This window comes from Chroicocephalus ridibundus, chromosome 6, assembly GCF_963924245.1.
Source record: "Chroicocephalus ridibundus chromosome 6, bChrRid1.1, whole genome shotgun sequence".
In the NCBI taxonomy this organism is placed as follows: Eukaryota; Metazoa; Chordata; class Aves; order Charadriiformes; family Laridae; genus Chroicocephalus; species Chroicocephalus ridibundus.
The window spans coordinates 27873464-27936231 of NC_086289.1; the positions used below are offsets into that span (position 1 = coordinate 27873464).

General features: G+C 40.5%; 2 protein-coding genes and 2 long non-coding RNA genes across 5 annotated transcripts; 2 read left to right on the forward strand and 2 right to left on the reverse strand.

Moving 5' to 3' along the window:
* Nucleotides 1-2733: 2733 nt before the first annotated feature.
* LOC134517504 (uncharacterized) lies at nucleotides 2734-3579 on the reverse strand. Its single transcript, XR_010071645.1, has 3 exons — nucleotides 3480-3579; nucleotides 3097-3246; nucleotides 2734-2816 (listed from the first exon to the last, which is right to left on the reverse strand). It is a non-coding gene; the product is annotated as an uncharacterized LOC134517504 (long non-coding RNA).
* A 157-nt stretch (nucleotides 3580-3736) lies between these two features.
* Nucleotides 3737-6695, forward strand: LOC134518028 (uncharacterized). The gene is made up of 4 exons (XR_010071835.1): nucleotides 3737-3855; nucleotides 4890-5017; nucleotides 5284-5327; nucleotides 6535-6695. It is a non-coding gene; the product is annotated as an uncharacterized LOC134518028 (long non-coding RNA).
* A 5179-nt stretch (nucleotides 6696-11874) lies between these two features.
* On the forward strand, nucleotides 11875-36977 carry ANXA11 (annexin A11). The gene is made up of 15 exons (XM_063338323.1): nucleotides 11875-12313; nucleotides 22364-22424; nucleotides 23608-23720; nucleotides 25104-25481; nucleotides 26014-26101; nucleotides 26496-26590; nucleotides 27011-27124; nucleotides 28269-28359; nucleotides 28476-28555; nucleotides 28752-28808; nucleotides 29715-29808; nucleotides 30580-30675; nucleotides 33438-33496; nucleotides 34076-34198; nucleotides 36200-36977. Exons 2-15 carry the CDS (start codon nucleotides 22373-22375, stop codon nucleotides 36257-36259), a joined length of 1500 nt encoding a protein of 499 aa, XP_063194393.1. The 5' UTR covers nucleotides 11875-12313; nucleotides 22364-22372; the 3' UTR covers nucleotides 36260-36977.
* A 970-nt stretch (nucleotides 36978-37947) lies between these two features.
* PLAC9 (placenta associated 9) lies at nucleotides 37948-51443 on the reverse strand. 2 transcript variants are annotated; one of them, XM_063338324.1, is made up of 4 exons: nucleotides 51021-51436; nucleotides 40711-40811; nucleotides 39649-39769; nucleotides 37948-38131 (listed from the first exon to the last, which is right to left on the reverse strand). In XM_063338324.1, exons 1-4 carry the CDS (start codon nucleotides 51076-51078, stop codon nucleotides 38121-38123), a joined length of 291 nt encoding a protein of 96 aa, XP_063194394.1. In that variant the 5' UTR covers nucleotides 51079-51436; the 3' UTR covers nucleotides 37948-38120. The 2 variants fall into 2 exon arrangements, with proteins under 2 accessions (XP_063194394.1, XP_063194395.1); XM_063338325.1 differs by lacking the exon at nucleotides 37948-38131 and adding an exon at nucleotides 38144-39564 and having other exon boundaries at nucleotides 51021-51443.
* Nucleotides 51444-62768: the final 11325 nt, after the last annotated feature.

Here is a 62768-nt window from a genome sequence, read left to right on the forward strand (position 1 = left end):
CTCTTTGTGTTGTTTTTCCTCTTCTTAGAAGCAATATCGTACTCCAGTTTGTTTTCATTTTGCAAGCAAAGTGGTATTTTGGAGTGAATGACACACTTTCAGAATTACACACTATTAGATATTGTTGCTGTCCCCAAAGAGTAAGAAAAATGTAAATAGCAAGGAGGGAGAGGCATGATTCAAATTAACCTGAGCAGGCAAAAGCTAGATCATTAGTTAAAACTGAGAAGATATTTGATTGAGAACAGATATTTTGCTCCAGAAATGATCTCTTCTGGACCAGACCACTTCTCCACTACTCTGTGTAATTTTGCACCTGTCAGAATGTACACAAAGCATTCTTAAAACCAAGTGACATTTCACTCTTGACCTGCACACATGTAACAGTAGGATCCAAATCCTGTTCCTAGCAATATCTTAGGCCATGTTCCTTAAAATACAAGGCCAAGGTTTTATTTCATATCAAACTAGAATTAGGGGAGGAACACGCTATTTGAAACCCAGAAAGCTACATTCTAGCTTTCATGTAAGCTAATAGTTATAACTAATTCTCTTCAAAAGGCCTGGGAATTGATTTAAAGTTAGAAACCGCGTAAACTTTGGAAGCTTTATATATTCCAACTATAAAGCCTACTACATAGAGATGTGCTAAATATTTACAGACAGACTAGTATTAATATCTTCCTTTATAATTTTTTGGTTGTTTCAGTAGTGTGTGTCTTCACCTACTGATTGAAACAATATTACTTTAGCAGCCTTTCTGTTAAATACAATGATGACGCTATTCAGTGCAACATAAACATTTAGCTCTGCAGTTTAGTCTGTAAACATTTAAAAGGTTGGAATGTTTATCTAAAATGGCCAGACATCCAAAACTTGCAAAGCTGATCTATTTGCAGTGTTAACAAGGAGTATAAAATGAAGAGTTTTACTCATCTGAAACCAGAGAATAAAAAAAACTACCTTCATACTTGGCTCCTATCAACAATTAGGTTCAGTTTTGTTTCAGTTCTGAGTTTCCTTGGCACTGGTTAGCCCATCATGAACTGATTTCAGAAGAGAATTGGTTGGGATTAGAACTGCTGCTGGAATCTCAGTGTAAACCCCGGTCCCAGTGAAAGGAGGGGAGGGCACTGATGCAGGTGATAACTGCTTTTCTTTTTTCTTTCTTTTTTTTTTTTTTAAAGGCTGTGATATGTCAAGCTGGAGGGAAAAAAAAAAAGCAGTGGATTAGCAGCTGCTTTATGAGCGCGTAAGTCTTAACTGATGCAAAAATGGCAATTTCTGTGAGAGTGGAGGAGCTACTGTCACACAGATCTGACCATAACCTTGTATTTTTGTTCATATGATACTGCTAGTAAGTGACCACACCTTTAGGCAAGTAAACATGATTACATGATTGCTCCTCAGTTCTTGGTTTTGTTACTTAATATTTCCACAGAACTCTGTTAGCCTGGCAATATATTGTAGTGGAAAAAATTTACTTTGGTGTGGTAAGTATAAATGATATTTCTGTTTATTTTTTGTCTTCCTTTAATGCAGTAAGATGCTGAGTCCAAGCTAATCTGGAACATCATTTATATCATCATCAGATCAGCTGTTGAAATCCTCCCACCAAGTCAGAAGGGAACCGGCCACTTAACATAGTGTGTAAGCAGCAAAATCAGTAATATTCCAAACAATGGTTCCAATATACTAAATTAACATTTTCGTAGTTCAAAAGAAAATTTGGTTCATGTTGTGATGAAAGAGCAAGTGAAGTTGGGAAGGTCTTACTGTGTACAAGTTAATTTGATTGTGATTAAAATTGCACAAAATTTTAAAGAAATTACAATGTAGAAGAAACATGACTATTATATTTTTTTTTCTAAACCGCAGCAGGGGTTAACTGAATAGCTGCTGTTTGACAAGCTCCGACTACAACATCAGGAAAGTACTCAAACGAGTTTTACAGTTAAACATTGATTTGTCAACAGAGAGCAACTATATAGTTATCTGACATAATTCTTCTCAATGTGTTTTAAAAGTAATTACTCTCATAGATGTTTCATAGCTGTACCCATAGATGTAATTGCTGTAATGACACAAACGGCCACTTGAATTCTCCAGTGCACTTCTAGTGATTGGATGGCTGATACTACCCCATGTTTTGATCTGCTAAATACCCTGAGGTGACTTTATTTTGCAAACCGTTTTCATTCTTGCTATTAGTGCAACGATAGTTGCACAGCAGGGACACAGTCATTATTTGAAACCTCCGTGAATAGTCACGTCGTCGATAAAGTTTTGGTAGACAGTAAAAGGACTCCCTCTATTGGCAAATCTATGTGTAACTGTAAGATAAAATAAGAATTATTGTGTGCATGTATCTTCCTGGGATACTTGAATTTTGTGAAATCTCAGCAATTTGATTAACGTAGTTGAGATTAAACGAACAAACAAAAACAACTAGCCACAATCTGCAACTGAACTGTAAACTTTGACACCTCCTTAATTCTGGTCTATTTACATATGAGCATCACATACAGTATTTTCTCTTAAGATATTTTTCATTCCCTGCTGTAGGATTAAATTAAAATTGAAGGAAGCAGGAATGTCAGTGGCTCATATTTGTGGGTGTTAAGTATTTGTGGAGGTGATATAGCACAAGTATTTAAAGAAAAGACAAAAGGTCTTTCTCTGTTTCCAGGAGAGGGCTCTGACTCACCATGTAATGTATTTTAATAGACGGAAGGTCTGAATCTTACCTGTTAGCATTGAGCTCTCATTCCTCTGTGCTTTGAGCCACCTCAGGTAATAGATTTTGCTGATGGCAGCTGCTTTGAAAAAAATACGAAGATCGTTTGTTTCGGTTTCTTTTCATATTGCTACTAAATATGAAAATGCAAATCTAGTTCAGGATATCATGAGGCTCCCTCCCTTAAAACTTCAATCAAATAAGTTCTGCAGGGCTTAAAGTAAGGATGAGGGGGTGCAAAACAAACCAACCAAACAGAAAAAGCCTTTGAGGCCAACTGTAACCATGTAGGACTGGCTGAATTGGAGAGAGAAGGAGAGAGAGGAGAATTCCTTGGCAAGGGCGAATTACCGTCACACCTGAGCCTGTGTTTCGCAGATGTTCCCCTGGCTCCATGCGCAGAGCTGCAGCGAAAGGACACTGTTGGGATCCCGGGTGAAGCTGCAGAACAGATCTGTGGGATGCTGTACGGATGTGCTGCTCACTCGCCACCAGGAGACTCCCGCTCCCTGCAATTTAAAGGCAAGGAAAGAAGTATGTACGGATTCAAAGTATCAGCCAAGCACGCAATGTTTGTTGGAATAACTCTCTCACTTCAGATCTGAATTTACCTTCTTCCCTTTATACAATTACTACCTCATTGCTGTCAATACTGAGAACATAAATCTGGTTTTATTCAATTTCAGTTAAATATTGTGTCATCCCGCTCTCTCAGGATCTAGTCCGTGGTTAGGGTGCTTACCTGGGAGGCTGGGACACCTATGAAAGGCAGTCTTTCAGTGCTTGCTTTTCTTTATGGTTGCAGAATATTTTGAGGAATATTGGGTAAAAGACCATCTGTGCTAAAGACGGCTTGAATGACGCGGTTTTCCCTGAATGTGGGAAGGGCTCCTGAGTGAGTCAGGGCTGAGTCATGGGAAGATCATGCTACTTGTAGGTATGAGACGTAGTTTATTATGTTCCCAGAGTTATGCCCAAAAGAAGTGTTTTGCCGCATTGGGATGCTGCTGCAGGGGTTTGAGGAGGTGCCGACCCGAATCATTACTGAGGTGAAGGAGCCCCTCAGAGCTTGCTGTGCACAGGTGACCCCAGCAGCCTTTGCATTCAATGGTTGGAAGGTATGACAAGTTACGAATTTAACTACAGTTTGAACTTCGTGTTTTGGTAGTCTTGGGATTTTTATTTTTATTAAGCCTTTCAATTTTGACTAATAATTACAAAGAATAATTGTATACGTAGGATATTTATCCTTATGTAGTCCTCTTGGTTTTTATCCTCACCCTGAGGATAGAGAAGTGATATTTATTTCCAATTTTAGGGAAATCTGAAGCATGGGCAGGCTAAAGTCATCAACTAGGCCTATAGTGAGCCAAAATTACGCAGATCTTGATGTTCACTGAGTTGAAGTATTTTCAGCTCTAGGATTACTTTGACATACTTAATATATGAATAAGCTACAGGCACTCCTTTCCCCACAAAGTTACCACACAAATAAGAAAGAGGGGCGTATAGTAGATGAGGGAATAGAAGGATAGTTCAATATGGCGTATCCTAACACAGGATTTAAAAGTGAGGGGAGAGCAGAAGATACAGGAGAGGGTTCAGGTCTAGTGAATAGCACAGTAAAGGTGAAACGCTGTGGATGCATGGCCTGACAGGAGGAGCTGGAAGGTGGTCAGAACCAGGATCAAGGCTAAGCAGAGCTTTGTGAGTGAGTGACTCCAAATCCCATATTCTTTTTCTATTGGCAGTGCAAAGCAATGGGCAATAAGGAGGAAGTAATCATAGAAACATTGCTGTAAGACAAGAGTATGGAATAGGAGGCAAGGGGATATAAGAATTGAGATATTTGTTTTCCAAAATTGTTTCCCAAATGGGTGCACCCACTCTGAGTTAACGGTACTTTGGCATCACCAACAAATAGGCCTGGCAGAAGCCAGCCCTCCTCTGCAAACCTTGAGAAATTGTGCTAAGTCGTATCGTCTCAGGAACCTAAGGAATTTAAGTCATGTCTTATCGGGAGCTAACAGTACCAGTCCAAGCCGGGACCAGAGGAAACTAAAACTGCTTCAGCTGCGCACCTGCACCTACACCAAAGGGGAGTTTGACTATGAGTTGATCACTTTACCCTACAAATATCTGTATCCCCTAGAGGCTGTTGAGCTCTCCTGCGCTGCAGTGGGCCGCATGGCGGTGATCTCCCCTTGAGCAGGGACGCCTCTCCAGGTCACTCCTCCAGGTCCAGAGATCTCTCATCTGGCATCTGATACCTACACTGAGGTAAGAGACGTTTTATGTTAGATCTAAAGCATATTGTATACAAGCTAACTTAATTATTTGAAGTGTAGTAAGTAGTAGAGTGTTTGACTGATGTTTAATTATCATTTAATAATTGTTTATTAGACGATGATTGAATGATGATTAAAACCTTTTGGAGTTACCTGCTGCCAGCTTAGTACAAACTCCCTGCCTTGTGCAGACTACAATGGAACACAGGAAGTGCTAGAAAAACTGTCTTCACTCGTATTTGTTTTATATTTTCTCAGAAATTCTGCTGCAAGCCAAATATCCTTCAGTTGAAAATGCAAAGGTAACGTTTTGAAATGTGCTGTTGAAATACTGTATATGGTTGGGTAAGTCTTTTCAGCTTCCTGTAAATGTATCACAGAACCTTGCTTTTCTTCTGCCCAAGAGGAGGAAATCCTCTGCTCAACTTTTGACCGATTGGAAAACTCTCTGTGATACTGCTGAGTGTCAGATTGCCCGAGTTGCTTCACTCTCCATTTCCTGGAAGGGGGTGGAAGGTAGGTAGGTATCTATATGTCATATTAGGTTCCACCCAGAAACTTTGTGGGGCTGGAAAGTCATTTACAATGATGAAGCAAAGAGTTCAAAATTATACAACCCAAAGAAGATGATCTAAACAAACTGTGGAAAATCTGACCCGCAAAGGGCTGAACTGGTGACTTCTATGAGTGTGTGTTACAAGGTGTCAGCCCACCTAAGTAAGCTGAGTTATGTCCACCAAGCAGTAAAACAAAGAGCCCATCCAATTGTAATGCTTTAAGAGTTTGATGAGTTTGTGTTAATACAAAATGGAAACTAAAGCACATCTGTTACTCCTTGATGAAACTGTTTATTTCAAGGCTCTATTCTGCTGCATGTGAAGGATTTACATACAAGTGCATGCTCAACACTGCGTAACTTGTATAGCCTGGAGCATATAATTAGCTCTTATCTTAATTTGCATAAATTTAGTAACAGTGGAAGGTGTTCAGATAGACAGCCCCACAGATCAAAGCTCACAGTGTGATTGTTTTTGGAAAAATTCAAAATATGTGCACGAAAATTGTTTCAGCAAAAATCCTGTGTACTAAAGACCTACACAGGTCTAAGGTAGATGCCCTTTTATAACACAGTCTGTACAGTCCATTGCAAATTCTGGTTCAGTTTAGGAAATGGCTGTATTGCTCCATTCCTCAGCGTACATCAAGTCAAGCCATAGGCTGTATCACCTATATTCCAGACTAGGGGCAATGCAGCATCATTACACATTGCCATCTCCGATGGCAACACGAATGCGCTGGAAAAATGAAGCTGGACTGCAGAAATCAGTTCAGCTAAGCTTGCCTTCGAGCAATGGATTTTAAGCAGTAAAATTTTCTCAGGAGTGTAACACAGATTGAGAGTAATGCTGCCTCTTAAATGTCATCAAGCTGGATACGCTAGGGGGTACAAAGCACCTGCAGAGAAACAAGCAGGGGAGAGGAATGCAAGTACATGATATTGTCTTGCAGGGACAACTGAAGGCCTAGTTATGAAGAAGGAAATCAGGTGCATAGAAGAGTTGCAAACTGCATCGTTTGGAAAGCACATGCAAAAAAAGGTAAGGATAAAACCTAAGCAGTGCTCAGGAGTTGTGACAAAACTGAGCTAGGAAAATTAATGCCTTTTGTTGTCTAAAAGAGAGTGAAAGCGTTTGGGAGAGTGTCTTTCCAAAATCTCCGTCAACTAACAGGGCTGTAAAGAAGTGAATTATAACCCAGAATGACTGTGAGAGAACTCCCTTTCTCATAAGGGAGAGTTGGCAAAGGACGCATATCAGTTCCTCAAGGCTCAAAATCATCATATGCTGTATGTACGTGTATCTTCAGAGGATCTGAACCTGATGAAGTTCATGCGGGAAGCCTGTGGGGTAACCTGGGCTGCTCAGGTTCCAGGCTTAGCCCTCCCAAAAGCATACTGCAGGCTGGCTGGTAGTCTAGGTTCCTAGGCTGCCTGAAAGACAGTGTTATAATACTTGCAGAAGTCTTTTTTTTTTTTTTTTTTTTGGTAGTTTCTGCTTGCTTTTAGTTTGTAAACTCTCAGGTATTTTATCTTTGAATTTTCACCAATGGAATATTTTAGTGATGGAAATGAAATGCTGAAAAATGGATATGGAAAAAGGAAGAAGACAGCACCTGTGAAGTCAGGGGTGTGGATGTTGTATTGAATTAACACACCAGTTTCCATCACTCGGTTCTGGTTTGTGTATTGCTATGGCACAAATCCAATTGGAAAAGTATGATGTTGGAACTGAAGATTGGAAGAGCCACTAGGAAAATGCAGTGCTTGCAGGAAACGCTGCTGTGATTTTGTGGGTTCTCCCACAAAGGCTTCCCTGTTTGAATTGGTACTGAGTCAATACTGGCACAATGTCAGAAATGTTACGGGTATGACCATGCTTGAGATGATATGAAAGCCCTCACCTATCCCATGAAGGATTCCAGGCCTCATTTGCTGCTGTCTTATCCTGGCTGTGGCATTGCTGTCCGTACGCATTTGGTTTGAAAACCTAATACAGAATGACAGTTGTTAATATGAGTAAAAATAAACCTCTGTTCAAAGTGGTCTGGGGGTACAAGAGGTTTGGGGGTTTTATCCTGGCTAAATACCAGTTTAAATATTAAAACCCTAAAGACTGAAAATAGCTATTAAAACTTGCTGTAGTTTAAACTGGAGAAAATATCATTGTTTTGCCCTCTGTATCAGTAGCACAGCATGGATTCTGCGTTTACCTTAGGAACTGCGTGCTAGAGTGGTTCCAGTCCCAGGCTGGGCTTATGTCTCCTAAACTGATATGATTGAAAACCAGTCTTAAAAGTTAGGTATATAATCTAACATACATATAATAAATATATGTAATATAGTATGCTATACTACATGTTTCTGCATGCTTTTCCTCTTGCAAACACTTAAGGAAAATGGCTGCAGTTCCGTGCTGCTCTAGAGAAGTAGTCAGTCAAATTGTGACATAATATTTACTTCACCATTTTAATGTACTTTTGAGATGAAATGTGTTACAAAGATACGGAGGAGAGTCCTAGTCAAAAATCTTAAGGCTCTTAGATCTACCCTCCTGGTAGGAATCCATGCTACAGCTAAGCCTATCTAACAAGGATGAAAGAAAGCCTGGCTGGAAGCGAAGGCTGGAAAGGAGAGAGTGACCGCGTCCCCTTTTGGCAGCAACTATAGCATGAATGTCTCTGTGGGAGTATCAGATGTAACGCTGCTGAAGGTGAGCAGAAGTAGGCTTTATGTGGAGTTCCTGTTAACATCTCTTTTTATTTTAATAAACTCCGAGGGAAGCAATAATTTAAAGTGCAAATTACATCTAGCTCTGTAACTTAGAAATTCACATATCCTCCTTTTGAAAGTGCTTTCCATATTTTATGTAACTGTATATTTTTATACGTTTGGGGTGACAGAAATCAGCACTTTTCAGATTGCACTTTGTCACTTGTTTGCATCACCCACCTATGAGGTATTAAATAGAAGAAGGGAAGAAAGAGTGGGTCAAGGAATTACATAAATATATTGCCGGAGCTAGATCTTAATCCTTGCATAAAATACAAGAGCATGACTTGTTAGTATTTAATGCCCTGAATGTTCACTTGTGTGACTTATGTCTACATACCTACACATATCAACAGAAAAAGGAACATAGTAATATAACAAAACAGTTGATCCGTGTTTTGTTTTTTTTTTTTTTTTAATCATGAGCCACTTTTTTATGAGGGACCTATCAAAAGCATGACTGATACTTCCTATTGCACGTGGGCGTCCTGTTCGATATTTCAGAAACTGTTATATCTGTGCCATGTAATTTCTTCATGGATGTGTCTAAAATATATGATCCACATTGAAACCATTATTATTTCTTCATGTAATTGTTCTCGTGATTTTCACTATTTCAGACTTTTACCAAGGAATGTTGTGAAATTCAGTAGGTTTAATGGTTTTTGTCAGGTTGAACAAAGCAGGGGACAATGTTGACTGCTCTACTCTTAACCAAGAAAATGTAAGGGCCTTGCTGGCATCTGCTTTCTTCTTCCAAGAATGAAGATGTGTCTCCCTGCAGGAGTGGAGACACAGCATCCCTCTCTCCAAGAGCATCAGGAATCCCTGTCTGCTGTGGAGGTGTGAGTGAAACAGAGCAGGTAAGAACCCCAACAGCCAGAGAACCTGGCGTTGAATGAACAGTGAAGTCATAGTCATAATATTCCGACTGCTGACAAAATTTCCCCCAGTGCTTATTTTTTGCCTCAGAGTCAGTCTGGGAACTCGGACTCCATCAAAGCGCCTATGGAAGTTCATTCCATTGCTTTGGGCTGCCTACATTTCCAAGCAGGCTATACTGTCTTGCTTATACTTAGATTGCTTTTCACAGGTTTTCATTTGTCTATTTTCATAACCAGAAAAACTATGTATAACTTGGGATTTTGATGTAACGGCTGAAATCCTTTAGTCAGAGGCACACACATGGGCAAATACTACAGGGGGTTGATTTCTTCTTTACTCACTTTCAGCAAAATCTCTTTTCCTGTTTTAAGGTCTGCAGTCTCCAAAATTCTACCCTTCTCTAACAAAATTATAAATATTCTCTCAGATACTTATGAAAATTTACAGCTTAAATCAAAACCAGTCTCTCTCATGAGAGACTTCATTTGTCTCAGGCTTTAATCCATCAGCTTCACCTGGCTGTCCTAACCGTTCACCTTATTCCACTGAAAATGAAAGAAACTCACCTTAACCATTTACAAAGTGTTTCCAGTTAAAAAGTTATAATCTGGTGTTTCCAGTTAAAAAGTTATAATCTGTCACTTAATTATAAACATGTTTTTACAGAAAATTTTCCCTTAATGGTGGTGTTATGCCACTTGATGTATTTTGCTGATAAAACATGCTGCCATATGATATCTTTTTCTTTTGCTGACAAGAACGTTTGCTGCCCATAACAGCTTTTGCAGGAAGAGGGATTTGGTCCAGCAAAGGCTCCCGAAGGGCGTGGGCTCGGAGGTTATCATTCCTGTGGAAAAATTTCCATAAGTGAAGTATGTTAAGCAAATGTCTCACTCCCTGACTGTCTGAAAATGGCAGCTGGTGAGGTTTCCATACAATGGTTTCCTTGTCAAAAAAATATTCCATATGCTGCTGTAGCTAGCCCAGTTTTCTCTTTATGAATGCAGTGTCAAAGGTGTGGGACTTCTATGAATCCCTCTATTTATCCAGCCTCAGTGGCTAGAAGTGAGCCAAACCTGGACTTCAGTTAAATCCACAGAACATTGCAATTGACTTCAAAGTAAGCACAACCATGTCTGGAATAAATACGGGTCTGGTTGCAGCAGTACAAGCTTCCTCATACATTTCCAGCCTAAGCACGATACTCAAAGGGCTTTTCTACGTGAGAAAATAACAGTACTTAGGTTGCAAAAATACGTTATTTTCCAAATCCTTCTGGAAGAAGTAACCCTTTGTAGAGGTCACTGTGTCCTCATCGGATGGGAGTAGCAGCTCCTCTGAATGGCTTCTAACCTGTTTCGGTCAAAATTACTCTGGTTAACAAAACTGTCCTGTTAAAGCTAATGTGGCCCCTTTTAGCAGGCACAAGCCGGATAAGTTAGCTCTCAAGAGGAGCTCTACCAGTGTGCTGAGAGTACAGTGATCCCTGGACTTCTTGGCATGTGGGCACATCTTAATTTTTCCATCTGCCTGCATAGTGAACATCAGACTACACTCTGCATCAAAACCTGTCTTGGTGTTCAGCTGTGCCTATTAACCAGAAATGTCTTTATGGGTGAGGCTTAAGATCAGCTGGGAATAAATGTATAATTTATATTAAACCACAGGAAGCTGTTCTTAAATTGAAATATACGTGTTCACCTGCTTTGGACTACTTTAAGTTTAGCTGTCTCCCACAGGTGCAGCCTTAGCCACTCTGGTGCCAGTTAAAAATTTGATGAGGGGGAAAAAAAAAAAGGATTTATTTTATTTAGTTCCATCATAGATGTTGTATTTAAGTGATTGTCCATGATAGTACGTGGAAGAAAAAAAACAGCCCCTGCACTGAAAGGAGTTGGTGGGTGAACAGGGCATATGCTTTAAGACACATCCATCAAAATTTTTAGTTCTAAATGAAATTGCCTGTTACAAAGCCATAGATGTGAGGGAAACAAGGGCTGAAAAGGAGGTTCTGAGACCCTGTTCACAAAAACAGGGTATTCCCCGCCCAAGTTGTATAATACTGTGATTCAGTCAGCAATGTTATTTTGATGAGTGTCTTGGCAAAAGAAATTTAACTGGAAAATGCTAGGCCTTTTTGGTTTTCATTTTTATTATTTTGTTTTCTCTCTCTAAATGCTTCCATGTGAGCAACTTCACTCATCTTTAAAGAATGCATGTGGTACAAAAAGATGTTCATTGAAGTGTTTAGCCCAGTACTGCTTGTACTAGAAAAGGTCAACAAGAAAAATCTTCCTCTAACATTTTTGCAGAATTTTAGTGAAGGAAATGTACATTATATGCAGCAAAATGCGAGGGTTCTGTCCCACCTTGCCTGGAAAACGTGTTTTCTGAATGTTTGATGAATTGCTGGTGAAAGCAATCAGTCTCTGGGTTTAAAAACCCTAAGTTACGCTTAACACTTATGACCTTGCCTGCGACGGTGACTCCCTTGGTGTGGTCCTGCTGCGCCCATGTCACCCGCTCCCTCGGGAGCTGATGTGTAGCGGGGCAAAGCCCAGCCCACTCATCTGACGGGTGGAGTCACCTTTTTTCCTGCTTGTTTTGGGTTTGTGTTTGGTTTTGGGGTTTGTTTGGGTTGTGTATTTTTTGTTGGGTTTTTGTTTTTTTTTTTATGAAACGGACGTCTCGCTGGAAATCGCCCTTTTGTCCAAACCTGTTCCGTGGGACCCACCAACCTGTTTCCAGCTCGCAGCCGCCGAAGCTGCCCGGCCGCGGGCCTCCCCCGCCCGGCGCAGGCCGCAGGCCCCGGCCCCTCCCGGGGCGGCTCGCCGGGGAACGCCGCCCCCCTCACGGTGCCGGGGCTGGGCGCTCCCCGGCCGGCCGGCCCGCCCCGGGCCCCGCCGCACCCCTCACGTTTTCCATCGGCCGGGCGCTCCCCGGCCCCCCCTTCGCACCGCGGCGGGGCGGGCGGAAGGAGCCGCGGCCTCAGCGGCTCCTCCTCCTGCCGCTCCCCGCCAGCGACACCGAGCCGTCAGGAGGGGCGGCGGCCACAGCGGCTACGGGGGACCCGTGGTAAGAGCGACCGCCGCGGCGGGACGGGCCGGGGGGCGAGGGGCGAGTGCCGCGGGGCCGGGCCGGTGTCCCTGGACTGACGGCGAGCTTGTGTCGCCTGGACGGGGCGGCAGGAGCCGTGGCGCCTCGGGGTGACAGCGGCCCGGGGCGACAGGCAGCGGCCCGGGGTCTGGGGGGTGTGTTTGGGGGGGAGGTCAGAAAATACCCATTTTGCTGTCGTAGCTGCAGTTCGGTGCTGAGCCTGTGTCCGCAGTTTGTCTTGAACTTTTAATTTTGACGTGCGTGGTTATGAAGAGGAAGAAGCCTAAGATGGTAGTCTTGTCAGAGCCGTTACACAACGCTTTTTTTTAACCAAACATTCCTTTCTGCAAACTACTTGTAACGTACTTTACTTTTTCTTAGGCGTGCTTAAAGCGTCTTTAAACTCTTGCGATACCTTAGCTGTGTCGTAAGACAGAAAACAGCATAAAATTCTCAATACTCAGAAATGCGGGGTTCCTCCCTGTCCCCATCCAGCTCCTGGATGCTGGGCCGTGGGCAGTATCTTCTTGGAGTAGTTTTCCCTTGTTTATCAGATCAGTGGTAGTTCCTGGAAGGCTCTTCCTGATAAGGAGGAGCCGGTGAGGGAAAAACCTTCTGAAGGGAGTGGCAGGAGCACGGAAAGCAGCTCGGCCAGAAATGGGGATGGATAGACCGAGGTGAAGGTGTGGAGGGAAAACAGGCTGATGAGAGGGAAAAGTGCTGGTGCAGTGTGTTTTGATGAAGGAGCCAATTAGTATGTTTTTACGCATCGAAAAGCCTGGCTGCTGTCGGAGGTGGGGGGCTCATTCCCTGACAACCCCAGCGTGCGGTGTTTTCTGTTGAGTGAGCGAGTTGGAGCACGTGCAATAATGTCAGAAATGATACAAAAACAGTGCTAAGTGTATGGCCACTATGAAGCTTGAGTGTGTGAATGCTTTCCCCGCAGCTTGGCTATTTCTATAATTTCCTGTTTTTGGTGCTGCTCTAAGAGTCATGCGGACCACTCTCCTCCCACTGATGCAGCAGATAACTAGTACTGGGCTTTGCTTCCAGTTTTGTCTGTGGCCTAGTCCCCGACGCGTTTCTGCTGAATTTTTTCTTCCTGAAAGTGCCTTTGTAGCTACTCCTGTGACTTCTTCCCCTCCCGCCCCCACAGCACTCTATATAATATGGTATACCACATACAATACAGATTCAGCAAGATTTTGAAGGGCTTAATGATTTTATGTCTATGTCAGCAGTTACATTTCTCTTGCTTGACCTCAGTATGAGGTTAGGAACGAAAATTTATCCATGAATCTGGACTTAAAACTCCTGGAGTAGTCATGACCTTCACGTGTATGTTATGTTACTTATTTAGCTTGTTCTTTATAGTACCCAGAAGTTTTGAATCGTCAGACAGGAAATTCTGCGAAATATCAAAAGTCACTAAAAGATATAATCAAACCACAGTAGGATGGAGATATTTTGTGGAGGTATTTATGCAGTCAATACAGTATATTAAAGAAAAAACATTGTAAAGACTGTAGTGTTAGATAACAACTTAAAATACGTAATCCTGATATACTACAAAAAGTCAAGCCCAAGGTGCTGTTTCCTAGACCTCTAGCGAGTTTCAGAAGATGGAGCATCTAGGGGCTCTGTTCAATAACATTGCATTAATCAGAGCTAAGACAGACTATCTTAGTTCTGTGATAGCAATCTAGGCATAAAAAAAGGAAGCTGTAATTAAAGCAGAGATGTAATCAAAAAGAGCATGTGGTTTAATGGTGGCTACAGAAATAGCAGGGCTTTTGAACAAATCGAAAGTTTAATTTATTTTTAGCTAAGGCTCTGTGTAATCATCCACAGAAACTTCTCTGGCAGCTTCAAATGGCAGTTAGAGGCTTACCTTGAATTAAGTATACAACTAACAGTACCAATGTAGTTTCTTTTATTCCATGCATTTGTGTCTGCTACCTTAAAACGTATGTTTCTTATTGGATATATTTTTAAATTGTGTTATATAAACTATTGGAAATAAGAACAGAGACTGGTCAGCTGTATGTTTTGTTTTGGGCTGCTTTTGAAGAAGGTAGGAAAAGCCTTTTTTAAAAAAGAAAAAGCAGAAGCTGTGGGTTTATGCTGCTGCGAGCAGCATTTTCACCCATTTGAAACTCGAGTTGTTGTCGTGCACCGAAGCTGAGGTGGTCTCTTTGCCTTTGCTGTTGCCAGTTTATTTGAAAGCAGGTGTGTTTAATATAAATGCCGAATTCCCTTCAGGCAGTTCCCCAAGCTGGGGAGAATGTAGTGCAGTACGGCAAGTGGTAGATAAGTAAGTCAAAGGGCAGCAGTAAGTATTTACAGTGTATTACTACTTTTGTTGCTCCATGTTTGTTCCAGATTTTATCAGAGCTCACTACAAAATCTTGATAGGAAGTTACATCCTGGCGGGGGCAAGCCTGGAGTCAGTTCTGGGTCACAGCGGGGACTTGCTGGTTGTCCTTCTAGGAGAATTTTGTTATGTGCTTGTGATGACCAGGCAGCCAGTCCTGCCTGTGCTTAAGCAGCTCATTTTTTTTGTGTGTGTGTGAAATTGTATCCGTACTGTTCAGCTCTCACAGATGCTGAGCGTGGACAAGTGCTCATCATTAAATTGTAAGAACTTAGACTGAACAGGGTTTGTGTTTTGTTGTTTTTGTTGTTTGGTTTTTTTTTTAAAACAAACACAACCCCTCACAGTGCCACTGTACAGGCTGTTCCCTGTACAGTGCAGAGCATCACTGTGCTGTCCAGTTGGTAGCGATGATCTTTTTCCATGACATAAAAAGAAATGAGAAGAAGCCCTACCTACGCATTGCTTCCTTTTTTTTCTTATGCTTTGTCTATTTGAGAGAGAAGATACCAGTAATAGGGAAAATAGGCAAGGTTAAAAGCTTCCGCCCTCCTACTACAAAGCAGTTTGGGGTTTTTTCTTGAGGGCATTGGGAGAGCCTCACCATTAGGTCACTCTGTTCTAGCTTTAGCTCAGCTGTTGTGTTGAGGAAGCACTGGACTTCATAGTTTCCTTCCTTCTTTGGAGCCATTAATTAGTACTCATTTCATCATTAGGAGAGTTGGGCCTCAGATTTAGCCTTTTGGATCCCAACTTCTGGCAGGTTTAAGAACTGTCAACCAAATGACTCCCGTATTAAAGATCCAAATGAGTTTTAAATCTTCACAAGGCCTCTGCGTGTGTTAAACCTTACTACAGCCGTTCAGTCAATATGCATGTGAAGTGATACTTGCTGTGATTAATATATGCATCTAATTCACATTCCCAAAAACCTCTTGCTTGGGGAAAAAAGCATGTTAGATTTCTAACTTTAGCCTAGAAAGTTGCTCTAAATTAGGTGTTTAAGTTGCCTAAAGCAGACAGTGTGAGCATCCCTTTTATTGTTGCTAGAGAGAACAACTTTGACTTTGGAAAATTGTTCTCATTCTATAAACATTACACCTATCTATAGCCTGGGTAACTGGTAATTGGCTGCACTTGGCAGTGTTCTGAAAATACTCGGTTTTACATTAGCTAGGAGAATAAATGTATTTTACAAATATTAGGATTTAGGGGGAAAATATTTCTGTATCATAATAAGCTTTAAGGACTAAAGACTAGATTTGAAGGCCGTAGGCTTGCTTTTTTTAAACTTTGCTTGTTTATGGTTGTTGTGAAACACCTGGCCCTGTGATTTACTACACTAAATTGGTTCTTTCTTGAGTAAGTCCATTCCTGTAAAGAATTTATTGATCAGCTGAAAATGAGCATTGCGTTATAATCAGGAATAAACAGAGGATGTTCATTTGCTCATTGGCGAGTAATAATCTTCCTAGTGTTCCTGGACAGCTGCGTGTGTAAGCCCAAGTCTAGGAAGCATGAAAGCCGTCACCTTTAAGAAAAAGTTGATGTATTTGCGCACTCATATTTACCCTCTTTTTCAGATGGGGGGGTGCCATGGCTGCCAGCCTGGTGCAGAGCACAGAGGGTTTGTGTGCAGCGTAGGGTACATCCATACAGCTTTTAACTAAGGTCCCGTAGGTGTGCCTTTCTCTGGGGAGTTGTCACTTGAACAGCTTGGCTTCTTCTGCAGCCTGAACAATCTAAATGTAGAGGACCCAGTGGAAAACTTCTGCCTGCGTTCAGTTCCTGCTGTTCCCTGGCAGGGCCAGGGAAGGCTGGAGCACTCCACATTTGCAGCGGGGCTGCTCCCTGGCTCTGTGCTTCAGGCTCAGGCACAGCAGCTAATGAAACATTGGTGGTAGGAAATGAGCAATTAGGTATTTTTCTACTAACTGTTTTAGAGTACTGAACGTTATACTGTTGCTTTAGGTTCTGTAGGACTTGCCACACAGAGTGTACTTTGTGAAATGGAGTAATTAGTATTTGCCTATTCTGACTTGCACTGATGATGTAGAAAGTTGTTCTTGCATGGTAGAACTTAAAAATAGATGAATATAAATCCCTGAGGCACCAGTCAGTTGAGAGCATAATTCAGACTATTTGTAGCATGATAGTTTTTTGCAACAAATTATTTTATATGACAAGTTGTGAGTTTGAAATAGAACAACCTCATTCTGTTATTTCTTCAAGCATCTCATAAACATATTTTGGTATTATTTCTTGCTTTTTGTGTTGTTAGGAAAGTATCCTTATCTGTGTTGTCATATATGTTTTGACTGTCTGTATTGTAAATATTCCAAAGAGAACATTGCAAGGGTGCGCTACAAAAGGAAACACTTGGATCAGAGCAGAGCAGGAAGCCAAGGTGAAGTTGGTCTCCTGGAATTAACTCATGTTTTTGCTACATGTGGATCTCAAGAGCCCGTGCAGCTATATGTAGGGACGTAGGGTTTAGTTTTTTATGATCTTTCTAATTGAATAACATCATGATTATTAATACAGAAATACTTTATTGGAAGATAATCTAGCATTTTTTGACCTGTGTAAAAGAGGTTTCCTGAGTTTTTGCTGGCATGAGCTCAGCTACATTAAGCCTTGTTGGAAGGGGAACCGATTCTACTAAATTAGTTTTTTCATAGTGGAAGGAAGGCCTGACAGGGAGTCACATACACAGAAGACTTAATGGAAAACCAAATTGCAGGGCTTTTTATCTGTCAGGATGAAGAATATTACACCTGGTGTAGGAGAGATCAACTTCTATGCTGCAGTATGTAAGTCAAAGATAAATCTTGCTCAGGCTGGTAAAATAGCACTTAGCCAGTATGATGCTGACTTTGGCTTGTCCTTGGTCTTGCAAAAGCACAGTGGTGGATGCCTCAGTTCACCTCTGATGAGAATCCACAGCATGTTGTAAGGCGCTAAATTCTGCTCTGATGGTTTCATAATCAGGGATCAGTCTCAGAGCAGGTTCTGCTTTTTGCGCAGAGGAGTCCTGTAATTTATAGCTTTAGGCAGCCTTTTGTACTACATCCTGGTAGTTAACCTGGAGGAGGAGTAAAGGCTAAGGGTTTACCTTTACTTGGTATACTGGGAAGCGAACATAATTAAATTATTTTGAACAAATATAGGTCATGATCTTTTCATCCTTTTTTGTTCTCAAATTATTGGACCTTGGCATAGCTGGATCCTGAACAGCAGCCACTAAATAAATTCCAGGAATGGGTGTGAATGCAGTTGGCTGAGCTTATTTCTATTGCACCTTGAAACACAAGGTTTCTAGCAGCCTTAAAATTGTATTCTTTTCTTCTGCCGCCATTGTGTAATTTGTATTATTGTTATAAATATTTCCAGTTGTAATCCTTTTCTGCTGTGCAGTGGCTTAGAGGGGAGTGTATTTTCAAGATGCCCATTGAAAAGTGTAACACAGATTTAATATCTTATGAAGAGGTCTGTTCACTCTTAGTTTTGCCAAAGCAGCAGTAAAATGCTCAAGAGCCTGAGCGGTTCATGGCCTGCAATGTGAAGCGAGATAGCAATGTCCACCATGGGAGCAAAACCTCAGATCTTTACTTAGAGTTTTGAGGTGAGCCTCCAGGGTGAGCACTGGGAACAGGGAGAGGACCAATAACAGTATTCGGTCTGTATTTTCTTCAGGGCACTCCCTCTTTCCGTGTGTGGTTGGTTTGTTTGGATTTTTTTCCTCCTCTTATGCAGTGCTGCTTTTATGGCTGAGCAAACACAGACCTTGCTGTTCCTGTATCCTCCCACACAGTATTTGTATAGCAGGGTGGACTTCAGCATCTCCCGTTCCCTGGCCTATGTCACCGCTTTCTTGTCAGCAGGCAAGTGCTGCTCATCACTGACAATTTCAGTAAGATGTTGTGGATGTAGCAGAAGAAATTTGGGAAGATGGGCTTAGAAGATGAAATGCAGACAACATTGTGGGGAAAGTCAACTTAGAGGGGTAAATATTTGCTAAGCTAGAGAAATGGCCAACAGAGACTCGATGAAGTACGGAAAAGGTGGTGATCAGGGAAGTTTTTGAACATGAGAAGTCGGTATGTTTGTGGGTCTAGTTTGCCTGGAATCAAACCAGTGTGGGAAAATTTCCCCTTGGAAAAGCCCTGGGTAAGTGCAGTGTTCGAAAGAAGCAAGTGGAACATTTTTATATATATAGTAACATTTTTTTTTCAGATTGCTAATGAAGTTAGCCATTATTTCTCAACCTTAGCTCTGATTGCCAAAGGCTCTTTTAACATTTTTTTTTCAATTTGAAAGGAAAGTTCTACATGGGATTAAAAGCAAGCAATCAAACCTGCTAAGAAAACCAATGCATATCCCATTGCTCCCCACCCTCTACCACAAAAAAAAACCCCAAACAAACCAAGCCTTTTTGCATTAAATTTGTACCTAAAGCTTTATTGAAAAGGCATCTTATCATTTTATGGGAGTGTCCTGTTGTTACTGTATTTACATGTGAAGCTAAAATTAAATAAATAAATAAATTATGGCTTCACACTAAGGGGAAAAGATACTCATTTTAGTGCTGTAATAATTTGTATATAAAAAATGCATGTATTGACTAACAGGCATTATGCATGCTAAGAATCTGAGTTGTGGGGGTTTTTTTGTTTGTTTTTTGAGTGACTTGACTAAAAATTGTTCCTTTTTATTTTAGTACCATGACTATGCTTTATTATGTAAAGCCTATTACTGATGTAGTGAGGCTCTGAAGTGCTAGGCTGCCTTCTTTTGATTTATTTTTTCTATTTTTTTGTTTCCTGGCCTCTCTCCTCTCCCATGTGCCCATACCTATGCCCAGAGGCAGCAGTGGCTCCCCTGCCACTGCATACTTGTGGTGTCCCAACCTGGGGCTGGGGCCTGCCAGCTCCCTCCAGCAATCGAGCAGGCCTGTGTGCAGGCTGTTAGGACCGTGGCAAAGCGCCAGGAGGGGGAAGCTGCCTGCTCTTTTTCCAGCGGAGGAGGAGAATACGTGTTTTGCTTTCAGCTCTAATCAGAAATGTTGAATTTTTGCTTTTTGGCCTTGTGAGCTTGGAGTCTTAACAGTCTTTGTAGGGGTAACAGCAGGCATTGCCTCCAGCAGTTATGATTCCCTTGGGATAGCCATATCTTGCAAGTGCTCTTTGAATGGGTTTTATAACCTGAATTTGCATCTACTTTGTTAAAGTGTTGTGCTTTATCAAGTTCTGCAAAGTTGCAGTGAAGTGTGGTGGCATTTTGAAGATGTTCAGGGTGGAACATTGTCTCTCTAGAGCGTTTAAAAAGCCCCCACGCAGCTGCTGCCATACCTTTATGCTCTTTATTTAGCGTCAGTGAATATTCCAAAGTAAAAATCCATTGTTTTGGTGAACTGCAGGGATAATAATCATGAGAGACCTTTTTCCAAGATTTAGCTTCTAGCATTACAAGGGACACAGATAGGAACCAAATCTTAACATAGGATGTGCGTTGGGCACGCCTGGAAAAATAAACTTAATCTCCCTGATGACTGCTATGTGCAGAGTTTGTACTCCTTTGTGTATATTGCACAGTAATTGTATGGTGGATTTGGTGCTGTAGGTCTTATGCACTGTGTTAGCATATGAAATGAAAAATTACTTAGAGCTTAGTCATGTAGGGAAGTGCTTGTATAATCAAAAGCTTGTTGTCATTTCAGCTGTAGCAGCCTTGATATTTAAGTGCTTCCAAAACTCCTAGGTGGCGTTGCAGTGAAAGATCTCTTTGGACACCAAGGCCAAAGGCACTGTGGAAAAAATGTTTATCAGGTTATGGAGAGCATCTTGTTAGCATCTCATATGATGTAAAAATTTCTGTGAGCCTTTACCCTTCAGATGTAATCTGGTTATGAACAGTGTCACGTTAGCTAATCTATAGTCTGGTTTTACAATTGAATATGCAGAATTGGGCCATGATGGTTGTGGGTAGCTTTGACTTTCCTGGGCCTTTCTTGAGGTTTAAATGCAGCCATTTGTGATTGACAGTTTACCCATTTAAAGCCTGATTCTGTAAAATGTCAGCTGTGCGTCCTGCTTTGTCGCCTCATGTGTGGAGCTGGGTGAATTGTTACCTCTGCTACTCTCATCGAAAGAGGCAAGGGGGGTAATGGTGGGGTAATGGTTATACCCCTGGCTGACCCCTCCTCGCTCTTTTGTTTGTAGAAGGGATGGAGAATGAACAAATGGCACAAATGGAAGGGCAGTACTTAAATTTGCCTGCACAGAAACAAATTTTTTTTCCAGTTAAAGGCATCCCTTGTAGATTTATTGGTAAACAGGCTTTTTTCTAATGCTAAGAAACTGTGTTTTCTTATTTGTTGAGTCTGTTAGACACATTACACACTGGAATAGAGGTAAGGTAGGGTTATAACTTCTAGTCTGCTCCATTCTTTGCAATTTCTGATCGTTCGTTTCTCTCTATTTAAATTTAGGTCAGTACATACAGCATGAATTCCAAACAGTTTTTAAATAAATTGAAGATTTCCTAATTGTATTTTCCTTTAAAAAAAAAAGAAAATGTTTTTCCATTCCACTGTTGCTATGCAAAAGAGCCGTGCAAATCAGAAAGGGAAGTTAACATGATTATGCAAAATGAAAACAAACCCACAAAACTAGCACATACACCCCCGCCCAAAACAAACCCAAACCAAAACTCCACAGCTGAAATCCAAAACACAGCAAAGCAAGCCAGGTGCAAAAGTTACACTTTAGGGGACACAGGGGAAAGAAAGGAAAGCAATACTGTTCACATGGCAGTTTAAAAATAGACTGGGAATTGTCACTAAAAATCACATTGAAAAAATTAAGACTGATGGTGGATGTTTTCTTCGTCTGGAACAAGCTCCTTGAGTTACTTTTACCATTCTTTTTGATAGTTGTTCCTTCTATAATAAGGCTTTCTGTATTCTGGAAAACAGTTTTCATTTTGTCCTTCATTTAGCTGTCCTTCCTGTTTGACCTCCACTTCTCTTTTGGACAGCTAATGACTTCGTGCACTTCTGTGCTGACAGAGGCACTATCAACTTTGAGAGATCCCATTTGTTCTAGTGATCTTATCCCTTCAGTAAACTCTTCATATTTTATGGCAATGCTGTAGGCATGAAGCGTATCCCTTCCGCTTCTTACTCTGACCTTGCACTTTTGCAGACGTTTGCATTTAAATGCCTTCTAACACTTCTCGTACAATTATTCACTTGAAGACGTGGCTTCTCTGTCAGATGATTTTCTACTTCTGATTAGTAAGACTGTTCTGTATAGGTTACAAGCTTCTGGTGACTTTAATAGCGCAATAAAATAAGCATTTTCAAGTGATACATCCTTAACAACATAATAAACGAAGTGAGCAGTAAGTAGTAACTGAAACAAATAAGAAAAATAGTCTGAGGAGTGACTCTACAACTGCTTAGATATCTGAACATGTCTATCGGTCCAGCAAAAGGAAATGGAAAGAGGTTTCCCAGGGAAAAGCCTGTGCGACTTGAGCAGTTTATGTTTAAATTTTGGTAACTGGCTACTGCAGACATGTTGCTTGTTAATTTTTTGTGGTGTAATTAGTGAAGCGTTACAGAAAATAACTGTATCACACATACTTTTCAGATCTTTGCGATGAATTACCCTGGCTACCCCCCACCAGGTGGATATCCACCAGCAGCCCCAGGTAAGTTGTTTAGATGAAGTCAAAGTTAAATGGCAGTGGTGGTCCTATCTGGAGGTGAAAGGTGGCCCGGACAAAGAACAAGATCACAGAGGGTTTTCTTGACTCACTGAAGCTTTCTGTGCTCTCTTCTTAAGTCCTGTTTTGTCTTGGTTGAAGATTCCAATTCATATAATATGGGTGCTCTACCATGTGCTCGTATAAGGTCTGTTTTCATTCATCTCAAACGAAGCACACAGCGCTAGGACATGGTCATAATTTGACCAAAATCAATACGTGTCAAACAGTGTCCTGTCAGTACCGAGTCTTGAAGGCAGCTGGTGAGAAACATGAGTGCGGGGAAAAATCAGTCACACAATTTAAAACCATATCCCACAAAAATTAGGACTTTAATTGTGACATTGTTCCTAATTCACTGTTCTTAGGCAGATGGTTGTATATGGAAGGGCTGTTAAAAAGGATATCAATTATAATAATATAAAGCTTATGAAATATGTAACTGCTGCTTGGTATCAGGATGAACTTTATAGTTGTTGGTAATGAACTTTACAGTTGTTAGTATTGTTGGTAGAAAGGACTGGAATCATGTGGGTATGGTGAACTGTGGAGTTAGTCAAGTTTAACTTGGGAAGGGGGAGCAGTGTACAGTGAGAAGCCAAACTAGCCTGGGAGGATAAATCCTACTTCTTAGCAGGATATTCTGGCTTAGTTATACTGCTGTGCGGGCAAGACTCTACTGCTGTGGGCAGCCAAGTTTTGTGACTTGGGTATCTGTGAATGTAGTGTGTCATTCTCTCTGTAAATTATCTCTCAAATTAGCAGCCTAAAAGGAATTAGTAAGGCCTTCTTACTGGAGTACCCAGACAACTTTCTAATTTAAGAGAAGCTACTCTCTAGTCAAAATAGGGTGTTTACAGTATTAACTCTTGAGTGTTAACCCTCAAATATGTTTAGAGTTGTTTTAAATGAGAACTTATAGATTCAACAATAACTAACGTCATTAGAAATAGCCAGTGAGGCTTCTCTTTATATCATAATTGCACTGCTACCCTGCACCTCTTCAATTGATTTTTCCTTCTCCCAAACCGCTAGCGTTGAACAGACATTACATTAGAAATGTAAGTAGTAAAGAATAAGTTTAAAAAGGTGTAGTTTCTCATTTGAACACAGCTGTGTTTGATTTCAGGTAGCAGTCCTTGGGGTGGTGCTGCTTATCCACCTTCAAATCCACCTCCAATTGGTCTAGAAAACGTGGCTGGCTATGCCAATCAGTTCAATCCCAACTACATGGCTGGAATGGTGAGTTTGCTTTCATTTAACGTGTTTTACTGTGACTTCCTTAAGTGCAAAAATGTCTTTCTGGCATTGCCACTGAGAAGTTTATCGCTTGAGTTCTGTGCCTTTATGTCTAGTCTGTTTTGGTGTTGACCGTTCAATATCATCTATTGAAGAAAATGGTTAGGGCAAGCTATTCCTTATTTTAGGAAAGCAGACCACTAGTTATATGTTGATTTAAGAGCCTAACTTCAGAACTCATGGGCATAAAAGTAATATAATTTGGCTTTTGCTGTGCGGAGGAATAGGGGAACAGACTATTGACAGTGCATATCTACTGTTAATATATTCCCATTGGCAAACACAGGCCAGATTTTGCCTATTACCTGGATTTTGGCCAGTCTGAATAAGGAATGAGGCTATGCAATTTGAAGTATCAATGACTCATCCCTGAAAAGAATATGGGATCAGCTGTCTCTTATAAGCACTGATGTTTAACAGATGGCAGTAAGAACCTTTTACATCGATTGAAGAAAATGCAGACCTTTCTAATGTGACTTTTTTTGTGCATAAAGTAGGAGTGAGTGACACTTCTGACAACTTAGTCTTCAGAAATCCATTATGCTGCATAACGAATGCACAGTTTGTAGGAAGACATTTGCATTATAGATGCCATTCTGAGGCATTGATTAAATGAAGTGATTTCACAGCCGGCAGTCAAAATGAGCAACAGACTATCTAGGGTGCACATAGCAATATCCACAGCAACTAGCTTCTAAGAACACTGCAATTATCAAATGTCAGTTCTTCTGGTTCCCCTGTAGAATAGGGTCCGAGCATGGGAAGGTGATACTGCATGTGGAGTTCGGTATCTTTGTGGCAGTTTCTGATGATGTCTTTCCAAATATAGTCCAGGAACTCTTTGCTACTTGTAGACTACTAATGCATCTAGTGCATCGTAAAGCAAACAGAGGTTGCTCATAGTAAATCCCTGCACTCAGATGATGCTGTGGTCATGTAAGGCAGCCATGGACAGAGAAGGGATAAACATAGTTTTGTGTAGCTGGGATTAATTGGCATAAGTTCTTAGAATAAGAGATGTGTGGCTATTGGTGCTCTTCCTTCTGAGTGGTGTGTAATGCTGGATGCGGTGGCAGGTGTGCGTCTGTTGGTTCTGCTGCTTGATGTATGGCAGCTGATGATTACGGTAAAGCAAGAGTCAACTGAATACAGGTTTTTTTTCCATCTTGCTTGCTAGTAAGACATGATTATTGCAAAGTTCTTTTGTGGATGCAGAACTACTGATCTGTTTCGGTGGGGAGGGAGGTTGTATTCTATTAAGCACATTACTGAAACTCAGCCATTTTTACACCTTCCCATCTCTTGCTTTATTGACTGTCATTGCAGGCATCCAACCTGGCAGGGACCTTTGGAGGGGCAAATGTACCACAAGGCCCATATCCTTCAACGCCTGGGGGTTATCCGCCAGTCCCTCCAGGTGGCTTTGGGCAACCTCCATCAGGACAACAGCCCTCTTACGGAGGGTATCCTCCACCTGGAGGAAATCCACCATCAGGAATGCCAGCTTACCCAGGATACCCAGGCGGCCCTGTGCCAGGCCAGCCCACGCCACTGCCTGGTCAGCAGCCTATGAACTACCCAGGACCACCACCAGCAACTTACCCAGGGCAGCAGCCCATGCCAAATTATCCACCAGGCCCAGCTGTGAATCCGTCTATGCCCTCTTTCCCAGGAACTACAGGGCCTACGGTCTCTCCAGTAACAGTAAGAGCATTCAGTGCTTTTGTTTTGAGATGTGATGGTATATGTGTTTCTCTACATTTTCTTTGTTTTTATAAGTGTAAACCTGGCCTAAAATTCAAAAGAAAGTCATGAGAAGAACTTTGACTAAAGAGAGAGATGGATCCTTTCCAAATGTGAGCAATATAGGCTCATATGACTTGAAACAAATGCTGTTTTACCACATTATCTGAGAAGAAATATTTGATGTGAATTCAAATTTAATGAAATTTGCCTTTCCCAACTCAACGAAGTATTGCCCGTTATATATACAGTTTCATCAAACCTTAATTAACTGGACAGAAGATTTAATAGCAGTGAACCTTCTTGGCTTTGCATTTTCTCGTGATTTGGGTGTAGAAACGAACAAATTGTTTAAGGTAGTGGTTTTTTGAGTTTTCTCTGTTACTTTTCTAACAAAAAGAAAAATGGTGACAGTGGTCATCTTTCCTAAGTAGTAGAACACAGTCTTTTACTGATTAACACTGATATGCAAACCAACTTGGTCTGATTTTAGCATGGATACCGAGGCACGATCACTGATGCACCAGGATTTGACCCTCTGAAGGATGCAGAAGTCTTAAGGAAGGCCATGAAGGGATTCGGTGAGCAGTCTATGGATTTACATTTCAGTTAAAAGTAGAATTGCAGCTTTGATTCAGCAATGCCGTTCTCCCTTGTTACCTGTGTACTGAGTGGGCTAGTTCACATGTGGTTGTCCTTTGTTATCAGAAGAATTATTTGGGAGTGCATGTACGCGTTAACAACATTATGAGTTTGGTATTTGATTTTGGGTTTTTTTTCATATTCTTACTGTATTTGTGATTGACAGTAGAGGTTGAAGTTCTGTGGTCATACACAAGAGGAGATAGCATAGATGAATTAAAGGCATACATGGCCTTCAGTTGGGTTTAGAACAGATAGGATCAAATGGAAACAGAAAGCTGAGTCCTCACATGACGTGCATGCTCATTCTGTGGTGTCTGTGTGCGTGTACAGGAACCGATGAGCAGGCGATTATCGATTGTCTCGGAAGTCGTTCAAACAAGCAACGGCAGCAGATCATCCTGTCCTTCAAAACAGCTTATGGAAAGGTAAATACCTCATGAGAACAGAAGGACTAAGAGCCTACATCCCTTCACTGGAAGTCAGAAGACTTAGTGTTTGGGGAAAAAAAGATTGGAAGTTGCTTAAGGGGAAGATGGTTCACAAATCATAGCCTGTTTAGGGTTCTGCTTTTACCCACTCTTGATTTCTTCATGCAGTGTTTCAGATGAAACATATAAAGCAGTTTCTCTGCTAAATGGTTACTTTGATGCTTTGGCCTGTGGACGTTAATTACCTAGATATGCATGTCACGCTGTACTGGTTCTAGCGTTGTTAAGCGGAATAGCTTTACTTCTGAAATACTTATGGATAAAGAATTCTAATTAAACTCCACACACAATTTTGTTGCTTACATTTGTCAATTTTGGTCTTTTATGCGTTTTTTCCTTGTTTTTATTTTTCATTAGGATTTGATCAAGGATCTCAAGTCTGAGCTATCAGGTAACTTTGAGAGGACAATCTTAGCAATGATGAAGACACCTGTCATGTTTGATGCTTATGAAATCAAGGAAGCTATAAAGGTTTGTGTAGGAGATACAAATTTATAAGATAGAGGAAATTTTGAGCTGATAAAATTTTTGGTAGTCATTTAAAAGCTTGAACTTGCATTCCTTCCTCTCCGTCCAGATAGTCAGCCTGCTGTTTGACTGATATGTACCCTGTTTCTTGGAGGTATAGGATAGTAAAACTGAGAAATGTTATTCCCATAGGTTAAAGGTAAAGACTGTTTAATAGGTTTGTGTTGTAACAAAAAATATATTTATAAATAAATACACAAAAAAGGCAGAAACTGAGCTCTAACGGTCTCTGCAGTTCATTTATTACGTAGTCTTGAGTAAGCCACTGAGGCGTCTCTCTTCTAAGCTAGCTACTGCGTGGGGCACCTTTCTTTCTGTATTTTTGCTTTGAGCTGTGATGAAGCTGATTATAAAACACTCAACTTAGAGTTTCTTTACACTCAGTGCTCAAGAATAGTCCAGAAAACTAGGTTCATAAAGATTTTGGGCAGGGTGTACCTCCTTTTTATCTTTCCCTCCACCTCAAAAGTGTATTTTCCTAGCCCATGCTGAACCTTTTCTAAAATATTATGGAAGTATTGTGTACTTTCTCTTTAAAGCAATCAGACTTTTTTTATAAATATTTAGGGTTCTAAAATAAAAACAGGTCAAACATTTGTATTTCAGGACAATGTTTAAGTGAAGGTGAAATAAATATTTCTGTTATTGAGTCAGTATGTATATTTACATGTTCTTTGGCCATAATTTTAAAGTAGCTAGGAGAATGAAATAGTATTAGCTGTATTGTAATTGCAATTGCTATCTATTAGTGGAAGTTACCTATTAGAATTAACAAATTCGTCTTTAATGGTAGAGAAAATTGATTCTTAAAATGCCCAAAATGTGGTGTGAAGGATTACATTTTAAAATAAAATTTTGTCTTGATAATTATTTTAATTATCTGTTCAATTTGTATCTTTAATACATGTCTGTGTCTTGGAAATATGTTGTAAATAGCATTTAAACTACTTGCTTTGACGTCTCCTATAACCAGTGTATATTCTGAATTGTGTTTTATTGTATAATTTTACTACATTTCTTTTATACTAAGTTGTAGAAGTAAGATGAGAATCTGAAGAGTGTGTTTTCTCTTTATGCTTTGTTTTAGGGCGTTGGCACAGATGAAAATTGTCTCATTGAAATCTTAGCTTCTCGGAGCAATGAGCATATTCAGGAACTCAACAGGGTTTATAAAGCAGGTTAGAATTGTTACATCAAAATTTACTTCCTTTCCTTCCTTACTCACTGACTGACAATATGAATTTATGAAATGAACAGGGGTGTATGATGATTCATGACTGTGTCCTTCTTCCAGAATTTAAGAAAACTCTGGAGGAAGCAATAAAAAGTGACACATCTGGACACTTTCAGAGGCTTTTAATTTCACTTGCTCAGGTACTTGCGTGACAGGATGTTGGAGTTTGGGTTTTGCGTGTTTGTAGGGTTTGGTTTTTGTTTGTTGTTTTGGGGTTGGTTTTCTTGGTTTTTGTTTTGTTTTTTGTTTTGTTTTGGTTTTTTTGGTTGTGTGTTTTGTTTTTTTTTTTTAAAAAAGGCCTACCAGTAACACTTTTGTATATTCAAATTCTTTCAGGGAAACAGAGACGAAAGTACAACTGTTGACATGTCTCTTGTCCAAAAAGATGTGCAGGTCAGTAGAAATTCTTCATCGTTTCTAAGTATAGTCATCTTAATACACTTACATTTGACTGTGTGGTTTCTGCTTACTCTTAGTTTTGTACACCTTGTGACTTCTTCTGATGTAGTGCCTGTGTTTTAGTGGATGGTAGTGATCTGAAAAGTGCTGATAGAGCATTACAGCATTACAGCTCCATTGCAAAGATCAAGCTCTTAGGGGTAGAGTCCATAGTTGTTTTTTTTAACCTCTCATTCTGTCAGCTTTTCCAAATGTTGGGTGACTCCATTGTGCTGTTTATTAAGGGAATGGCCCAAAGAGATTTTAGGTGATGTATGTGTGGATTAAATTTTAATCTGTTGAACATCTGCAACAGCCTTTGCCTGTTATTTAAAGAACTCTCTGGATTTTTGCAACAAATAAGGCACTTGGACCTAGTAACTCTTGCCCCATTACTTTTTTTGCGTTCTGTTTCACCACATAGCAAACAGAAAACTCTGGACCGTTTCAGGACACTACTGTCATATAAATAGTAATGAAATCAGCTTTTTACATGGAATACCTTAGTCAAAACACAGGAACATCCCAGAACATACCTAGAGGTGTAGAAAAGAAGCTAAATGTAAGCCCTGTTAGGAACAACAGTTTCTGGGTACTTTTTAAACGATTTTCCCTGCTTTAGTAATCTGGAACTCTTGTGTTTGAGCACTTATGCATCAATAAGCTAGGAAGACTGCAAGCATAGCCCATATAGGAATGTTAGAACTAGTTGCTATTTATTGCTTGCTCCCATTTTCCAGCAGTATATAGACTAAGAAATAAGTATAAAAGGAGAGGCTGTAAGGAAGCAGATCTGTAACTCAGCTTTTCAGCCTGACTGCTTTTCTGAGTAACAAAGTTTGAATTCCCTTTTGTGTTTAGGAGCTATATGCAGCTGGAGAGAACCGTCTAGGAACCGATGAATCCAAATTCAATGCCATTCTGTGCGCAAGAAGCAGGGCCCACCTCAGAGCAGGTAATGGTGTCCTCTACATAAACAATAACTTGATTCTGTTGTATGTAGTGATAAAAATGTTCAGCATCGCTTTGTGCCTGAATTTCCCTCATCTGTAAAATGAAAATGAATGAAAACCCTCAGTGAAAACCAGGGTGAATTCTGCTGAGGGAAAGGGTACACAGGAGCCGTGCATTATGATCCATCTCTCCTAAACATCAGAGCAGGTAGAGGTCATACTTGTTCAAAGGTTTCACTGATAAAAGAAAAAACTAGAATTGTTTCAATTTTGCATGCTCATGTGTGCACAAGACACTTGCAATCCTTACCTTCCTCTTTTACTTGTTAGCGATTAGGTGTTGCATCAGTCTATAGCGGTGTAAATGTTTTAGTAACTAAAAAGGACTTTTGCAATGTGCTACATATTGAGGCACTTACATGGAGAGGAAAGGGATGGGGGTGTGTGTATGTGAGATCCTCAATGTTTTGTTCTTAATTTTATTGACATCCAAAGCTTTCCTAGGTGAATTTTCACTGTTTCCCTTACAGTGGTTTCTTGGTCTAGTCCTTTGAAAATGAAGACAGAACTAGACAAGCTAGAAGGAACATGGTGATGTGTAAATGGAACAGTATGGTTGATAACATAGTATTAGTCTTTGAGATGTTAAAATTTGTGTGAGTAGATGGTAGTATCAAGTTGAGAAGTGCGATTGAAATGAAGCCATCCAGCATACACCAGTGTCACCTTTTTTTGTGAGGCTGACTCCTGAAGTCTTTCTCTTCCATTAACAGTCTTCAGCGAGTATCAGAGGATGTGTAACCGGGACATTGAAAAAAGCATTTGTCGTGAAATGTCTGGAGATCTGGAAAAGGGCATGCTGGCAGTAGGTATGTGTCATCTTAGCAAGTTCATTCCTGGTATTCCACTACAACTGGCTGGGATGGTGGCATCTGTGACTTCAGCTAAGGGTGTTCTTCTTCGTAATAATTCCAGTTTTCTGCTTTTTGTGTTGAGCTTTCTGTGAAGTCACTTGTGATTAGTAAAGCAGGGCACTCAGTTCACCTCAGAATGACAGATGAAGCTTTTGCTTCAGGCAGCTGCAGAATTTAAATTTCACATGTTAAAGTGAGGAGAGAATTATTAACTGTACCTGGCATTGTTTTAAGAATTGATGAGAACTTGTACCAACCGCTGAGTCAGTGAGAATGGAATATTTGGGACAGATTTGGAAGTTAAGCACAATATAAGCATTAACTCTCTAATTAGTTACCTCTACCTCTTCTTAGTAGAAAGAAAACTTAAATTTGATTGCAAAGGGGTTATTTTTTATCACATATCCTGTTGTGACAGCTTTGTTAAATCTTTGTTTTTAAGTGCCTCCAGTACTTCTGAAGAGTAAACCCTTAGCTTAAGTCTTACCTTGGTATACTTACCTCAAGTCTACTGTTGTCCCTTGGGATGTAGTCATTAGTTTCCATGGGGCTGGGACAAGGCCTCAAGTGCTTGTGCAGTAGTTTTATTTGGAATGTTTTATTCTACATAAAATTGTGGACCTCTTTCTCTGGCTCGTCTTTTGTGTCTCGTCTCTTAGACAAGACTGCTGCTTTACATCTTTGTTTCTTTTTCTGTGTATTACTGTGAATTTACTGTGGTATCTAGAGCTACTGCTTTAAAAATGGTGTTCTTTGGTTTTGCATATGGTAGTGACTGAAAAGTGATGTAACAAAAAAAAAAAAAACAAACCCTCCTACCGAAATAAATAGGAAAAACGTACTTTGCATCACTTGGAAACAAGATGGGAGAGGACGTTTGGCTCAGCTGAGACAGATTTTTTTCATGGAAGTTTCTAAGAAAATCTTGCAAAATGTAAATCAATTTTAAAAGCCTCATTTTTTCACTGCATATGTGAACTATGTAACTATTGTTCTTACTCTGCTTGGCCAAGCTGACACTATAGTGGACGTTTTATGACCCAAACTGGGTCCAGCTCTGTTGATGTGATACATTTGCAGACCTTTTCCAGGATTCAGAATTTGTCACCTCAAAACGTATTGTTAGAAAACCAAATCTAGGGAAAATAAATATTTCCCCGTGTTTGTAGGAAAAGATTGCCATGGTAAAAAACCTGTAATGTCTGAGTTTGGAAGTCCTTTGACTTCATGGAGCTTTGCAGTCACTTGACAGTCTCCGTGTATATACAGATTGAGAATTGGGACTGTAGCTTGCAAATGAGTCAACAGCCTTTTGAGCAAGAGTTGTCTTAGAATCATAGAATGTGTTGGGTTGGATGGGACCTTTAAAGGTCATATAGTCCAACCCCCCTGCAGTAAGCAGGGACATCTTTAACTAGATCAGATTGCTCAGAGCATCATCAAGCCTGGCTTTGCTCAATATTCACTGAATAACTTCTTTATTGAATAGATTTTGGTTTGGGTGTTTTTTATTTATATGTATATCTGTGTATATACACACACATATATATCAGTCAATGCTGTTAGCATCATTTGTTCTGTGAACCTTATTTTCAGGAAAAAGAGGTTTTCTAATTGAAAATATTTAATTTTGCTTTCTTTAAAGCTTTCTGGATTGTACAACTGGTAACTCATAATAACATCTTCAAACATCTCAAAGTGCTAGTGTGTTGTTTTAGCTAAATACAGTGATAAAGAAACATGCATTTCATTTGTCATCTGTTTTTGAATTGTATTATATTATCATTGACAATTGTGTGTGGTGAACTGCTAGCTCTCATCTACATTTTCCTATTCAGAAAAGTACTTTTTCCTATATAAAATGCGTGTTGCTGTGAAATACATATTTAGGTTTAGCCCTTTTGTTCTGTATTGATTTTATGTGATTGCTTTTGATACCTTCTTGTGCTGTAAAATATAACTCAGGTGTGGTTTGTTTTCTGTGTAGTTTGCCGCAGATTGCATGATTGTTTACTTGTAACCAACATAGGGTCAATATATAGATCTTAATTCTGATGAATGATGGAGGATTCTTCCATTATCCTGATAAACAGGACTGATTTGATTTAGATTTTGCTCTTTCAGATTTCTAACGAACTGTGCTAAATAAGTACATAATCCATGATTACTAAATAAGCATGTCAAGAATTTTTCAGGAGTCCTGGTGCACTTTGTGTCTTAAGAAAAAAAAAAGTGTAACTGACTTTAAAATAAGGGTGAGGTTTCTATCATAGGCAGCTTCCCAACTTGAATTTGTCATACCTTGCAGATGCATGGCCTAAAAATTCCTAAATTAGGAAAAAGCCAGGAGCACCACTATTTATGTCTTCCTTCAAGCCTTCTGCCCCCTCCCCTCTTTTCCCTTCATAAGCAAGAATCTGGTCGTTAAGACTCTACACATTCATTATGGCTGCTTCACACTAGATGTTTTGTAGCGACTGAAAAGTTTGTTTTGAGCCCTGAAGTGTAGTAGGTTCTTTAACTTTATTGCAGCTACTGTTTGGATTAAAAATCATTTCAGTGACTAACTGAAGGAGTGGGAGAATGAGCTGCATTGTATCAACTGTATGTTTATGTAAAATTAAAGCATGTGACTATCCAGGGTAAGCCTAAAAAATGACTGTGAGTTCTGATGGAGAACAAATACCTGATTTCTGTAATACTGTTTCTTTTTGCAGTTAAGTGCCTCAAGAACACACCGGCTTTTTTTGCAGAGAGATTGCAGAAAGCTATGAAGGTAGGTGCCTGTGACAAGATACATATAGCTTGTTTTTTAAAAAATGCTGGTACAGCTCATTGGAATGAATTGTTCAGCTGATGGTATTACATTTTTCAGTGGGCAGATGACTAACAAGATGCAATCATTATTATGACAGGCTGGAAAAATCAAGCTAATTTGATCCACTTAAAGGGATGCATGCAACCATACCTTAAACAAAGGAAGCTTTCACTTGATAGAACACAAATATGCTTAAGACTCATTGAAATTGATGTCTTTAAAGCTGAAATAAATAGGCCATTAATCTCACCAGACTTCCCTGACCCTTGTCCCCCTTCCAACCCCCTTTTTTTTTTTTCCCTAACTATTTTTATGTAGAGAAATGACTGTTAGTGTCCTGACAGTAAATTTAATTTGTTAAAGCGTGATAGGCCAAATTCTGTTCAGGCTTATTGAGGTCAACAGGGTTATGCTGGTAAACGGTTGGCTGTTTGTGGGGTGATGTTTTGTTTTATTTTATTTTTTTTTACTAGTGCTGTATCATCCAGCATTTTCGCATGTTATTAATATGTTATATTGTTGTTTTATTTGTTTCAGGGAGCGGGAACAAAAGACAGAACTCTGATTCGAATCATGGTATCACGCAGCGAGGTTGACCTGCTGGACATACGTGCAGAATATAAGCGGATGTATGGCAAATCCCTCTACGCAGATATCACTGTAAGACTTGGAGATTTTATCTTCCCTGCCGTGACATCCTTTCTGCTAGATCCTTACACTGAATAGCTATTAACTGCGCTGAGTCTGGCTGGTTGTGTTTGGTTTTGCTGCATTTGTCGGGAGAGTGGAGGCTGAAGTGCCAGAGAATAGACAGCGCTTGCTTTTGCACGGGGGCTAGATGGACTAGAGAGGGAAGGAAGCCAACAGGCAAGGAAGGAAAGGGAAATTGGTCCGGAGGGATTTCTGAGACCTGGTTTTAAGTCTGGTCTCTGCCCCAGTATCTGTATATGATCTTGTAGAAACCACTTAGTCTTCCAACTGAGTAGTGATAGTGCTCTACCTCATGTGTGTGTTGAAAGAGTTCAAAGCTCTTAATGTGCTTTTAAAAGATTGCCATCTCTTTCTCCTGAAAGTACAAGATTTTGGAAATAGACTAAGCTTCAGATTCTTTAGCAGTTGATCCACCCTGCTATTGCTATTGACAGCTGTAGCAACAGTCGAGAGGATGCCTGGCCAATGGGGAGGGTAGTAAGAGCTGGAGGAGAGTGAGTGGTGCCACTTTCATTCACCTTGTAATGAAGGTACCAGATCTGTTAAGCCCTTACTTATTCCTTCTGCTGTTGACACTGAGGGACTGCAACTTGGAGGTGTTTGTAAGGAATCCTGCAAAGATAGTGTGCGCCAAAAAGTCTTATGAGTCTTCTGCTAGCAACTGTATCATCTTTCTGCCCATGCACCACAGAGGCTCACCTCGCAGAAGCTTGTTCCAAACATGTAACTATGGAGTGAAGGTGTGCTTCTGCTACAGTAGTAACATGACCTGTAACCACCAATGTCTGAGTAAAAAAGCAGTGAGACACTGGTGGAAAAGCTCTGTGTATTTTTCTTTTTTTTCCCCCTTCTCTTTGATCTGGCATTAAAATAATTTTACTGTTCAGAAACAGGAGCAGGCCATAACCATTTAATGGGCTGAACTTATTCAAAACTTGGTTTCAGTAAATATGGAGCATGCATGTGCATCTACTTATTTCTGCAAAAGTGGAGCTGAAAACATCCTTGGAAAGAAAGTTCTTAATTCTTCTCTCTTCTTTTTTTTTTGTAAGTGGACAGCAGTTCTTTCCTTTCAGCACATATATAAACAGGGATGTTTTGTATTTTGTGGATTGTGCTTTACACCTGCACAGGATTTATCCTGATATTTGATATATGCAGTCATACCTGAAGATGAAGGATGAGATAAATGTGCTAGCTGAAACTTCTGTGAAAAGGATTGGCAAGTCTCATCAACCAGAAGTAGTTCATGAGCAGCTCCCAGGGGAACAATTTTTACTCATAAGGGCACCATAAGGGCACTAGGCAAAACACAGCTAGCAGGGCCTTTCGTGATTAACTGCTGCTGTTTATGAAATATTTCAGTCTTTTCAATGCAAGTTTGTGTGTGCATCCATACTAACTTTCACTGCCCACAACGTTAAAGAGATATTCTTTAATTGTGGGGGGAAAAAAAACTTAGATCTTTCGATACCAGGGCATTGTTTTTAATGTTTGAACATAACAATGAGTAAACATTCACTCGCTGCCTCTGGAAAAATACCCACATTGACTGCAAGAAAAAGGACTTCTGTATTAATTTTTTCCATATTTTCATACCTTTTGCTGGAAGATGGCTTTTCAGTGAGTTTTTTATTGAACTATTCCCAGGTAAGTTGTTGAACGGGTATACTAAATTCAGTTTGTTAAATAAATGTATTCTCTATGGACACTTTCAGTTCCAGTTATGGAAGGAGAAGATTTTACTGTGTACTTCTATTAAAGTGATTTATAATTAAAAGGCTTTTTAATTTATTTAATTTTTTTTTTAAAGAGGTTAACACCTGCTTTCTTTCGGGCCTGGCTTTATCTCTTTTGGTTGTTAATGTCGTGTTTAGGATGCTTGCACTTCTTTTTCCTCTATTTCAAGGCACAAATCTTCAACTTTTCTTTTTTGGGGTTTCTTTCCAGGGTGATACTTCAGGAGACTACCGGAAAATCCTACTCAAGTTGTGTGGTGGAAACGACTAAATGAAGCATTGAGCTTTTCTTAAAAAAGCTGCTATTTTCGTTTTTTTATTTTAAAGCATCTTTTTTTTTTTTCCTCCAACAGTAAATATGTAATGACAATGACCTGTTTCTCCTAAAGCAATTAAATTTTTAAAGAGAATATTGCATATATCTTCCCTTTAGTTCAAAAATAATAGTTAACAAATGCCAAAAAAAAAATATTTAGCTTATGTGCCATATGCTCAGGATTCTGTGTAGTACTCTCAGCAGTCCATGAATGACAGGTCATTACTTCTTTTCTGCTTATATTATGCTGAAATAATGTGTTTGCTTTATGGAACAAAAATCAAAGTTCTGTGATTTTAAGGTTTTATTTTGTATAAACGTTACGTTCCATTGTAGTGCAAGTTTTATATATGTTGTATGCAGAGTTGGTTTAGTGCTAGCCTACTCCCTGAGAGTGGGAGAGTGGAGACAACGGCCTTGAGATTTTGTGTCTAGTTAAGACTGTTTTAAAGAAGTTTTGTCAAGTTCTGTTTTATTTCCTTGATTGTTTCTGAGGAAGATGTGTTCCACATTTCATTCTCACTAGGGCGACTGTCACAAGGCAGTGGTAACGTTGACATTAGTAAAGATTGTGTGGTTAATGTTTTAAGGTTTTGGATTGTGCCTTAAATATTTGTATGTAAGAAGAGATTATGAAATTAAAGCTGTCTATCTTCAAACTCTTTGCAGACTATGCTTTTTTGGTGTTCATGTTGATTTATGCACGAGTGATGACTTGGTTTATGTAACTTAGTTTTTCCATAGAAGTTCCCTGCTTGAATCCAAGAATTATTCAGAAATGGTCGTGTTGACAAGAGTCTGGGACTCGTGTGCTGTTGATGAGCAGTTGTCCGTACATGATGTATGGAATCTGTAGTTATTCCTCAGTAATTTCATTTTGCATGTTGTAATTTCTCTGACTCTTGGAACTCTGAACTTTTATTCTTTGCTAGTATGGATGACATCTCTTCAGCTTGTCATTCTCAAAATAGAAACACGTAAAGGAAAAAACAGTAAAGGGGGGAAGAAGTTTGGAGCTAGGTCAGTGAAAATAGACTGCTTGTTAATCAAGAATGTGCAAACTCCTTATCTTATTTCACATACACACACATGCACACCCTCTCGCCATTCTGAGGTAGGTCAGTCAGGTCCTTTTTCCTAGAAGAAGTTGTGGTGGCGTTTATCATGGAAGAAAGTGGAGGTGTCATGGCGGTGGATGTTGGAATTAATTCTGGGTTGCACTGTCACTATGGCAAGGAAGAACAGTGTAAAGATACCAGAATAAGGTGGCTGTGTGTCCAAATGACTAATTCTGACTAGTCCCAATTCTCACTAGGACATGCAGATAGGACTCCTGTTTCAGTCAATGGCAGCAATGTGACTATGGCGGAATTCAGACTACTCCATACGCTCATTTTTGTCTGACAATCTAAGCATGTCTTGAGAGGAAATTGCAGCTGAAAGTGTATCTTCATTGATTTACACCGATAGCAAGGGTTCACTTCTTTGCCAGGGAAAGAGTAAGCTTTTGAATTAAGGGAAGTTGGTTAACTGTGCTTTAATCCCAGACCCCACCTGGTCTTTTCTTGCTGCGAATGCTGTGTTTGAAGTGTAATTTTGACTAAGTAGGGCTGCTGAAAGATTTAAAATAGAAAGCTTTGAAATAGTGTCTAAAAGCAAATACCTTTTTATTAGAAAGTACAGGAGCGCAGAAGGCAAACTACAGCTGAGGATTGTTCATTCCTGCTCAAATTCTGGAAACACAAGCTTATTAAAGGAAGAAAAGTGCAACTGCTTATGACAACCATGCTGTTACATTCAGCTGTCTTCGCAGTACTCAGCTGGTATCTGTATAGAGAAGAGTGATATAATTATTTTTGGATCAGGATCAATCTTTGTAGATAAACATCATTTAAAAAATGAATCTTGCTGCTTTAAAGCAGAGACTTGTCACTTTGATTCACCAAATCACAGAAGGAAGTTCCTTGAGCTCTGCAATTTTTGGACCATTTGTCAGCTGTTGCAAGCTCTGAGTAGTACTTACTATAGATGTGCTGCAAATATGCCGAGGTTGACTTAGGATTTCCATTTTGAAGTCACTGTAACACTTTAATAGAATACTTTTCTTTTTAAAATAGATTATCGTTGCAGGGGAGTAACTTAATTGTTACCTATAAACCGCCTCTTATAGAAAATCGGAACTTTTAATGAATAACAAACTTGGTGAGGACTTAATTAGTCATGGTGACCAGATCCATACAGCCAACTGCAAGAACTGAAAACCAGCATAAACTCCACTGCTGCCTACCTCGAGCCCACCTTCTATCATGTAAGTGCACTGTAGTATGCATGTGTGTATGTAAACGAACAAGCGAAAAACCGAATACTGACAAAACTCACTTCATAAACGTGTCTGTGAATGCTCATACCTTTCCACAAGAGGTTTATTTTCCACCAGGAGTGTCTCTCACCTTGTTAAATGCACTGTTAATACTTGGGCAGAGAATGAAGGGGGCAGAGCACTGTAAGAAGCTGTGTAGAACAGGTGGTTTCATCCAAGTAATTTCTGTTGTGGTTTAATTTATTCCAAAAACATTTACTCAACATAACTCAACAAACATACTCAAATCAACTTGAGTTACGTTTACAAACATAACTCAAAACTTACACTGTTTTCTGTGAGGGGCTTACATGTCAAAATCGGATTTAAGATACTAAAATGATAATACTTCCAATAACTTTTTTTTTGTGTTTTGTTGTCCTTTGTTTCATTTGTCACATGTGAAACTAAAGAATCACAGGATCTTAAAACTGAAAGAGACCTTGAGGTTGCTTAGTCCATCCTGCAGTTGTAAGGTGTGATGCTGGTCTAACGTTTTCAGTCCTGGGGAAACTGCAGTCATATAATTTCAGTGTTTCACTGTCCTTGTAAAAAAGCTTTGCATTGTGTTTTGCTTGAGTCTTTCTTGCTGCATTATTTCTTGTTTTATTCATTTTTGCAATGGGGAAGAAAACACAGCTTTCATCTTTGTGGCAGCCTTACTCATTCTGGTAGGCTACTTCAATATTCTTTAAGCTAAACATCCCCAATTTAACAACCTTTTTGTGTAGCTCATCTGTCAGGCTCCTTGGCTGGGGATTTGTTTGTTTGGTGGGGTTTTTTTCCCTTTTCTCCCTCCTCCTCTCTTTAGTGGTTGTTGAAACCTAGTGTTCAAAACTGGACTCAGTGTTTCAGCTGAGGCCTGAGCTGCATTGGGTTGAATGAAGGAATTACTTCACATCTTGGGGGGAGAAAAGATGGCATATTTGGTAATAGCATATGCAACACTGTTTTAAACTTAGGTTATATCCCACTTGATACTTACCATCAAAAATGTCTATAAGTGGGGTTCCTGGAGCGATGGGGATATTTGATGTTGTCTCACTGATGATGTTGAGGAGTGACTTGACTTCTGATTCTAGATGCTCCACTGTTTTTATTACCTTCTAATGAAAACAAGGGAGAAAAATTGAGAAAGGGAGTAGTCAAAGGGTCAATTGGAAGGAATTGTAATGAATGTTTAGCAGAAGTGCGAATCTGATGTCCCGAAATGCTAACAGCTGATTTATAGTGCGCAGTGCAGTTTAAGTATTTCTTGCGTTATGCTGGCCTCTAGTGGCAGGAAGTATTAAAACTTTGTTTCACAAGAGTTAAATTCCAGAATCTCTGTATAAAGAATAATAATTTGACTTCTTGGAGGGAGCTTTGCATTAATTTGTTTTTAATTCTGTCTCATTTCTGAGCTGCTAATATATCCAAGAAAAGAACCTTGACAGAAGATGAGAGGAGCTGATGGGGTGGAAAGAGGAGGTCTGGAACTAGAGCAGGAGAGAGGTGCCATTTGAGAACCAACAGCATGCAGTTTGGCAGCTGGAAATAGTTAGTGCTGGACACGTATCTTGTGAGTGGAGTGGTTAAGACACCATGAAAAAAATTAAAACTTTGCAGCTTTCCTAGAATCCCAGCCATAGACTTAATTCATTTAGCTCTTGAGTGTCTGCAGGAGTGAGCAGGAACTGCTTCTCAGTCTTGGATTCACCTGCAGAATTCACATCTAGCCATGAGCAGATGTGAAACTTTACAGATATCAGTTCTGAGATTGTTATATCAAAGGCACAGTTGTAATCATTTTAGAAGAGGCTGATATGTAATATTCAGTGATTGGTTAATCAGTTGTTTGGAAATTGTCAAGATTATATGTTTCTGGTAATAATGGCTTTATGGGATAGTTACAAACCATGACACCTGAAAAAAAATAGTCAGACCTTGAATAGAATAACATCAAGAAGGGACAGTGTCTAGAAACATCGTTCTTCTTTCTTTTCTTTGGCCAAAAGGATGGGGCAGAGGTCTGGAAAGGTCCAGGAACCAGTGCAATAGTTCTTACCTCTTCAATAATATCTAAGCGTTCATGGATCGTATCATGTTCGTTACACCAGCTTCCTATTCCCAAACTTCCAGGTAGCACACTGACGGGGTCTGCAGCAGCTGGAAAAACAGCCACAGTTAATGAGCAGGAGCTTTTTAATAGCAGTCCTTACCTTTCTGACTTCTGAGGTGGCATTTTGCATGCTAAACAGCATTGTTTATGAAACCAAATGTAGGAGTCACAGGTAGAAATTGAACCTCTCTCCCAATAACTACAGCTGTACCCCAGTGCTGGGAGTGTCTCTTTCCCTGTACACACTGTCAAGGTTGGTTGGAACAAGGTGTTTTCTCTTGCCAGGGGGATTTTTTTGTTTTGTTTTGTTTGTGTGTGTTTTACACAATCCATTTTTTCCTACCTGTGTAGGGTAAGTTTAATAGACTGTAACCCCATCTCTACAAATATAACATTTAAGCATTGGGAAGATCTGCCTTTATACATCAGTTCCTCTTAGACTTTCTTCAAAAGCAGCTGGTATGGTAAAGCTTTGAAGAGCAGCTACGTTTGTCCAGTTATGCCCATAATGGATACAAGCTGGAGACTCCACAGAAACTCGTCCGTAACAGTCTGATTTTGCAAGGGGAAGGCAAACAATAAAGTGTGTACAGCTGATGCCATTTGCTGACCAAGTCACTTGTATATGGTGCTATACACCAAGTTGCTTATCTCTGTCAGTTATCTGTATTTACCTCTTGGTACTCATGAACTCTTGCTCTTTGAACGTTTCATTCTGCTGGCTCTACTCCATAGAAGGTCAGTACCTGTGGGTGTCCATGCTTTAACAGAGTCAATTCCCTTTTCATAACTTCTGTGCAACGTTCAGTAACATTTAGATTTTAATATGTGTGCATAGAACGGTAGTGGAGTATTTTAAACACCACTAAAGTGACAACATATCTTGCTCCATGGTGGTAAAGTTAGGTCGTGTTCTTGTTTGAGGCCTGAAGAAGCTATGATAATGAGAAACCAGCAATAACTCATTCTGTTGTTGTTTGTAACAGAGACAAAGAGGAAACTTTGAGCTTGTGTTATATTGAACAGTAAGAAACACAATAAGAGCAACTGCTTCTGTCTTCGGTGCCATTGTGCGAGAGCGATCATTTGGAACTGCTGCAATGCTTCATCGCAAGTCTGTGCCCAGATCTCTGGAGGGTAGGTATCGGGAGATGGCAAACGTGTCAGTAAGGATTGCAGCCATTGCAGTTTGATGGGATGAGAGATGTACTCTGACTTTGAATGGTGTCCTTGAAGTTGGAGGGCGGGCAGAATGAGTAGATTAAAATGTGTTGTGATGTACTAGGCGTGGCATTATTTAGAAATCGGTTTGGCAGTGCTTAAGAGAGAATTTTTGGTTGTTTATTTATAGTAAGATTTTGATTTGAGGTTGGGTTTTTTTTTTGGTGTATTGGCCAGGAGGTGGTGCTGTTAGGACAGAATCCCAAAGAATTAATCTGCCTATCTGCAGAAGACTACTGAAATTTGACAGGTACTTAAATGCTAGCTGCTTTGCAGTTGCCCTTTTTTTCCCCCCTTTGCTGCTGCTGTTGGTGTTTTGGGAGTGTTTTTACCTTGTAACTTAGTGGTCAAGTGAACCACACTACTTCTTAAAATTTTTGCTTGTTTACCTGTTTTTTTCCATCATGGCTGGAACAATATGGAGATACTGAAATTCTATGTCAGAAAGGAGGTTACAATGCAGTGGCTAGTCTTTCTCTGCAACCCTTGTATTTCCTAATAATAGGATAAAAGCAAGGTAAGCTCCTTTTATTGTCAGAGATTAATAAAATTTCCACCTTTCCAACATTCCCAGCTCTAGCTCTCAGCATCAAGCCTGATGGCCTGATTCAGCTGTATGCTGAACTGCAGCCCACTGTGTTGGAGAGAGGACCAAGGGCAAGCAGAAGGCATGGTGATGAGGTAACTGCAGATCAGTTGTTGACTGCTGAGAACATTCCCAGATCTAACTACAAATGAACTGTGAAAAAGAGGCAGCAGAAATCATTAGGTGGACTAAGAGCAAATGGAATAATTTAAGAATCCCCCAGGAGGTTATTTTTCACTGTATTAACCTAGTTGTAGATGGCTGGATCTCAAGGTTGGATGGAAAGTTTGGGTGAAGGCCAGCACCAGTTGTATGCTGTCGTTAAAGGAGCTTTTGGTGGGCTGTAAGTTATATGCCAGGTTTGTTTAGTTTTGTCCATTCCCTAGAAATGAAAAATGCAAGAGAGTTAATGCTGGCTAACTCAAGTTAGTGTTGGCCACTCCTCTTTCTCTGATCATGCATCTTCTATCATGCTGGTCCATTAAAGAAAGACCAGAGGTCTGCTGTGGGAGAAGCAGAAGCAGCTGTCTGTCCTGCCCCAATCAGACTCTGACCCAGACACTCTCTGGCCTTTCCAAACTGCCTAACAGCGTGGTGGGCAGGGGCTCCTTTCACCTTTTTCTTGATACAGGACGTTAAATCTGCAAAGTGACTTCTTGAAGCAGAAATTATATAAGGTCTTACCCAAAATGCCACTGTAATGATTCCTTGAGCTTAGCCCTTCCGTGTGAAAGAGGATTCTGTTCAGCGCAAACCTCAGCATTGTGCTGGCTGCTACTCTAGGCAGGTGTAGGTAGATGGGGAGGTTAGATGTGATGGATGACCCTGCCATTTGTTCAAAGCAGGTTGTGCTGTGATAGGTATGTATAGCCAACGTAAGGTTGTTGCATCCCACTGTGAGGTTAGCAAAACACTGCACAGCTTTGTCTGTCTAGAAAAGTAGGTAAAGGGGTTGCTGTGAAATGCAGGACTTGGTAGTGCTTGCTTCCTTGGGGTGGTTGGTTCCTCTCTTCTGACACAGAGACAGACAGCATTCTGGCACGCAGGGCACATTGCTACATTATAAACTGTAATGGGCTGACCAAAGGAGGAGGAAGTGTCTCATCCTAGGACTGTAAGATGTTACCCAGAACCACAGGACTAGTGCAGTGCCTAAAAAAAATTTGACAAATAGTCCAAACCGAAGTGCCTCAGGAAGCACCTGATAGCTGTTGTTAGCGAGTGGTAAGAGTTGGTAGAAACCAAAGCGTGTCTAGTTCCTAGACCTCACAGTGTGGAGTTGGCCAAGGGCTGGCCCAGCAGAAACCCTCTCAGCCAGGGCCAGCGTGTCTGTGTCTGGTTATTGACTTCAACACCGAAGCAGAGGTGCTCTTCTACTTGTGATTGCCCCTTCACCACTACACCAGAACAGGGCACTTCAGGTGGGCAGTTGCTGCTGCTGGCTGGGCAGCCTGTGCTTTGGCCAAGTAGTTTTCTTCTGTTTTCTGAGCCTTGGCTTGAGGCTTTGGCTGCTAACACTCCTGATTGTTATTTTGTTGTCTGGCCTTAGCTTTTAACCCAACGGCCTTTATCTCTGGGATGGGCTGTTCAGAGGACACATCCGGTCCCTTGTAAATATGACAGGTATCTGGGTCACTATGGTCAGACAATTCAGCTGAAGCAATAATTTCCATCTGCTCGAAGAGAATCACATGTTGCTTATGAGCAACATGTATCTGCATTGCATTGTCTGTATTGCAGTTGGTGAAAGAAAATGACACAGTCTGCCTTTGGCACTGACCTTCTCCAGCAGCATCTCTACCTCACGTAATAATAGCAGTCACCATGTAAAGGGAGTGAAGAGTGGAAGGCTGTAAGCCATGTAAGCAAAAGACTAATGGCCTTCTAGGATACTTCCATGTACTTGCTCTTTTGTTGCTGAAGAAACATTTTAAAAATGTAAATTAGAATTTTTACTTGCCTATGTGTCAAAGCACATGCATAAATGCAGAAAACTTTGATAGTAAATTTTAAAGCTGACAGCTTTTAGAATTAAACTGTTCTTTGTATGCTGTATAAATTACGTATTTAAAATGTGTGGGTATTAGCAACTTCTGACAGCTTAATCAAGTGCATAGGAGGCATACTCAATGTCTTGAATACTGCATTTGAAACTTAGTAGATTACTTCAGGCAGATATTTGTTTTCATGTTTCAATATGGCAGAGAGAACATTACCTTTCAGTTAATTTCCCATTTGCGAATTGCCACCTGATGCTTCCTGCAACCGAGATGCTTAGTTCAATTCTTGCAGTCCATTCTATTTGATATACAGCTGGTTATTTTCCATCAAGAATCAGAACTCTCTGGTCCAAGACAGGAAAACGACCCGTGCCTTCCTCTGATGAAGTCCTCTGTGTTCCATTGATGGTGCCCATAAAGCTGGGTAGTTCTGACTGCCCTGTGCTGTGATACAGTCAGACACCAGCAGATGGTGCAGGAAAATGGAGAATCTCTGAGTTGGTCACTAATAAGGTATGCTTAATAGAAGAATATGATGCTTAATGTTTGAAAGAAGTAGCATGATGGAAAGTGAAGATCTATGTGTCACGGTCAGCCTGACTGTACAAAACTTGATCTTATAGTAGGGGATAGAAAGAGCAATGAAGTAAGAATTAAAACAACATTAGCAAACAAGTTAAGAGCAAAGGCCTTAGTTTTAGAGTAACTCTGCCTTCTGTACGTTTGAGAAATTCCCCCAAGCCCCCAAGACGTTACTTCTGCAGACCCCCTGAAGAAGTCCCCTTCTAGGACCATCAGGATTATGTCTATCCAGATGCTGTTAAATTGTTCATTTTGATCATCCAGGTAGTTCCTAGTGTTAAGCATTGGAATAAACCTGAGCAACTGTCTCTTCACTGTCATTTGCTGCTGTTACTAAGACTGACAGAACTGAAGTACATAATCACACAGATCTGGTAGGTCTTTAGACGTATCCTTTCTAAAGATGCATTGCTGTTCAAACTCAAGTTACAGGCTTGATACAGAAATTACTGGGTTGGGTTCTTTGGTCTGTGTTATGGAAACGGTCAAGCTGAGTGACCATAATGTTCCCTATTGGTCTTAAAGTCTATAAAATTCCTTTTGCGTCATTTTATGACCGATGTGGTTTTGAAAGTTAACTGAGAGGTCATGTTGTGCTCAGTAGAGAGGGAGGGGTGAAACAAAGCAGGCCACAAACAAAATGAAAGACGAGTGAGATTGAAACAGTAACCGGATGGCAAATAAGGAAGTCTGAAATCATGCGATAGATCAAGAGGAATAAAGGAGAACATGTATAACTCTTCAAGAAAACATACTATGCTGCGTGTTCTTGTTTGCACTGCCTTAGGTTTAGCAGTATCATTTTATTCCTGGAGCATATAGCATAAGGTGGCCCGACAGCTTTTAATGAGAAAATGAAGGGGGTAGTAATGGATTTATGTTCCAATAGGAAAAAGGTCATGAACTTGAGTACCAAGTTCAAATGCTGAACCCCCTAACCAGCTTGGGAAGAATGCAACAGACTTCTGAAGGGACTCGCTGATCCTTGCTTGAATTATTCCTTGTCTAAATATAAGGTTTGGAATCCACTTTAACTTTGAAGTGTTAGCTCAAGAAAATACAGGGTTTACAAAACTGGTTGGTGAAGTTAACTTGCAGCTGAATACAGGAAAGGTTCAATTGCTTTGAACCTGAACTGATACTATCAGTATTAGTGTTTTCAGACCTAAGACCATGTTAAGCCAAGACTGTTCGTCATATTTAATTTTGGGGGCTTGTCTTAAAGGCATCAAACTTGGTTTCCAGTTATGCCAACCCTTAATTACGTTGGCATCCTTAGATATGGAAGTACTGGATAAACTTTCTGTACTGCTACCGATTTCATTATCACCAGTGTGATATTATATATAACTTAATTCCTATTAAACTTTATTGTTAGGACGCCAAAGATAATTGATTTGGATAGAACGTGTTGTATTGGAAATGTTTTTTAATGCGCAGATTGTCTTCAAGTTCTTAAATGCTCAGGAGCATATCTTTAACCGAACACTGAGCATCTTCTAGGCTCTAATCCATAAAACACTGCCTAATGCTTAGCTGTGATTTAGGCACCTCTGAACCTCTTTCTAGAGTTTAGAGTTTCTAGTTGCTTAAAGATAAGGGGATTCTTGCCTTTAATGATTGCAACAAAGACTGCAGGAATAGTAATAAATATGTACAATTTCTTAGCTTTTTATATACTGTCACGGCTTACTGTGCTTTACACTGGAGGCAACTGCAGGGGTTTGCTTTTATGTGTGTATATATATATACACAAATGTAAATATATATATGTACACATACCTTTATTAGGCTCTAGCTTTTGTAGCAGAACACCATTGCAAATTCCATACAAGGCAAATCTGGAACAAGCAGCCAGGGAATATCCTCTAGTGCTCGCTGCTGCAATGGAAAATGACTGCAAGGAAATCAGACTGATAAGAGGTGGGAACTACGTAATTTGCAGGTAAGTTACTCTAATTCATGCTGTATGTTATGATAGGACACTGATGCTTTGGGCTGCAAACAGAAGTTTCGTTTTATATTCACACAGAAACAAATACCTACTATGTTTGTTTTGGAAAGTAAGGCAAAGTGTTAGGAGGGTTATAGCTAGTAGTTTTATAGGAGATATTTGTGGGTGGAGAGTAGAATGAACTGTTTTAGGAGGACGAGGAGCCATGTCATAGCATATGTAAAAAGTGTAAGTTTACACAGAACGAGTGAGTTTAAGGCTGGTTTAAGAACAGAGGTGAGATACATGAGTATTTGATGCCATCAATTTGAAGATGACCACTGGTATCTGGAGATAAATAGGTTTTCAGTTTTATGAGGACATGGCTTTTGGTCTGCAGTAAGCTTTGTTTCCGTTTTATCTGATGCTTTGGGCTTATGTGTCAGCGGGATGCTGTAGTATAGTGCGCAAGCTTTATAGGTTTACCCTAAGTAAGGCGCTAAAGCTTTATTTATGTTCCATTTACAGATAAAAAGGACCAAATGTTCAAGCAGAGCTTAATCATACAGATCCTCTGCCCTCATTCAGTGTTTTGTTACTGATGCGTGAAATTACTATTTGATTTTGCGGGCAGATGCGGTGCTGAGGGACATGGGGTGGTGCTGGTTTTGGCAGCGTTAGGTTGATGGTTGGACTCGATGATCTTGAAGGTCCCTTCCAACCATAATGATCCTATGATCCTATGATTTAGTAACAGGAGCTATGGTCATGGGGAGTGGGTGGAGGTGAGTGTGTGACTTATTAGTCATCTCTGTGGTTGTGTAGCTTGCAAATGAATAAGTTATGATAGTAGAAAGAAATATGACAGTACAATAAAAGAAGATCCTTGTAGTTTTGTTCTAGTACTTAAAAAAGTCTAAAAGCTGGCTTGAAGATATGAACTGTCTGCTACAGGAAAATATCTGTACTGCAACAGCTCAGGAAGTAGAGTGTGATACATATATATATAGAGAGAGAGAGAGATAGATAGATACACACATACGTCAGTATGTACGTGTGTGTGTGTGTATATATATATATATATATATACACACATACATACATACATACTAGATCCCAACATTCATGGCCAAGACTCACAACTGCTTCAACCAGAGCAGATCAGCTGGATTTATAAATACAGCTGCATCCTGCAGATGAACAGCAGGAGTCCTATATTTCTAGACCCCAGACTTCTTTGGAATTTGATATTAACCTTTGCTTTACACATGGAGGTTACAAAGTCCACAGAATTTATTAAATTCTCTTTAAGTAAATATAACAAAACATAGGGGTTTACAGAGGTATAAATCTGTAAAAAGGCTCATTTCTGTACAGAACCCCTATCTTCAGATGCCTCATGGTCTTAAGAAATATGCCTTAAGAAACATCTGGGTAAGCTTTGTGAGAAACTTTTTCTCGTTCCTGGTTGGAGCTCAGAGATGAGTGTTTGCAAAGACCATAATCCTCGCATTGAAGACAATAATGCCAGTAGGTTTCTATAAGGACAGAAAATACCTATGACATGGGGTATAGGTTAAACCACAACTGGTTTATTAGTAGAGAAATATGAGCCCAACTCTGGTTTAAGATGGGACCCCTCTCATCATTTTTATTGCGGATTTAATCCTACAATGCAGTAGTTCAATCTCCTGGAGGCAAATGCTGTTCTGTGAGAATGCAAGTGGTCAATTTTGGGCAAAAGTAGGCTGTTCTGAAGGGATTTTTCCTCTCCAGTTTCTAGGCAATGGTCTAGCTCTAACTGCTGCATATCTCCTTTTATAATAGCCCCTTTTGCTCCAAAACCTTCCCAGCTTTGATATTTCATGTGGGTATCAGAGGATCCAAAATATTCTGAGAAGTTGTAATAGGTTAGCTGAATGTTGGTTTACTTTTACTTATAGTTAAAACCAAATGAAGCTTCTGCTGCTCAAAAACAAGTCATGCCACAGTGTGGAGTATTGAGCAGCCGTGCCTGCGGTTGAGCTCTCCTGCTGCTCTCTCCCTCATAGCATCCCCAGCGTTTGGTTTGCAGAGCTAAGTGGAGCATGTCAGTGGGGCCAGCCTGCTTGCCCGATTGCCAGCTACTTGTTTACCTGAGGAGTCCAGGTCACCCTTCTGCCATGCATAAACGTGCAGCAAGGACTTTGCTGTTGGGGTGCTGCACTCCTTAGAACAATTTGCCCGCAGGTTTTTGAAAGAATGGAGACACGTTTCAATGGGGCAGGTGTTGAATGTTCCAGTGCCCCAGGCTACGTTGTGTGCTACATTTGAGCAGCACCCCACAAACTAACCCAGCAACAACAGCAAAGAACTAGAAACTGCAGCCATTAGGCAGGAGCACGGGGTTGCCTCCAGAAGGGCTCCCGCGCCAGCCTCTCCTCCTGAGCTCTTTGGAGGCTGAGCTCCGTGAGCATGGGATTGTTCGTGCTAATGACTGAATTAAAACCTAAGTTCAACTTTGGCCAACTCTGAACCATTTTTAAGAGGAACATATGGAGGGTGAGGGAGAGAATCTGTAATGAAATCAAATGATAGATTCCCCAACTAACAGGTAGCAGAGGGAAAGCAGGGATGACCTTTTCAAGCCTACTAGCCAGCCATGGTACTCCCCTGGCTGTGATGGACACAGCTTTCCCATCTCACATAAAATACTCCACTCCATAAAATACACAGTGAAAATGATTCCTTGATCGAGTATTAGCACCTGGCGTGAGACTGAGTAGTTATTATGCAAGTACTATTCTATTTGGCTGGATTTTATCTGAGTTTGCTAATGATTTCAGCTTAAACAAAACCATACTTTTGGGGGAATAAGCAAAAACATTCTTCCAGCCTTTTTTTTTTCCTTTGATTTCACAATTTTTTTTGTGAAGCTCATAAAACTCACAAGAGGATATTGAGTACTTATGGAGTGAAAACAAGTTAGAGTGCCCTTGCTAGCATATTGGTATTTCAGTTCATCACTGATAAACATTACAAAGCCAGTTGTGTGGGAAGGAGACAGGGCAAGGAAGGGTGACTAGGAGTTGGGGGCAGAAGGGACTAACAGTTTTTCAGGAAATGTTTTGATTGTAATGGAAACTTACTATTCTGCCATGACATACAAACATTGTGTGTTGTCAAGATGTAAGAGCAGAGGGAAAATAAAGCTGGGCCTCAGCTAGCGGAAAACACGTAATACAAACAGGCTGGGAAGCCAGGTTTGTGGTTACAGGGGGACTATAAACCCTTGAACTAGCCAAACTGAATAGCTTTCAGTCACGCTGTCAGATACAATGTGATTACAGTTTAGTCTAGCACTAATCTGCTGTTAATGAAAGTTAAATTTGGATGGCAGTTTATCAGATGCGGTGTGTTTATACTTCATACTCCCAAGGCACTTGGAGAAGGCATTACATGCCCCAAAATCTTAGGAATAAATAATCCAAAGCAGAAGAGAAAAAAAATACGGTGTTGTTACCAGCATATCTCAAAAGAAGGGTTTAAATAAAGGAAAATCTTTCTGTATTCAACTTGAACTTTGATCTCATTTCTGAGTGGATTAGTATGTATGTTATTAAAGCTGCCAGAATAGTAATTATGGAAATGCAGGGCACTTGCTACAGCACCTGAATGCTGTTCTAAATTTCTGCAAATACACTGGTAGTATGTCCTGTGAGAAGTGAAAAATATTTACTGAAGCAATATACCTCCAGGATGGACTCTAATAGCACAAAAATGGAGTTTTATTAAAAACAATATTCCCACAGAATTTTGACGCATACCTATGTCACCTTCATATAAAACCCATAGAGTAAGCAATTCTTTACCTCCTCCTTCTACCCCATGCAAAGGCTCTGACCATGCTCCAGTTAAGCTACAGTTTCTGCTTTGCAAGCTCAGAATCACTTACCTAGAAGATCTCGTTCCTGCAGGACTAAAATGAACACCAGTGCCCAGAGGAAAAGCATGGTTGCAGCCTCTCCAAGCTCTGCCGTAGTCCTGGTGCAGAGCCCCGCAGCCTCCCTCCCCAGCTTCGCATCGACTCCTCCGGCCGGCCGTTCGTGCTGAGGTTTAGCCAGAGTTGGGAGGAAATATGCCCAGGCTGAGCCAAGATTCTTGAGCTGTTCTCTTCTGTTTTCCCTCCTTTTAAAAAACACCCTTCCAGCTCCATGCAAAGTCCAGTTACCCAGCCAAGCTGGCTGTGGTCCAAGCTCCCCAAAGGTTTGGGGTTTTTTTTAAACCCTTGTATTTATTTACGCAGTCTGCAACTGGAATGTGCTGAAGAGCTCTGAATCCTGTAAAAACGGCAAGTGGGGCAAGAAAAGTAAGAGAGAGAGGAGAAGGAAGGGGTGCTGGATGTTTCTTTCCCTGTAGGGTTTTCATCTAGGGCGGGGAAAGCAGGAACACTGGAAAACACAGTATCTTTAGATGTAGTGATCTTACAGGGCTTTTTCTTTAAGATTGCAGAAAAATCTTTTTTTGGGCAGGTTGAAGTCCCACTGGACGCAGCATGGCAGCATTTGGGGAGGTGGCAATTATGCCTACTCTTTGGACCATATCGTAGGAGCTTCTGAGGAGCTGTCTGAGCTCTTTTTTGGTTTGGAAGGTGTTTGAAATAGGTTGTTAGATTTGGTAACATCACATGCAAAAATAGCACGGCTAATGGTATTCTGGCAATGTGTGTGATTTTTTTTTTTTTTTTAGCAGGATCTTAATTAAATGTTTACTATTTGTCTTGAGGGTTTATGGGTGCTGACCAGATAAGTGTCAGTCTTTGAGCCCACTAGGCTGGTGTTCAGAGATTTAAAGTATCTCCTTCCTGGTGTTGTTCCTCATATTCGTTTAAGTCGAGTTACCTTTTTTCAACTGTTGCTAGTAAAAGGTGAAAGGCCTTTAAGGTGTCCTACTTAATCCTAACAGACATTGTCAAGGATAAAAAACACCATTCTAATTATTGAAAATAAAAACCTGCAGTCTAGAACAGATTTTCTTAACCTTTACCACCTTTCTAGCAGTCAGAAAATCAAGTTATTTGAATAAGATACCTGAAAAGGAGCCTGTAGAGATGCTATCATAGAGTTCAAAGTCTAATCATCCTCAGTGCCTTCCGAGCCAAGTTAGATTGTAAGCTCAATTACAAGGCAAAATATCCTGAGTAATATAGATTCTGTGACTGGCATTTAGCTGGTAACTTGTTCAAGGCACCAAGCGGACCAGGGCACTGAACAACCTCAGTGTGCATTGACCCCTCAGGGCTGGTGCTAGTAAGCTCACATTTTTACGAAATGAAAATTAAATTGGCTATGAGAATTAGAGTGGCAGTGGTTTTCTGGGTGTTTTGGCTTAAATCACCAGGTAGCAACACTGAAATTTTTTTGAATTCTTGTTTTGAGAATAAATCTGGTCATTCCTGCTGAAAAATGACATAAGTTTTAATTTTGTTATAAACGAGTCTTTAGAGAGGAACTGCGACACGTGACAGTGAGTTCACTCGGTTGTATTCTGTGTTTGAATAGGAGTTGCTGATGTGGTAGGCTGTGAGTTTTGAAGTGAGAGAGGTGGAGAGAGGAGACTGAAGAATATTTTATGAATGGTTGGTTGCTCTTTCCTGAATGTGTTTGTCCTTTATCTTTGTCCTTTCTTAAGCAGAATCACCCGATGTATTCTCTGTATTTCAAAGGGAACCTGTTCATGGATGCCTGTCTGCATGCTCTCTGCTGTCCTCTACACCATACTATTAAAAAGCAACGAACATTAATTGTATCAGTTTTCCCTTCAACACGCTATAAAAAAATAACGCAATTTCCATTCCAGACCACCTCTGCTGTGGTCATTCACCCCCTTTACAGCATATTGCTGTATTGCTCCTGAATTGCTTTCAGTCCCTCCAAGGCTTCTTATTTTTACATATTATGTTCTGTTTGACTATAGTGAGGAGCTGCTCTGATGGCCATGGAGAACTAAACAAAACAGTGAGGGCTTTCTCTAGTATCATACTCCAGGTGTGGTTTCTGTAGTGAGCGAGAAGCTCTTTCTGCTGCAGGGAAATGCAGCCAGAAGAAATACTTCTGCCAAGTGGGATTCTGGTTTTCCGTAGGACTACCTGCCCTGAGAATTTTGGTGATCTTGGTTAATTACCTAAGCTGACTTTTGTTATTCATAAATACTTAGAGTGAAGCTACAGATGAAGACAAGTAGCAACAAGAAGTACAAAAAAATCCAGGGTGTGTGACAGAAATCATCAAATTGCCAAGTAGGTTTTTCAATGCAAGACTGGAGATTTGAAAGCAGCGGAAAGAATATGATACAAACCTATTTGTTTTCTGAAAAGTTAGTCAGTAACTGATTACCATCAGAGAAAGCATTCTTCAGCATATTCATCTTGGAAATGTCCATATATGAGAATATAATGAGATCATATGAATGTAGGTTTGCACAAAATCCAGCTGTTGAGATGTTCCCAAGATACCAGCAGCCAAAAAAAGCATACCAGTGAACAGGGATGTGAATTTTTGCCAGCATGCAATCTGGTGAAAGGGAGAGCAAACACAAGGATTAAGTCTATTTTGGGAGTGGGTTTATTTTGTACAGTCTTTCTGTATCTCATTCTTGGACTAGTCAAATGCTTAGCAAAAGCAATAAACAAGTACACAGCGATCCCACTGAGTGCACAGGGAGAAGGAACAGAATAAACAAAGGGCATGTGTCGGCAGAGGACATATGTGCCATGTGAAAAAGATCATATTGTTATTGGGCGTGAAATCCCACAGCACGGGCTGTCAGAAGATATAGCTGAGCATACACTTGCCAAAAAATGGCGTGCACTGTACTGCAGTCCCTGGGGACTTTAAGTGAGACAGAGAGGAAATTAAGCGTAGATTACTTCAGGGAACAAAATTATGGTAGAAAACCCATCCTTGTAGGGAGAGGAGAACGCCTTGGGCTGAAGAGAAGGAAATGAAAGAGAATAATCTCTATCCTGGATTTAACACTGGTGGATGATGAAATCAGTGCAATGTTTGTGTGTCCTGCCCACCTGCCCCTGGGAGAAGGTTTGTGTCTATTAGGGACTGTGGAGGTTCCAGGTTCCTTGGTCTCTTGTCACAAGCTTAATATCTGCTAGCTGCTCAGGATCAGAAGTTATTGCTACTTGGAGGCTGTTGACACCTTTTGTAAAATGAGGCTTGGTTCTTGATCCTTTTAGAAGAGGGCAATTATTTTCACTCTCTTAATTTACTCGGTTGCTGGGCTGGAACAGCAGTTGGATAGATATGGAAGCAGAATTTTGTTACGTGGAGAGGTTGATTTCCACAGAGCAGATATGTAGCTTGTGGACTGCTTCTAAGGGAAGCAGAAGCTTGATGAAGGGCCTCTTGCACTGGTGATTTCGCCAGAATGAAGTAGGCATTGCCATTTAAGGCTTTTGGTAGTAGTGACTCTTAGTGCTGCATCCCTAACAGTCTCCATTGAGCCTCCACGTCTCTGTGGTTCGTGGGGCAGCCTCAGTTGGTGTTAAGAGTCTTGTGGGCCGCAGCCTTCAATGTGTGAACACCTTCAGGTGCTGTGCCAGTGCAATCCCCTCTTGTTATATATCAACTTGCACTAGTGTTTATTATCTTGATTTGCAAAGGATATCAAAAAGTGTGAAGTTCTCCTGCTGCTTTCATAAAGGCGTAATTTAGCATTGTTAAAAAAATATATATCACATGGTTGATGATGTGAGGTACTGTCAAGATCATCTCTGTCTCCCATTGTACCCTCCCCAGAGAAGTTAAACGTATGTGTCATGGAGCAGACAACTCTCATCCAGTCTTCTTCAAAACAATACACTTTGTACTACGCCTAAAACCAACAGTGAGTCAGCTACAGGAATTGACTCCCTTGTGTCATCTTAGTGCCAACACACTATGCTGGATTCTGTTTGCCAGCATTAGGTAAGCATCCGATGGCTTCAGGCTGTTTTGCATCTGTGGCTTCAGCTTCCTGAGCAATCACCTGCGAGGAAACTGAATCAGAAAGTCGAAGAGAAAGGTTGGCCACATGGAATATTAGTGAATGATGTCGTTTGTTTTGTGTTTTCAGCCAGTTGTTAGATCCTTTCATTGACGGATTTCATGTGTTTTATGAAGCCTGGCCATGCCTCAGAAACTCCTATGAAATATGGTATGCAATGTGCCTGCCCATTTTAGAGAAAGGAAAACTTTGTCCCAAGAAAGCTGGATTAACTACGTTCCCAGCTAAATTAGTGACTCGTGAATAGACTCTTGATTCCCGGTCTCGTGTTGCACACATGGTGGTCTGATAATATGTGCTATATTTTCTATTACAGAAGGCTGCGTCCCTTTGCTGTCGTAACTTTACGTCCACCCATTTGAGTCACATAAAAATGTGAAGTAAATCTGTGAGTCCATGGCAGATAATATTCTAGAAAATAATACTCATGGGGGAAGTACTTGATTATTCCCAAATTAGAATTAATCAGCTAGTGACTTTAGCAGATCAATATTGCAAACCACACCAATATAATGAGATAATTACTTGAAACTGGACCAACATTTTCATTATGTGAAGGAGCAGCTAATATCTGAGAAGCTATTCATCTGTTGAGTAGCACCTTGCTGAACATGAGTCATGAAAACAGCAGTAAAGCAGAGGTCTGTGTTACTTAACGTCTGTGTTACTTAACATCTGTGTACCTTTCTCCATTAGACAATGCATCAGCCATGTATATAAAACCTTTGAATATAGGTAATATTTACCATATGAGGGACTTGTGAAGTAGGGATATCTAATGAAACAGAGAAACAGCTGGAAATAAATTCCCTTTTGGATTACTAGTCAGCCTATTCTCCTTTCCTCTTAATTACCACAAGGTCACAGGCAGATGCAAGGGAAAGAATGACTTGCCAGAGAGAGAAGCCAAGCTAATCACTCCACTGCCATTCCTCTGAAAATTTACAATACATGTATTATTTTACAGCCGATGTAGTAAAAATCCCAGGTTAAGACTCCTCCTAAAATATGTGTGTCAGAGGAAATATAATACTGCAGCAGGAAGGTAGCAGTTCCTTTGTTATTACAGCTCCCTCACATCTTTAGCTGCAATTTTTCTTCAAGCATGCTTCCGACACATGCTTCTAGGCAGAGGCTGAACAAGAATGTGTAGGAATTTTTTCATCCTGCTGTCTGTGTAGTTAATCACATGGTGGATCCTGTCCAACAAGATTCCCCAACAGTACAGCTAGCTATTACTGTATGGTACTGGCTTCTCACCTCTTTAATTCCAGCTGCAAAACTGCATTAAAAGACAACTTAAATACTTTCATAATGCCACTATTTAATAGGAGAATTTGTGGTAGTTGCCATCGGGAAATTGTGTAATCGTGAATGGGAAGAGAAGTTCCCATGAAACAATTCCTATTAAAAGTTGATCCAAGGCAAGAAAAACCTTGTAAGTCTATGAACAAATTAATAGATTAACAAGATTAGCATGCACCACAAGCTCTGGAGGCAGGGCATTAACGCAGATTGTTAGAAAACAGATGTGGCCTCTGGATTCTTGTCCTCCACCCCTTATTTTGAATTTTTTTCCAATGAGATCCGTGAAGTGTGATCAGTTCCATGTGTTTTTAGGGGGAGGCTGATGGTGGTTACACCTGCTATTAGCGTGCTGCATCTGCATGGATATTCTAGTTAGTGTTAAGGATGCTCAAGTAAGAGCAAGAATTATCACCTGAAACAAAGTCCTTGCAGGAAATAAGGATAGCATGGGTGCTGTTTCTAACGCCAGATTTTAGGCTTTCTAAAGCCTACCTTGCTTTAAGAGACCAGTTGGCTCCAAGTGTATGGAAACATCTGCTACAATACTCTGTCCAGATGTAGTAAAATGCTTTAAATTATCTGTCCCAATTGTTCTTTAATTCAGACCCACCGCTGGGTCTCATTGTAAGAATAATAGAAATATTATTTCTTAATTCAGATATTCATCTATGTAATTTTGTGTTTTTCTGTAAGTGCCTTCTGTTTTTTCCTTCTTGGATAATCTTTTCACCATCTACACAATAATGAAGGGATCATCTTCTGTTTCACATAGGTGACTAGTTAAGGTCTTTTCTAATTAACATTGAGAAAGAGGAAATAGAAGATTAGAGGATAAAAATGTGGAATGGGAATGGAGGGCTAATGGCATGTCTTCAAGGAATAAGAAGCATCAGAAGAGAGGATAGAGAAGTCATATGAATCAATGGTATGCTGTAAATAAATCTCAGGTAATTGCTTCTCTTTAAACTATCATTCAGAAAGGGAATTAGAAACTGATAAGACAAGAGCCTGTAGTTTGAATTTAGAAGAAGAAATTACACCAGAAAGTGTTCTGCTGGCGTGACCAGATGGATGTTAGATACTAAGACCAGGAAACAACCACTGTGAGGGACTTGATTGCACATCCTTGGTGGAGTTGGTGGAGACAGAGTGTAGGAACAGGCAGAGGAGGCGAGGTGGTGAGGAACAGCCGGGCGGGAGGGCAGGGAAGGAGCGCAGGGAGCAGGCTGGCTGACAGGGGAAAACATCCCCTGGCACGAGGGAGCTGCCTCAAGAGCGGCTGGTGAGGTGATCCATTTCCGTCTGTGTGGCCACCAGGTTACCCCAGGGGCCGCTCCGTCTCCCACCCCGCCTTCGCTCAGGGGGCTTCTTCCCACAATGGGACTGGGGAGAGCTGGGAGCCGGAGCTGGGTACAGCCCAGGTAGCTGATCTCCAGCACAGAGTGAACTGCAACTGAGAGGTCAGTGTTTTAATTAGACACAGCGGGTGGGAGGGAAGAGGATTTAGATCAATGAGAGTCTAGTCCAAAGGAACAGACCCCAAACTGTTACGTACTTGACCTTGAGCTTGCCGAGGCTGGCGGGGAAGCAGAGTTCACATAAGTGCTGATGCTGAGAGGGGTATGGCTGGTGTATGGCACCCTGGCAAAGTGTTTATTTATTTCAGCAGAAACTACACTGCTGTTGCATATCTAAGCAGTGACATCTCAAACATCTTTAAAGGCTTTTTGAGCCTCAGAAAGTATCCTGTAATAGTTAATCTATAGACTGCAGCCAATCAGAATCCCTTTGAGTAAGTCTGTAAAAAGCTATCTGTGTTTCAGCTCTCGTCCGCTTCTCATTTGAATGTTTGGTGATTTTTGTCAGTGAAAATAAAGGTAATGATTATAGTAGTACTTTGAAATTATATGGTGCCACTGTGATGTTCCAATGCCATCTGAAATAGCAGAGGGTGAAGCTGTCGTTCACAGCTGCTGTGCTCTGTGCAGACAAACTAGTTCATCTCTTCAGGGATTCACTGAATGGGCTTCAGCCGGTGCACCTTTCCTCTAATGTGAACACACCTGCATGACCAAAGCTTTAGACCCAGAAGCACAAAAAGTCTGCAGTCAGTGATAAGGTATCTCATGTTACCCAAAGATATCTAGATACAGTATTTTCTAATTAATATCATCTTCTGAGGTGTACTTGAATAGATTATTGGATGCTTTCATGCATCTGTAATGCTAATTTATTGCCTCTGCACATATTAAAAACGTTATCCCACAACTTGAAGTTGAGATAAGCAGTATATAGAGTCCTAGAATAATTTGGGTTGGAAGGAACCCACCAAGCTCGATTCAACAAGGCCAAGTGCAGACTCCTGTACCTGGGCCAGGGCAACGCCTGGTATCAGTAGGGGCTGGGAGATGAAGGGGTTGAGAGCAGCCCTGCTGAGAAGGACTTGTGGGCGTTGGTGGATGAAAAACTGGACATAAGCCAGCAATGTGCACTTGCAGCCCAGAAAACCAACCACATCCTGGCCTGCATCAAAACCAGCATGGCCAGCAGGGCAAGGGAGGTGATTCTGCCCCTCTGCTCCACCCTGGTGAGTTCCCACAAGGAGTACTGTGTCCAGCTCTGGAGTCCCCAACATAAGAAGGACATGGACCCGTTGGAGAGGGTCCAGAGGAGGGCCACAAAAATGATCAGAGGGCTGGAGCACCTCTCCTGTGAGGGCAGGCTGAAAGAGTTGGGGTTGTTCAGCCTGGAGAAAGAAGGCTCTGGGGAGACCTTATTGCGTCCTTTCAGCACTTAAAGGGGGCCTACAGGAAAGCTGGGGACAAACCGTATAGCAGGGCCTATTGCGGTAGGACAAGGCGTAAGGATTATAAACTAAAAGAGGGTACATTTAGACTAGATAAAAGCAAGAAATATTTTACAATGAGGGTGGTGAAACACTGGCACAGGTTGTCCAGAGAGGTGGTAGATGGCCCATCCCTGGAAACATTGAAGGTCAGGTTGGACGGGGCTCTGAGCAACCTGATCTAGTGGGAGGTGTGCTTGCCCATGGCAGGGGTGTTGGACTAGATGACCTTTAAAGATCCTTTCCAACCCAAACTATTCTATCATTCTAAACATCCCAAATAGTGATGCAAAACGTTTTGCTGGTTCTTATCAATTATTCAGCCTTAATAGTAAAGGGTGTATGCTTTTTCATAACAACAAAGCACAACTTTGTGCTGGAGTTCACAGTTTTTGCTCAACTGTTGAAATGTGTTTGTTTAGCATCTTAGAATTAGACCTCTGGTGGATAAATACTATTTTGGGGGGATAATTTTTGGATCTTTAATGTCAAGGTTTGCCCTTTGTCTTGAGAAATATCTCATCCCTTCTGCAAAACGTTTACCTGACAAGCTGATAGAGTCTGTCCCACATAGTAACTTTAGATGAAGCACACTCAGGGTTCCCTCTAGCCTCTTGTGCCAGCAGGTATGTTCTTTGAGTTGATGCCTGTCCTTTCTCTCAGCCAGTACAACATATGGTTTGAGGAAGCTAAATCTCTTTCTGCTGATTTTAATCTACCTTATCTGTCTCTCCACAGTTCCCTAATGATAACAAAGAGCAACAAGACATTTCACTACCACGAGTCACCTGCTATCTGACATAGAAATGCTGGGGGCTGAAACTCTGGGCTGCTTTATAAATATTGATTTATACAGGATCTGAGGTGGAACTGAACTTACTATGCTAAATTGGAAGGAAATATGAAGCTTTTGGGTGTCTATTCCTTCTTTTTTTTTTTCTTTCTTTTTTTTTAAATTGGCAATTATTTTTGAAGTGTCTGTATTTATTTATCCATACTGATTATTATAGTGGTTTACCACCACATTTGCATCGATACATTGCATAATCCTAAATTATCGTTTTGGTTTTTTGTGTTGCTGCTCTCTGAACAGCTTTTATTGCTTTTTCTTGGCTTCACTGCAGACTGTCTCCACCCTCTTGCCTTCTGCAACTGATCAAATTTTGCAACGAATTCTCTGCTTTGAAAAGACTCTTGCTTCCCACCCATGCTGTTCTCACTGAGGTTGGAAACATTATTAATTTTATTTAGTGTGGGGAAAAACTTGGCTATCCCTTCAAAACCATATTTTCAGTCTGTAATTCAGTGAAGTCCTTATTTATGATGGTAATAGCTGTTTCTCCTAGTCCTGTCCAAACGGAGTTCTCTCTGGTTACAAGAGAATGAAGCACTGTTTTCCGTTTTCAAGGCAAAATGGTCCTATTTTATTTTTCAGTTTGGAGAAATAGCAGCATAACCTTGTTTAGAAGGTTTTCTAGGAAAAGAAGCAGCTGTTATCTTCCACATTATGCTATCTTTTAATGGCTTCTCTGCCAGGAAGGAAGGCAGGCAGTTGTATACAACTTGATGAGTGTAAAGCTGCTATTCTGAGACTTGGATTTTCCACTTCTTTCCATCCTGAATCAGTGCTCATGTGTAATGTCAAGGAATTTCAATTCTGTCCCTTATTTAAAGTGTGGGTTTGATGTTTTTTTGGTGGTTTTTTTTTTTTTTTTTCCTTTGGACTCCAAATTACCTAAGTACAAGATAATAATATTGTATGATGATATGGATAAAAGCACTTCTCAAGAATTGCCATTTCAGATGTATACAGTGCCCCTGATAGAGGCTGGTTTTACTGAGGTCACAGTTAGGTGTGCCAAAAGCCATACAGACATGAATGATGATTTCCTTGCACAAACACAAAAAGCATGAGTGGTAGCAGTATGGAAGATGTAAATGAAACCTTCAGAAAGCTATACGGCATTAAAGCGCTGGCTTTCTTCCCTTGGGACACACTAAATAATATCTGGGAGGAGGTAAGAAACTCTGGATCTGAAAAGAAAGGTGAGCTGAGGAAGACCTGTAACTGAACATCATCACTGACAGTTTCATGGCAATCGTGTTGGGTTTCACTTGACCATAGCAGCGAAGTAATTACATCTTACATCTTACCTATCTCCTCCCTCCCTCACCCACCATGTAAAAGGAAAAAGTCAAAGATGAAAGGTAGTTTTTCCTTCCTTCAGTGGTTGTGGTATTTTTTCGAAGCACTGTGAACAGGTTTTGAAATGGCTGTATTAAATTATTCCAGGTCATAGTTTAAGAGAAGTAGGAAAATGGTTATTTGGAGAGTTTGGTTAGAAACTGTAATATTCTGAAATCTCTGTGCCAGGCTTATTTGGAAGTTAGATAACTGGTCTCCAAACAGGCTGTAGCTCAGATCAAATCAATGCAAAAGACACATAAAAGTCAACCTCAGTCTATCGCAGGACAGCTACATTGTTGTTGATGTGTTAATTCTGTGGTTAGTCTTATGGCCTATATTTTTAAATCTTCAAGCAGTTAGTGGACTGATCCCTAGATACTTAGGTAACTTGGTCATTTTCTATATGGTTTGGTCTGCTGGTAGTCACTTGCTTGATCCTGATCAAGATGAACAAATATAACGAAAATGACACATTTCAGTCTATTAGCTAAGAGGCTTTTAGCTTTTCAAAGCTTTTTTCAAAGCCAAGAGTGAGTTTATATGTGAAAGATTTGCAGGATGTTAAAAGGTGAAACGCTGGAGAAGGTGTTTGCCAATTAGGTGCAAAACCAGAGAAACGAGGGCACACAGGGAATTTCAAGTGCAGCAGACAACAATCCCTTGCAGGCAGTTGATTCAGAGGCACTCAGTCTGAAAAAGGAATTGACAGAAGACTGGATCAGAGAAATCACTAATGGGACGAAGCCCCTTTATAGCCCACAAGTTCGAATGCATAGCTGGTCTACCATGACGTGAAATCAGGAAGGAGCTGTAAGCTCCATCATACAGTTTTTTGTAATAGCTGTTAAACTATGGGTTAATCTAGTTCAAGCATATTAAATCTTGAATCAAAAAGCATAAAATATGTACTTAAGTTCATCCCCAGCATAAGTCTTTGGATGTGAGACTGCCCTTAAAAAAATGTAATTTGTGGGGGTATTGGCTTCTGCTGGTGAGTTCTGGTTCTTGGACAGCAGCAGCAGATATGCCAACTCCTGCTACTAATTGCATTAGTAAAGGCAAAGGAAATAAATAGGAATTTCCTGGAGAAGGACATTAGGAAGAAGTAGGAGATCAGATTAACTTCCTAGATGAAGGTGTCTGAGTTATTTAAAGGATTCAAGTAACAACAGAAAGAGATACCTTAGTCAGAGAAGACGCACAGATACTAAAAAACAGTGCCTGTGAAAGGTGACAAAAAGCAAGTGCTCTAGAAAGAGAAAGCAGGAGTGCTGTACAGCCACCCTCTCTGTGTCCACAGATAG

Excerpts from the sequence above, each read along its gene's own strand:
- ANXA11 (XM_063338323.1), top strand. The coding sequence starts at position 22,373 with ATGAATTACCCTGGCTACCCCCCACCAGGTGGATATCCACCAGCAGCC. Across the intron at positions 25,482-26,013 it reads CTACGGTCTCTCCAGTAACA|CATGGATACCGAGGCACGAT; the intron begins GTAAGAGCATTC and ends GTCTGATTTTAG. Across the intron at positions 28,556-28,751 it reads TTTTAATTTCACTTGCTCAG|GGAAACAGAGACGAAAGTAC; the intron begins GTACTTGCGTGA and ends AAATTCTTTCAG.
- PLAC9 (XM_063338324.1), bottom strand. The coding sequence starts at position 51,078 with ATGCTTTTCCTCTGGGCACTGGTGTTCATTTTAGTCCTGCAGGAACGA. Across the intron at positions 40,812-51,020 it reads GCAGGAACGAGATCTTCTAG|CTGCTGCAGACCCCGTCAGT; the intron begins GTAAGTGATTCT and ends CTGTTTTTCCAG. Across the intron at positions 39,770-40,710 it reads GCTTAGATATTATTGAAGAG|AAGGTAATAAAAACAGTGGA; the intron begins GTAAGAACTATT and ends TGTTTTCATTAG.